General features: G+C 44.7%; 1 protein-coding gene and 1 long non-coding RNA gene across 2 annotated transcripts; both read right to left on the bottom strand.

Moving 5' to 3' along the window:
• Positions 53,301 to 55,027, bottom strand: LOC110432945. Its single transcript, XR_002450244.1, has 3 exons — positions 54,733 to 55,027; positions 54,418 to 54,593; positions 53,301 to 53,589 (listed from the first exon to the last, which is right to left on the bottom strand). It is a non-coding gene; the product is annotated as an uncharacterized LOC110432945 (long non-coding RNA).
• On the bottom strand, positions 60,591 to 63,341 carry LOC8083820 (protein O-linked-mannose beta-1,4-N-acetylglucosaminyltransferase 2). Its single transcript, XM_002464669.2, has 3 exons — positions 63,098 to 63,341; positions 62,181 to 62,258; positions 60,591 to 61,924 (listed from the first exon to the last, which is right to left on the bottom strand). Exons 1-3 carry the CDS (start codon positions 63,216 to 63,218, stop codon positions 60,723 to 60,725), a joined length of 1,401 nt encoding a protein of 466 aa, XP_002464714.1. The 5' UTR covers positions 63,219 to 63,341; the 3' UTR covers positions 60,591 to 60,722.

Below are 72,089 nucleotides of genomic sequence, written 5' to 3'. Positions count from 1 at the left end.
GGTATGCAGTACCACAATAATATATCTTTCAAAAAGTTGGCTCATAATTCTTCTATGAATTATATGGGTATAAACAAGAGCAATTTGCTTCACGTATAAATGACCACTTATTAGTTGTGCAAAACAAATAAAAATTATCTTCAGGATAACAAATCCTTTTAGAGGATTATGGGTAAATAACTTACATATATTCAATATCTTCTAGATAGTGCATCAAACTTATAATTCTTGTTTAGTAGATTTTAAATTATATATTCTATAAATCTTCGGGATTTTGATTATACTACTAAACAATAAATCCAGTCTTACATTTGGCACTTAGGGGATAATTCAGTTACCAAAATCACTTTTATTCTTATACCTTCTATCACTACAACAAAAAAAATATTTACCGCGACTTTTTTAAAACTCCCTTCGAGGCGGGCATGGATGTGAACCATCTCGGTTAATGTCTCGCGTTAATCAAAGCGGTCTTTTTTATTAACTGAGGTGGTTATAAGAAACCGCTTCGTAAAATCTATTAACGGAGGCGAATAGTATAAAAGAGCCCACCTTAGTTAATATTCCTGAGGACCAGCAGGTCCAGACAAGGCCCATTAGACAGAGTGAGTATAAATGTAGGAGGTTAGGGTTTTTGGTCACTCCACTCTCTCTATCCCACGCGCACAGTCGCGCCTCTCCTTTCTCTAGTGCAGTCCGACCCTCTCCCTCGCACTGCCTCCAAGGTGCAGCCTCCTAGGATGGGCGCGACCTCCAAGGGCATGGCGGCGGGCGCAACCTCCAACGGTGGACGGCGGCGGCGCAAGCAGCAAAGCAAGGGCGGCAGGCGCGACCTCCAAGGGCACGGCAGCGGGGGTGACCTCCAAGGGCATGGCGGTGGGCGTGGCCTCCAAGGGCGCGGTGGCGGGCGCGGCCTCCAAGGGTGCGGTGGTGGGCAGCACGTGTAGCATACGAGGGCGAGCGGGTGCGGCCTCGCAGCCCGGCAGACGCAGCTTCCTCTCCATCCCTCATGCGACTAGCTCTCCAGGCGCAGTGGCGGCGCTACTCCCCCATGGTTTGGATCCAGCACAGCGTGGCCTGGATCTGGTGTGGGGTGGCGAGATCCGGCACGGGGCAGCATGGATCCAGATATGTGCCAATCCAGCAATGGTGATAGCGATGACGAACTCAGGATGGGTTGGGTGGGTCCGTGGATGGGCTTGCCGGTCCTGCCATGGATTTTTCTTTTTTATCTTTTATTAGATTAACCGAGGCGGGCAGGAAAACGCCTTGGAAAATACCTATATTTATTGACCTTTCATCCGAGGCGTTTTCTTTGCTCGTCTCGGTTAATCCAAACTGGTCACCTCGGAAAAGATTTTTTGTAGTAGTGTATGGTATTTAGAGAATATCAAAACTTTATTGCTAGTTTTACAAAATATACTTTCTATGATACCTTTATGGTATTTAGAATTTCTCATTTTATTTTTCTCTCGGGTCTATATTCACTTCAGGGATTAATGGTGTTTTTTAAGAATCAACTAGTAAATCCTTCATGGATTAAATCCTTTAAGGATGTTCTCATTTCTATTGAATAATATTACACTTTTATGAAAAATATTTTGTACTTCTTGAGAATTTATTATGTGATATACACAATGAGATAGTGTTATTCACTACAAAGTCATTCAATGACTATTTCTTCTAGGACATGCTCTTCTTAAGACTTCAATATTCTTTTAGAAATATATTATTCTACCTTAAATTTCTTAATACTTAGTATGAGATTAATTTCCATATGTTGTGATTTCTGTTCTTCAGAAACTATATGGATTTTCAGAATCCACTTTACTAACTTCATATTTCATATTTATTCATTTCATTTGCCAGAGATATTGCAGAACACTTCTTTCTTCTTTGTAGGAGATTCAACCTCAATTGCTTTCTTTATTGACCCGATAAAATCGCTTCAAGCGACTTTGGCATCGACTTTGTTTTCTAGATCTGAGTTCCCATAAGAGAAATATTTGCAATCATAGAGGTAGTGTTGTCAACAACTATTATTTTCTCCCAATACTCACATAATGTGAGATTGTCCTATCTCCTTGTCATTTTGTAAACAAGAGATAATTTATTGTTCTGCATACCCAACACTATGATGCGCGTGCTTAGGATACCATTTTCATAATGATCCTCTTCATGAGGTGCCTAATCTTCTTCATGATGTGTTCTCTTTTTGAGAATGCAGGAGTTTATTCTTATTTTATTTAACAAGTATACACTAAACTAGAACCCACATGTGTCCCCTTAGATTTTAGTTTCATAGTATACAAATTTAGTTTAATACTAGTAAACACAACTTTTAGTTTATAGCTTCATGTTACTCCTCTCATTTTCAAAAGTATCTGTCATATGATCTACTTCATGCTTCACAAGAGAATTAATCAAACTATTATTTGATTTAGCGTTTGATATTACTCACGCTTCAAGCTTCAAGTAATATTTTCTCTTAAGATCATCTTTTTTCCGTGTAAATAATATTTGGCATTCGACATAGACTTTCTCTCACCCTAATGCCAATACTATATCTTTAATAGCATACTTCAAAAGAAATCCCCTATGATGGGCTTAAAATGATTCAAATTCCTATATCTCTAACTACAAGTGGAGGCCCATTCATGTATGCTATGATAAAGTTTTATGGGAAATATTCACACACATATTTAAATATAGGAGGTTATATTATATATAGTGAGCTAGAATTCATAAAGTGCACTTGAGAATATTGAGCATTGCTACAATCTCAAGGACATTCTCCTCCTGATTTGCACATATCATAGTTGATAAAACTATTCCATTATCTAGCTTCTTTATTCTTTAGCCTGAAAAATTGATTCAAGTACTCATACATTAAAAAAAACAGACCATACACTTTAAATATATAAAATATGCAACATTCAAAATCAAATGGAATTTCCTCTAGAAATTTCTAATTGCCATTAATACAAAATTCCCCAAATGCCTTTTCTTCATAAATCTCAAATCATCTTAGTGTGTTATCTACTATCTTAATTCCACAAAAAATTCAACCCATCAATTAGGCCATTTCTCCATTTAGCCAATTTCAGATTGGCTCTTTCATATTAAGCAACACCTAATCTTAGGCTACTTGGCCCTAGACCGCAAAATATTTCTTAATTCAAGGAGAACTATGTAGACTTAGCAAGCTAGCTACCCAATTTAATGAGAAAAGTGCAAAGGCAGCTAATGGCTACAAATATATTTGTTCTGCTAATATTCATGCAGAAGTCAAGATAATTGCAGCTCAACAAGAGCACAATATAGTGATACACATCCATGTGTAATGTGGAATGTTGGTATTCAATCCAACATAATAGATAACAACAAAATGCAAAGCTACAAGCTTACTTGCAATTAGTGCAATGTAGAGAAAGTTAACTCTACTGGAAGGGACGCGACTAGAACTTTAGGTCCTTATACATGCACTTAAAGATAGATTTAGAAAGGCTATGCCTATTAAATATATATTACCCCTATTATGCCTTTACCCAAAATTCCTTTCCCTTTTCATGCTATAATTACTTCAAGCAGTAATATGCTTCATGCATCATCTATGATTAATCATTTCAAATATTCTATAGAATTCAATCATAATTCTAGTATTCAATGGTTGTGGCATGAAATTCACATGTCCCGTGTACTATTCAGTGTAGAACTACATATTTGAGTTAGGACATAAACTTCTAGTTTTTTTTTTGTATAGTCCAGTTATTCTTGTGCTTAGGAAATCCAGTTTCCCTTAAACCCACATGGTAGTAGTGCACAAAGACTATAATCTTCATGATTAATTGAGGCTTCTTCATGGATAAGATTAATACAAACTTATTTAGATAGGCAATAATGAACAATTTTTTTATGTAAAACATATAATCTAATTCATTCCAAGTTAGATCACACATATTACTGCAAGTAAGAATTACAACTAGGAATATTAAATGATTCATATTAGTCTTCAAGCTCATAGATTAACCATTAACTCTTCTATGAGTATACAAAATCCACTTAATTCAACTGGTGTCGGTGTTTTCCCCCCGGGGGTCACACCAATGAGTAAACTTGTGTGCATGCTCCCCTTTCCAGATGGTGATGCAAGAAAAGACACAAAGATTTATCCTGGTTCGGGCAAGAGAAGGCCCTATGTCCAGCGGGGGAGGAGAGTTTGTATTATCTTGCACCTAAGTGCTTGTACAGGGGTGAATACAAGCGTGGTATGAACTGAGATGGAGTAAGGTTGCTCTACTACGTATGTCTTGTGTTGTATCACGTGTCTTGTATCCGCTCCCAGACCTCCCCTTTTATAGTTCCAAGGAGAGGTCTAGGGTACATGAATAGGCGATAGAGTAGGGGTCGATAGAGATATGGCGCGCTGACCTACTCGAGGCCTGCGTACCGGCGTGGCCTCGAGCCGTCTTGTCTTGGTACTTTGATGATGATTACGCGTGCCCCTGAATCCCGCTCCTGTGCGCCGTCCTGGACTGGTTTATCTGTTGCATGCTTGTACATCGCGGCAGCAGCTATGTCGGAGTGGTTGAAGTGCTGTCATTCGTCGCCCGATCCTTCCCCAGGAAGGTGCCGTGTCAAGCCTTGCTGGCCAGAGCGCTGACTTTGGGCGTCTCGAGGGAGGTCTTGACTGGACGTTCCGACCCACTCCCTGCGCCCTACCACGTTCTGGCTTGTTTGGTGGGGAAGGCTGCGAAAAAAACGACACGACGGGTGCTTGTTCCCTATCACGCTTCCCGTGACTGACGGGTTAGGTGGGAACGCGGCAGGCGCATTTAATGTGCTGGTTCCCATGCCCGCGTCAGGCGGCGGGCAGCGTCCTTGCGCTCGAGGCCTTTCGATTTGTACGAGCCTGTTTCCGTATTCGACGATAGCCGGTGCTCGAGCCTTGGTCGATTCGCAGGACGCTCTTTCCGTGTTCGTGGCTATGGCCGTCGAGGACCGTGCGTACAACTGGGGGGCGTCGAGTCGGAGGCCTCGACTTTCGTACGGATGCTCTCGCTATGTACATCAGTTAGGGTACCCCTTACTAATATCCTCGACAGTAGCCCCCGAGTCTCTATTCGAGCGCTTGCGCTCGAGTGGAGGCTCTTTTTTGTGGTCGAGTTTCCGTGGGGGCGCGCGAGCGACCCCGCGGGGGTAGCCCCTGAGCCCTTGGAGGAGTTTGTGACTCCTTCGAGGGTTATATTGCCTAATTTGCAGAAACGCTCTCGATGTCCATCGTGGAAGGCTTCGATTGGTTTGTTTCACGGAGGGGTCATGACGTACTCCCGGTGGAGCGAGCGTCATCTACCCCAGATTGAGCTCCTAGCGGGTAATCCAAGTGAGAACCTGTGCCCCATTCGAGGAGGTCGGCTGTAGCCCGGAGGCGTTCTCATAAAGCGGGTTCGACATGGTCGGGGTTACTAGTCTCGTTCGATAGAGTCCAGCGGCTCGATGCCTCCCTTCGGGGGGATTCCTCTCGACCATTTCGTCCTCGCCTTGGACATCCCCAGCGAGTCCTCGAGGCGGACCTCATTTTTCGACCGCTCACTGGGCATCCCTGACTCGGGTACTCGAGATCGGCTGTCGAACCCGTTCGGTGGGTCAGCCTGCGACCTCTCGAGGTTCTCATGAATACGTACCTTGTCTTACACTGGAAGGAAAAGATCACGGCGGTTCGCCTTTTTCCCCGTTGGGCGCGCCTTTTTAGGCGGGAGCCGTTGCGACACTGTACCGGCGCAAAATTCGTAGTGTCCCGTCTGTGAGAGAGATAAGGACCGTTAGGCGGCACATTTATTGGAGGAGTTACCGTATTCGTCGGATCCATCCATTGGTGGGTTGTCGTCTATAAATGTCCTGTCGTCTTCCTGCCGTCATTCCTTCCGCCTTCTGCCCCTATTCTTGCCCCTGCTTCCTTGCCATCTCACGCGTGCGTACCCTCGAGTAGTAGTGAAGTTGCCCTTCTCCCACCTAAAAATGCCAGTGAGACTCATCGCCGCTGATGACTGGCACCCGTCGTCGATGACGGAGCGCCAGCTGTTGGAGGTCGAGAGGGAGGGACTCCTGCGCCCCCAGACTTCATCGCCGCGGCCAGAGTGGATCGCGTCGGCGGCGGACCACCGGGAGCCAAGGCCGCCCAAGGGCTATGTGATTTCTTTCACCAACTTCCATCGCCACAGCTTGGGATCCCCTCCGAGCGGCTTTATGCGGGCGCTTTGCCACCACTACGGCGTGGAGCTCCAACACTTCTCTCCGAACGCCATCACCACCGCGGCGGTCTTCGCTGCGGTGTGTGAAGGCTACCTGGGGATGATGTCGCATTGGGACCTATGGCTCCACCTGTACCGGGGCGAGCTCTTCAATGCCCCCAGCGGAACCGCAGGGGTGAGGAAGCCGGTACGGGCCCGATGCCTCAACCTGGTGCTGAAGACCGGCAAGTCGGAGAAGCCACGGGAGTACATCCCCGTGGGGTTGACCTCCAACCACGCCGGGTGGGACTCCCAGTGGTTCTACCTACGGAACAACGACGACCTCCTCCCTGCCTAAACCGGGCGCTTGATCTCGGAGCGCCCGCACCATTGGAGGTACGGCGTTGTCCAGGCCCACCAATCGCGGCTCGACACCATCCTCGCCGCCTTGAACAAGCTGCGTGAGGAGGGCCTGACAGCAGCGCTCATCCTTTCCACCGTACATCATCGACGAGTGCTTCCGTTGATGTCCCGGCCGTTGAGGATGGACGAGATGGGCTCTGGTGCCTCGTCTCGCGTTCTCGAGGCTTGCCGGATGTCCAATGAAGCGCCTGCGGATGACTAGGTGGCCGCCAGAGTCAGAGCGGCCGTTGCGGGTGACTTTAAGCCCGAGCACATCAATGGTTTCCCTATGAGGCCTGACCAAGGATCGATTGACATGGTAAGTCCATTTCCCGCTTATGGTTTCCATTCTTGGTTTTCTTCGACCTCCTTTAAGACTTATCTTTGCTCGTGCAGGGGTCGATCGATGCTCGATCCTCGAAGCCACCGGTGAAGGAGGATGACGTGGATCGCGACAAGAGGCGAGAGTCCGTGGAGAAGCCGAAGTCCGCAAAGGACTTGGAAAAGAAAATGGAAAAGAAGAAAAATCTCGCGTGACAAGCGTTGGAGACGCGTCGGGCGAAGTCCAGGCAGAGGGAGGAGCCTGAGGAAGAATCCCCCGATGAGGATGATGGCAGCGACGGTGACGACGACAGCGACGACTCCGAGGGGATGGCGTCCCGTCTCGACCGGATTCTCGAGGGCCTGCCTCAGACCGGCGCCGACATCCCGCGGACGGGAGTCCCAGAGGGGTGGCCAAGCGGATCTAATGAGAGTCAACAGAGCGGGTCATCTCCACGCTGCTCCCATGCCGAGATCCCCCCAGCGCCGGTGCAAGGTCAGACCGTCCCCCGCCCCCAACCTCCTCCCGCATCTAAGGCGGGCCACTGGGTTAAGTCTATGGCGACGGGGCCGCTGACTCGTGGCCGCACCGCGGCCTCGAGTAAGGAGGAAACGGGTCGGGGGAGTATCAGTCCAGGCGCTGGCCAGGCGGGAGACGCCGAGCCGAGACTTGTGCCCGTTCGTGAGGGGCCTGAAGCCTCGACGCGGGGAGGCTCGAGGCCCGCTGGTCGAGGCGCCGTTAGGCGAGTCACCCTTCCCGTGGGGTAAGATTTTTGATGTTAATATTCTCACCTTCCGATGTCTTTGCATTTTCTCGGGTAACGGCTTCTCTTACGCTTGTTCCTCTCTCCTCAGGTTGAAGCGGATGCTCGAACAGGCCCAGCCTTCGATGGCCAAGAGGCTTAAGGTGGGAGCGGCCTCCAAAGTCTCAGGTTAGAGGTTCATTCCCGTCATCATGGGAGTCGTGTTGCCCTTATGCCGATCATCATGGCGATTGACTTTTTGCTTTTGAGTGCTTACAGGCTCCGCCGATCCTCGGCCGTCGACTAGCGTCAAGAGCGCCCTGCCTCGTCCATTGGTGGGGGAGTCTGCCCCGCCGTCGCCGAAGCGGGTCGAGGCGCCTCGACCCCAAGGGCAGGAGGGAGCCCCCGAGCCTCCCCGATCTAGGGTCGCGGGGGATCCTATCACAATAAGTGACGGGTCTGGCGGAGACAGGCCTTCGAAGGACGCCCGCCCCATGGACGAGGAGGTCGAGGCTTCTTCCGTCGCGAAGCGGACGCCTTGGCCCATTGGGCTTCACTCCGTCGAGGAGCAGAGGAAGAGAGGAGAGGAAGAATGCGAGCGGGAGATGCAGCAACAGCTGCAGGAGGGGCCACAGTAGTCGCAGCAAGGAGGAGATGAAGGAGAGGAGGGACGGTGACCAGAAGGAGCCCAGCTCGAGGAGCTGCTGGAGGAGGACTGGCAGTAGGAGCTGCGGGAGCTCCAGGAGCAGCAGCAGCAGAGGAGCCAGCAGTTAGAGGAACTGCTCGAGCCACCACCACGCAGCCCGCCCCAGCCAGTGCCGCCAACGCCACAAGACCCTGAGACCGGGGAGGAGGGTCTGCCGGTCTATGGTCCGCCGACTTCGGCATGGCTCCGTCCAGGAGCGTCCGCTTCTATCCCGGCGGAGTCAGGGCGAGCGGATGGCGTGGTGGCGCTCGCTTGCATGATGCGCACCCTGGTGGACCCACAGTCCGAGATCAAGGGCACGATCTACGGCAACGAGGGGATCACTCCTGGATTCCTTTGAGAGCGTTGATCTTGGGAGGACCGCATTCCCGCCGATGAAGACGAAGCCGGGACGTCGGGCGGTGGTGGTGCCAGCGAGACCGGGACCTGGAAGACGGTGGACGATGACGGGCAGTTCCCCTCCCTTATCGACCTATTTCTATGCCACGGGGGGTCGCTCGACACCGTCCATGAGCTCATCCTGGGGGTCAAGGTGCACGCGGAGGAGGAGATGGAAAACTGGTGCCCAGACCGGATCCGCATTCGGGCCTCCACCGACCCGTCCGAGCCTAACATCTTTTTGGATGATCGGAAGGAGGCCGAAAAGTGGGAGCATCTCGAGGAGCTTCGCCTCTAGATGAAGCATGTGGTGGGGCTTCTGTCCGACGTCGTCAACAACGGGCTCGGTCCGGCCTACTTCGTAAGTGTCTTTGGGCCTTAACTACCATAGGACGTTTGGTTTTGTGTTCTTACTGTCCAACCGTTGGCTCGCATGATCTGAAAGAGACCTCCCGAATAAAGTCAAGTTTCATCCACACGACGAGGAGCGGCTGGGAGCAACTCCCTCTCCTCAAAGATCAACTCCTAGAGTCGCAGGAGAAGCTCCTCAAGGCCTACAAGGAGCTTTTGGCACTCGAGGAGGAGAAGAAGGAGAGGGAGGCCGCTCTAGCCAAAGCTCGGGAGGCTTCGAGGAAGGCGGTGGAGGAGGCCGCGCTGCTGAGGGAGCGGACCATGACGGTCGAGGAGGCTACGTCCAAGGCCCGGGAAGAGGCCGTGTTTTACAAGGACGCGGCCGCTAACCTAGACACGGAGAAGGGCCTCCTCGGGGCTGACCTCGCCTCTGCCCGAGAAACCTTCCAAAAGATGAAGGCGGAGTGTGTGAGGGGCGAGATTGCCCGGAGCGCCGCAGAGGAGGCCAAGAAGAAGGCCCTCGAGGATCTCGAGGCGGAGCGGGCTCGATCTCGCAGCCTCTCTGCTGACGTCGATCGTCTGAAGAGAACGCTGCTGGAGAAAGACGGAGCCATTGCACAGGCAAGCAAGGCTATCGAGGACTTGCGGGTCGCCAATACTGACTTGGTCCGTTCTCATAGGGAGGTCGAGAGGGCCAACACTAATTTGGTTGTCGTGAACACGGCTCTGGAGGATAAAATTTGTTGTATGTTTCTACCGTCGTGTTTCTTTCCCAGGATGTGCTTTGTGTAGTCTAACTTCTCTGTGTCGGCCTTTGTAGGGCTTAAAGACGAGCTGCTGGCTGCTCAGGTCGAGGCCCGCTCCACCAAGGCTCAGCACGAGGGGGAGGTCGCTTTGAATGGTCGGCTACGGACTACGATAAGCGATCTTTCGGCCTCCTGGGAGCTCGAGCCTGTGGACGAGTCGAGGGAGGCGGCCCGAGGCGACGCACTGGTCGATCAGCTGTGTTACCTAGGTGCTACGCTGAGGGACCGGGTGCGGGACGCCCTTCATACCAGGGTGAAGCGAGCGATGGCGGTTGTCTGCTCGGGCTTTTCCTACGATATGGAGGAGAGGCTCCACGCCTTGATCGACGATGCGGAGGCTCTTCGGGAAAGGCTGGCGGAACTGTTCAAGCCAGAAGTGCTTCCTCCTGAGACTAGTTCGGGTGTGGATGGTGGTGGAGAGGGTCAAGACACAGACTGAGGCCTGCGAGCCTATTCTGGGTGCTAAGGCCCCTTGTACAGTACTTATTACCTATCTTAAGGAAATACTGCGTTTTTAAGTGATTTATGAGATTTGTGAATATTTGCTTATTCCTATGTTCGCACCCTCTTTTGTTTCCTTTCTGCCTGTGTCTGTATTCCTTGCTCGGTCTTTTGTTAAGGCGACCTCGATTGCCTCGAGGGTGAGGGAGCGAGTAGAATTACCATAGCCCGGGGGCGTAGGAGTTCTCATGCTCGTCATCTCTTGGCCCTTAAGGGGCTCGAGGTGCCTCTGCTACTCGACCGTGTGAGATTTACTAATAGGAAAGAAAAATCACTTGGTTTTTTTCGACACTTGGGGGGGCGCCCCCCTGCTAGCCCCCGAGGGGGTATCGACTATGATGGGTCATAGTTGGTACCCCCTTCCAATGTCGAAATTTTGACCAATGAAAAAGTAAGTTACTCGAGGGAAAGATCTTATCCATTCATGCATTCAAGGTCTGTGTACAGAATGTACATGGGAACATAAAGCTTTGAAATTCTAGGGGTAGAATCGACGTTGTTGATATTTGGGAATGCAATAAGGAATTGATCCGCAAGCACACGGATATCGGTGAGCACTTCACCCGGGAGGTTATCTAGAGTATCGTATTTATTTTTTTACCACTAGGAGAATGAGTGCATCTGACTAACCGGTCTATTACTACTAACCCTTTAGGCAACAAAGAAGACTGCAACCGTAGTCTCCTTCTAACCTTGGTAAGGATGATCTACTGTTCTATTGGGGAGGCTAACGGAATCTAGACACCACAAAGGATGTTCAACCCGTACCTATAAACCCTATCCTTCCTGCTAACGAGATATGGTCTGCAAAGGTAACTCGGAATTGTCACGTTCCTCACTACTACCACAGTCCAGCTAGTCAGGGAATATCTATGAGTACCCCAGCCTAAACACCACATTTACGCCAGCAATGATTACTCTAAACTCTACGCGAAGAGATTAAAGTAAACTCATAAACCAGAAGAACAATAAAACAAGAACTTGATCCCGCATGTACAAGCTTGGAGTAGACACTGACAGGCCGGGCTTCCTCCAATCTACACCTCCACTCTATCTCTCTCAATCTAGTAGAAACTAGAAGATCTATTTCTACTTTACATTGGTTGCTAAGCCTAAAAAGAAATATTAATTAGAGAAGAGGTTTTCCTTCGAGAGCACCCCTCAATCTCTATGATAACTTCTTTTTTCCTCCAGGGGCCAGGGGGGTCTCCTTATATAGTCCTCCTCCTCTATGCGTTTTTGGGTCGGTAGGCGAGGTGGTACTACATTATTCTTGATCCAATAGGTCGGTGGAACATCGTGTGCGAAGAGAGTCCCGAAAGACTTCCTGCAGGGGTCAGGCACCCAGGTCACTAGGGCGGGCGCCCTGGGCCTGGCCCCTTTCGGCCTCTGCTTTCTTCCCGTGGCTTCTGGAGTCTTCTAGATGGTAGAAAATCGCGCGGTGCGTTGATATCTCTATGTAATCCCGACATGTGGGCCTTTCTTCCTTATTTCCTGATAACCCCCTGCAGAAACAGATAAACAACAAAACTCGTGGAATTCTGTCAGATCAAACCCTAATTCTATGTGTTGGTTGCATATTGGTCCTTTCTCTTGTTTATCTGATAATTAAAATTGATACTTAAGAACCGTCAACAAATACCCCCATACTTAGGCTTTTACTCGTCCTCGAGAAAAGGATGGTTAAGAACAATACTTGGGGTAAAACATTCTAAAACATTCTTTATATTTGCAGGGTATTAGAATCCACTGTGTACTGTAGTCAGGGAAGTATATGATTAAGAGTAAAGATCCTTTCTTCTCAATCCTGTTACTTGGAGTTTTTGTATAATTTTGAAAGAAAGCTAGCATACCTTTTATCCTCATAGGTTCTCTCAGATTACTCATTATCTTTTATATATCTCACTGAGGCTGTTTCAATTTGCAAAAATTCTTAAGCATATTTACTTTGCATTTATTGCCAGATCAAAACGGGATCCGAGGAGGGGAATGTCATACTCTTAGATCAAAGACTTTGGAAATTAAAATCTTTGTCAACTCTTGCTGGCATATTGCTTATTAGAGGGACCATGGGCTATCATTTTTTCTCTCCCTTTTTTTTAAGTGGATACCGAGGTATCCCTAATTGTACTGCCGGACACTTGTCCATTTTTCCTACGAGGTTGTCGAGCACTTGCTCCTTTTTATTTCCTCGAAATATCTTTATTTTTGCATAGCCCATGCCTCTAATGCAATAATACTTTGGAAGAGTGAATCTTTCTGAATAAATGTCTTGATCATAGGAGCATGATAAATCTCTCAACAAGGGTCTGACTCATTTTGAACAAACTCAATACAGAGTAGATAGCTTTTATAATCATAATTAATATTTTCAGTTTTTATCAGGCATATAAAACACTGAGGATGGTAGCTAGAATTTTAAAGATTTTGAAATAAATTCTCCAAGCAACAATGATATCAAGAATAAGAAACTCTACCATCTCACATTTCACACTGTCTTAAGTAACACAGGGTTTTAAAATGATTTTATAATAATTGCAAGTTTCAGGAAATATAACAGAGTGAGATTAATCATGATTAGAAATATTTTAATCTTTTTAATTTGTCATGTCAGAAACAGTATTCTGCATAATCCAAGATATGTGTATGTGTAAAGTAAAGTGTGCAGAGTGTGTACCTGAATCGTGGAGTGGTATAGTCGGAGTGTGTTTGGCATGTTGAGGGATCTCCCCCATACTTGTTTTCTGCTTTCTTGCACAAAAAATAAAGTAGAGACACACGAGACATAATAATAATAATAATAATAATAATAATAATAATAATAATAATAATAATAATAATAATAATAATAATAATAATAATAATAATAATAATAATAATAATAATAATAATAATAATAATAATAATAATAATAATAATAATAATAATAATAATAATATTCTTTATTTATCTTGAGGCATTTATTACAAATAACTAGTAGCAAACTGATGATAGTAGTAAACTGATGATAATAGTAAACCTAAACCGAATTTAAAGATAGATGACTAAGATGCATTGCCTCAAGATCTAATCTAGATAACTTAGCGGCGCTCTAATTCCTTGATCTTCTTGTTGGCACTAGCAAGATCCTGCCTAAGGCCTAGTATGATGGTGTTGTGGTTAGAGAGCTGCCTAGTGCGGGAATTAATCGAGGATTGGAGTTCTATGATAACTCTGTCTACTCTGCGAACGTCCTCATCAATATCCATTATAGTCTTGCGACGCTTGGGAGGTGTCTCAAAAGCATTGAGAGCGTGCTTCGGGGCTGCCTTTGGAGGGATGAAACGGACTTTGGCTGCTCTAATCCCTTCGAAGTAAGGCCTTTCCTCCTCCGTAGTGTAGCGTACGCTGCTGATCTCGCCGCTCCGGTTGGTCTTGACTCCAACGACTCTCTCATTAGGTCTAGGTGGAAGGATCCTTGTGCCGGTTGGCACCTTGATGGTGGTCTTCATCTTGGATGATGATCCCTTGAGGAGTAGGGGTTGTGGCGGTGCGGTGAGAACTGGTTGAGCATGGTAGGATTGGGCGGAGCTGCGTTGGCGTAATGGCATGGCTTCTAGCTGTCGCTCTGTGTTGGCCGGGACGAGAGCACGGGCATCGGGGTCTTCCACAGGCTCCATGTTGAGGTTGAAGGGGACGACTTCCCAATCGTCGTGGAACTTCTCGGCCATTGGAGCAGCAAGGAACTAATCAAGCTCTAATTGAAGAAGAGAAGGCTTGGTGGTTTGGTGTTTGAAAACTGATGTCAGGGGTATGTTTATATAGGGGTCAAAAAGTGCCTCTAGGGGCTGTTCAGGTTGCTCCCGTCGATGTGCGTGCGAAACTTTCCATCTGAGGGATTATTCGGATTTCCTTAAGTGCATTTTCCATAACAGAGAAAGTCAGGACCGAGAGGGAACAGGAGCTGGGCGCCCGCCCACCTGATCCGGGCGCCCGCCCTCTCTCTGGCCCCTGTGTGGGCCTACTTTCTCGAGCGCGTTACTGGATGCAAAGCTATTTAGAAAAATATATATATGACCCAAAAACATGAGACTAAAAAGGTTGGGCTCTAATTCTCCATGGGAAGGTAAAAATGGACTACGTCTATTTCTTCTAATTCTTTATTGGGTTCTAAAAATAATTTAAGACGTTGACCATTTACCTTGAATAACGTACCTTCGTCATTTTGAAGTGTGATAGCTCCGTGGGATGATGAATTAATTACCTTTAATGGTCCTTCCCATTTTCTCCGGAGTTTCCCATGCCCGAAAAGCTTCACCCTGGAATTAAAAAGTAATACCTTATCTCCGGGTGTGAATTCCTTCTTCTTAATTCTCTTGTCATGCCACCTTTTGACTCTTTCTTTGTAGATCTTCGAATTGTGATATGCTTTCTCTCGCCATTCCTCCATTTCTGATAGTTGCATTCTTCTATAATCTCCAGCAACATCTTGGTCCATATTCCATCTCTTTATGGCCCAGTGTGCTTTGAACTCTAGTTCAACAGGTAGATGGCAAGTCTTCCCGTACACCAATTGGTATGGAGACATTCCAATTGGGGTCTTGTATGCTGTTCGGTATGCCCAGAGTGCATCGGGTAACTTGTCTTTCCACGCCGTTCCCATTTCATTTACTGTCTTCTGAAGAATATTCTTGATTTGTATGTTGGAAGTCTCTGCTTGGCCACTTGTCTAAGGATGATAGGGGGTAGCGATGTTGTGATGGATTCCATATTTTGATAGATATTGCTTGAAGCGTTTGTCGATGAAGTGTGCTCCTCCATCACTTATCACTACTCTGGGGACTCCAAATCTTGGAAATATAATTTCTTCAAACATCCTATTTGAACTGATGTTGTCGGCATGCTTGCAAGGTAATGCCTCTACCCACTTGGAGACATAGTCAACTGCCACCAAGATGTACTCACACTTCTTTGATGGAGGAAATGGTCCCATGTAGTCTATTCTCCAGACATCAAAGAGCTCAATCTGAAGGTTGTTGGTGAGTGGCATTGCATCCCTTGTATTTATGTTTCCGTGCCTTTGACATGGCCAAAATCTTCTGATATATTGCTTCGTGTCTTCATACATTGTAGGCCAGTAGAATCCACACTGCCAGATCTTTGAATGTGTGCGGAATGCTCCATAGTGACCTCCATATGGTGATGAATGACATCTGTCGATGATCTTCCTTCCTTCCTCAGTGGTCACACATCTCATAAGTAAGCCATCAGAGCATACTCGGAAGAGGTATGGCTCATCCCATATATGTGAACGACTTTCTTGAATAAGCTTCTTCTTGTTTGCTCCTGGTGGTACATACCCTGAAACCATAAAATTAACAATATCTGCATACCAGGGGGTCAGACCTGTTAATCTCGTAGAGCATGTCGTCCCGGAGTGAATCATTGATGGGGGTTTCCTGTGGACTCTTAAAATACATTCTAGACAAGTGATCAGCAACAGAATTTTCTACTCCCTTTTTATCTTTTATTTCTAAGTCAAATTCTTGGAGTAATAAGATCCATCTAACCAGGCGAGGTTTAGCATCTTTTTTAGTGAGCAAATATTTTAGTGCAGCATGATCAGTGTAAACAATTATTTTAGCTCCAACTAAATAAGATCTAAATTTATCAATGGCAAAGACAACAGCCAGAAGCTCTTTTTTAGTGGTTGCATAATTAAGTTGAGCTCCTGTCAAAGTTTTACTGGCATAAGAAATTGCATGATGCTTCTTATTTTTAGTTTGTGCCAAAACTGCCCCCACAGCATAATCACTGGCATCACACATAATTTAAAAAGGCAACGACCAATCTGGGGGTTGAATGATTGGTGCAGAGATGAGTGCTTTCTTTAATAAATTAAAAGATGTTAGACATGCATCATCAAATTCGAAAGGAGCATCCTTGGCTAGCAAAAGAGTAAGTGGTCTAGCAATAAATGAAAAATCTTTTATGAATCTACGATAAAAACCAGCATGGCCAAGAAAGCTTCGAATTCCTTTTATATTCACAGGTGGAGGTAGTTGTTTAATTACTTCAATTTTAGCTTTATCTACCTCAATACCTCTTCCAGACACTAAGTGTCCCAGCACTATTCCTTCCCTAACCATAAAATGGCATTTTTCCCAATTAAGGACTAAGTGCTTTTCTTCACATCTTTGCAAAACCTTGTCTAAGTTTTCAAGACAACTATCAAAAGTTTTTCCATAAACAGAAAAATCATCCATGAAAACTTCCATAATCTCTTCAATCATATCAGAAAATATAGACATCATGCATCTTTGAAAAGAAGCTGGTGCATTACATAACCCGAAAGACATTCTACAGTAAGCATAAGTTCCATATGGGCATGTAAAAGTGGTTTTGCTTTGATCATCAGGATGGATCGGGATTTGGTGATACCCTGAATATCCATCTAAGAAACAGAAGAATGAATGGTTTACTAACTGCTCTAACATCTCATCTATGAAAGGTAAAGGAAAGTGATCCTTTCTCGTGGCTTTGTTTAGTTGTCTATAGTCTATGCACATCGCCATCCTGTGACGGTGCGTTGCGGAATTAGCTCATTCTTTTCATTCATAATAACAGTCATGCCTCTCTATTTAGGCACAACTTGTACTGGGCTTACCCACTCACTGGGCGGCACAGGATATATAATCCCTGCATGTAGCAACTTTATAACTTCCTTTTCAACTACCTCTCTCATAGTGTTATTAAGTCTACGTTGGGGTTCTCGAGAAGGTGAAACAGAAGGATATGTTGGAATACGATGGGTACAAATCATAGGACTAATTCCTGTAAGATCTTGGAGTGAGCTGCCAAAAACTGAGTGATGTTTCTCAAGAGTAGTCATTAATCGCAGAGTTTGGTCCTGAGTGAGTTTATCGCTAATGATCACAGGAAACTCTGGATTATTGTTTAAAAAAGCATAGGTAAGACCGGGTGGTAAAGTTTTAAGCTCTATGGGGGGTCTAGATGTTCCTGCAAACTCATCTAAGGGTTCAAGTTCAGAAGGTTCAAGCTCTAGAGATGCAGCCTTTACCTCCTCATAGGATCAGGCAAAAGATATGATTCGGCCTTATTGTTTAAGGAGTGTGAAATTGTTATTGGGAATTTAAAGGCTTTTCCAAAAGAAATGTGTAGCTTTCCAGTATGACCTTCGTAAAGGAATCTTCTAAAAGGTTGTCCTATCAACAGGTCAAAGTCCCATGTATCAAAGATATAGAAGTTCAAATGAACCATGGAGCCTTCTACCGTAAGAGGTAGGACATTAATAATTCCAAGACTGGGGACTAATCGTCCCGAAGATTCCTTTATGACCTTTGTTGTGGGAGTTAAGACAATATTTTTAAATAGTTTAAGTGCAAAAGATTCAGACATGATGTTGATCCCCACAACAGGATTATAGAGAGCATTAAATCGATCAGAATTATAAGCACAGCATATAGTTATAGAGGGTGTGTCCAAACGGATCACATCAGAGGAAAGCTCTGATTCCTCCAACCATTCGCTACTCATGACTAAGATAAGCTCTCTTAATTGATATTCACTTAGCAAATAAATGCTAAACTGGCCGTCTTGGGGTTTGTCAATAGAATGGTAGTTTGAAATGTTTCCAAAATCGGCAAAAAGATCGGATTCTATATCCAGCATGAAGTCCGGTGGTGGAATTTCTTCCTCTTGTGGCTCAGAACTTGGGATAGCTAAAGTAGATGAAGAATTTGACAGAGTGTCTACTTCGGCTTCGTAGGTTTCATCATGAAGGGTATTATCCATCTCAACTTCTAGGATTCTATCTAGGATCACTCTAGCTTCATCAGTAGGGATGCGAAAGAAAGAACCTCTAGACATTGTGTGTAGCATTTGTTTGTATTTTTTCTGAAGACCTCGAAAAAAGTGAAATAAAAGAACAGGGTCTTCAAGATTAAGGTTTGGACCAGATTCTAAAAGATCAGAAAAACGTTTCCAGGATTTTCCCAAAGTTTCATTATCTTTTTGTTTAAAAGATAGGACTTCGAGTGTAAGGTTGGCTATACGGTCGAGGGAATAGAAATCTAGACAAAAGTTGGCTCGTAAAACTCCCCATTCACCTTGTTGTTGACTTACCTTCTGACTGTACCATTGTCTAGCTTCTCCCCTTAAAGAAAAAGGAAAATGCTTCCAACGTAAAGTTTTATCAGAAATGCCTTCAATGCGAAGACAATCACATGTTTGCTCAAAATCTCTAATATGAAGGTAAGGGTTTTCGTCTTCCTTTCCCGAAAAAGATAGGTTTTGAATCATGGCAATCAACCTAGAACTTAACTTATACTGGGATGTTTGGATAGGCTATGATGATTCCCATGGTAAAAGGTCAGTTACTGAAGGGATTGCAGATTCATGGATCGATTTAAAATTTTGGTTTTCCATAAGGTAAGAAGAAAATAAATAAAGAATATAAAAGATAATAAAAGATAAAAGTATAGATACAAGCTAGTAGTAAGACTCAAGGTTATCTCAGCAAACCGTCTTTCTCCCCGGCAACGGTGCCAGAAATGCTTGTTGATATTTGGGAACACAATAAGGAATTGATCCGCAAGCGCACGGATATCGGTGAGCACTTCACCCGGGAGGTTATCCAGAGTATCGTATTTATTTTTTTACCACTAGGAGAAAGAGTGCATCTGACTAACCGGTCTATTACTACTAACCCTTTAGGCAACAAAGAATGTCTCTCGATGTGAGTGATAAATAGAGAAGACTGCAACCGTAGTCTCCTTCTAACCTTGGTAAGGATGATCTACTGTTCTATTGGGGAGGCTAACGGAATCTAGACACCACAAATGATGTTCAACCCGCACCTATAAACCCTATCCTTCCTGCTAACGAGATATGGTCTGCAAAGGTAACTCGGAATTGTCACGTTCCTCACTACTACCACAGTCCAGCTAGTTTGGGAATATCTATGAGTACCCCAGCCTAAACACCACATTTACGTCAGCAATGATTACTCTAAACTCTACGCGAAGAGATTAAAGTAAACTCATAAACCAGAAGAACAATAAAACAAGAACTTACTAGAATTTAGAAGTCGAAATACTGAAGAATCCTAGGAGCAAGCTTTGGGTTGGGAGAACTTGATCCCGCAGGTACAAGCTTGGAGTAGACAACGACAGGCCGGGCTTCCTCCAATCTACACCTCCACTCTATCTCTCTCAATCTAGTAGAAACTAGAAGATCTATTTCTACTTTAAATTGGTTGCTAAGCCTAAAAAGAAATATTAATTAGAGAGGAGGTTTTCCTTCGAGGGCACCCCTCAATCTCTATGATAACTTCTATTTTCCTCCAGGGGCCAGGGGGGTCTCCTTATATAGTCCTCCTCCTCTATGCGTTTTTGGGTCGGTAGGCGGGGTGGTACTACGTTATTTTTGATCCAATAGGTCGGTGGAACATCGTGTGCGAAGAGAGTCCCGAAAGACTTCCAGCAGGGGGCGGGCGCCCAGGTCACCAGGGCGGGCGCCCTGGGCCGGGCCCCTTTCGGCCTCTGCTTTCTTCCCGTGGCTTCTGGAGTCTTCTAGATGGTAGAAAATCGTGCGGTGCGTTGATATCTCTATGTAATCCCGACATGTGGGCCTTTCTTCCTAATTTCCTGATAACCCCCTGCAGAAACAGATAAACAACAAAACTCGTGGAATTCTGTCAGATCAAACCCTAATTCTAGGTGTTGGTTGCATATTGGTCCTTTCTCTTATTTATCTGATAATTAAAATTGATACTTAAGAACCGTCAACAGACGTAGCTGTTCGATGTTCCACGCGTTGGTTAAGACTGCCCCTTTTTCGTCCGCGAGCTTGTATGTCCCTGGCTTCAGGACTTCGGCCACCATGTATGGGCCCTCCCAGGGTGGAGTTAGTTTGTGGCGCCCTTGGTTGCTTTGCCACCGTCGTAGGACAAGGTCGTCCACGTTCAGATGTCTCTTGCGCACGTGCTTGTCATGGTAGCGTTGAAGCTTCTGCTGGTATCTGGCGGAGTTGAGGAGGGCCATGTCTTGGGCTTCTTCGAGCTGGTCGACCGCGTTCTCTCGAGTCTCCTTGTTTGTCTACTCGTTGTAGGCTTTGAGTCAAGGAGACCCATACTCGAGGTCTGTTGGAAGCACGGCCTCGGAGCCATAGACCATGAAGAATGGGGTATATTTCGTGGCCCTGCTAGGCGTCGTCCTTAATCTCCATAGGACCGAAGAGAGCTCTTCGATCTATTTCTTGCCGAATTTCTTCAACCGGTTATAGATTCTTGGTTTGAGCCCCTACAAGATCATGTATTTGGCACGCTCGACCTGGCCGTTAGTTCGAGGGTGGGCCACTGCGGACCAGTTCACACGGATGTGATGCCGGTCGCAGAAGTCCAAGAACTTTTTGCCGGTGAACTGAGTGCCGTTGTCGATGATGATGACGTTGGGAATCCCAAACCGGTGGATGATGTCGGTGAAGAAAAGGACGGCCTGCTCGGAGTGGATGTTCGTGATGGGTCGAGCCTCGATCCATTTGGAGAATTTGTCGATGGCCATCAGCAAATGGGTGTATCCTCCTGCTGCCTTCTGTAGAGGTCCTACTAGGTCGAGCCCCCACACCGTGAACGGCCACGTGATGGGGATCATCTGGAGAGCGTGGGTGGGAAGATGCGTCTGCTTGGCGTAAAATTGGCACCCATGGCATGAGCGTACGAGCTCGATGGCGTCAGCTACGGCCGTTGGCCAGTAGAAGCCATGTCAGAAAGCGTTCCCTACGAGGGTCCGCGGAGCAGCGTGGTGGCCACAAGCCCCCGAGAGTAGATCCTCGAGGAGCTTTCGGCCTTCTTCTATGGTGATGCAGCGCTGCAAAATTCCCGTCGGGCTTCATCGGTATAGTTCATTATTGTCGCCGTAGATTACATATGATTTGGCTCGTCGAGCGATACGACGGGCCTCGGATCGATCCTCTGGTAACTCACATCGAATCAGGCAATCAAGGAACGGCGTGCGCCAGTCAAACGGTCGACCGGGCCGCTGTTCCACCTCCATTACCTCGGCAGCCGCTATTAGCGCTTCGATGGTGTCGGTTTGTTGGAGGGCGGCGGTTTCGACGGATGGCTCGTGCAGATCTCTTGAGAACGCGTCGGGCGGGACCGTACCTCGAGTCGAGGCGAGCTTGGCGAGTTCGTCGGCTGCCTCGTTGTAGCGTCGGGCGACGTGGACGAGCTCGAGACCGTGGAACTTGTCCTCAAGTCGACGTACCTCCTTGCAGTACGCCTCCATTTTTGGGTTGTGGCAGTTGGTGGCCTTCATCACTTGGTCGATGACGAGTTGGGAGTCGCCTCGAACGTCGAGGCGTCGAACTCCTAGCTCGATGGCGATCTTCAGACCGTTGACAAGGGCCTCGTACTCCGCGACGTTGTTGGATGCAGCAAAGTGTATTCTGATGACGTACCTCATATGAACGCCGAGGGGTGAGATGAATAGGAGGCCCACCCCGGCTCCTGCCTTCATGAGAGACCCGTCGAAATACATCGTCCATAGTTCCGCTTGAACTTGAGCCGTGGGGAGCTGGGAGTCCGTCCACTCCGCGATGAAATCCACCAGAGCTTGAGACTTGATGGCTTTGCGGGGCGCATAAGTGAGGGTCTCACTCATGAGCTCGATCGACCATTTGGCGATTCTTCCCATGGCCTCCCGACTTTGGATGATCTCACCCAAGGGGAAGGATGAGACCACCGTGATAGGGTGGCCGAGGAAGAAATGTTGCAGCTTGCATCGGCCGAGGATCACCGCGTAGATTAGCTTCTGGATCTGCGGGTATCATGCCTTGGTCTCTAAGAGTACCTCGCTGACGAAATAGACCGGCCGCTGGACTGGCAGCCCATGCCCCTCTTCCTGCCTCTCGACCACCACTGTCGCACTGACGACCTGGGTCGTCGAGGCAACGTACAGAAGCAGAGGTTCTGTGGGTTGAGGCGGGACCAGGACCGGAGCAGAGGTCAGCGTTTTCTTCAAGTTATAGAGGGCTTCCTCAGCTTCGGGGGTCCAAGAGAAGCGCTCGGCTTTTTTCAGGAGCCGATACAGCGGCAACGCCTTCTCCCCCAACCTTGAGATAAAATGGCTTAGCACCGCTAAACATCCCGTGACCTTTTGCACTCCCTTGACATCTCAGATCGGCCCCATTCTCGTAATGGCAGAGACTTTCTTGGGATTGTCCTCGATGATACGTTGGGAAACTATGTAACCTAGGAGCATGCCTCGAGGTACGCCAAAGACGCACTTCTCGGGGTTGAGCTTGATCTTGTTGGCACGTAAGCAACTGAAAGCGATCTCGAGGTCCTAAATCAGGTTGCCTTGTTTCTTTGACTTGACGATGATGTCGTCGACGTATGCCTCGACCGTCGACCCTATATGTTTGCCAAACATGTGGAGCATGCATCGCTGGTATGTTGCTCCCGTGTTTCGGAGCCCGAACGGCATGGTTACATAACAGTACATCCCAAAAGGCGTGATGAAAGATGTCACGAGCTGGTCGGACTCTTTCATTATTTGATGGTAACCAGAATATGCATCAAGGAAAGAAAGGGTTTCGCATCCCGCAGTAGAATCAACAATTTGATCGATACGTGGTAATGGAAAGGGAATTTTCGGACATGCTTTATTTAAACTAGTATAATCGACATACACCATCATTTTCATATTCTTTTTCTTAACTAGTACAGGGTTTGCTAACCAGTCGGGATGGTGAACCTCCTTGATGAATCCGGCCGTCAAAAGCTTGTGGATCTCCTCGCCAACGATCTTGCGTTTCTCCTCATCGAAGCGACGCAATCGTTGTTTCACTGGCTTGGAACCGGCTCGAATTTCCATGGAGTGCTCGGCGACTTCCCTCGGTATGCCTGGCATGTCCGAGGGACTCCATGCAAACATGTCGGCGTTTGCACGGAGAAAGTCGACGAGCACGGCTTCCTATTTGGGGTCGAGGTCGGCGCTGATCGTCAGCACCTTGCCGTTGGAGTTGTTGGGGTCGAGTGGGATCTTCTTCGTTACTTCTGCCGGCTCGAAGCTGCCCGCGTGACGCTTGGGCTCTGGAGCCTCTGCGGCTAGGGCTTCGAGCTTTGAGGCGAGCTCGGTGGAGCTCTCGACAGCTTCCCCATACTCGACGCACTCGATGTCACACTCGTACGCATGCTCGTAGGAGGAGCTGACGGTGATAACCCCCTTTGGCCCGGGCATCTTCAGCTTTAGGTAGGTGTAGTTGGGGATAGCCATAAACTTGGCATAGCCCGGGCGCCTGATGATGGCGTGGTACGTGCCTCGGAATCCCACCACCTCAAATGTGAGGGTCTCCTTTCTGAAATTGGCCGCCGTACCGAAGCAGACCGGCAAGTCGATTCGACCTACCGGCAACGCCTTCTTTCCTGGTACGACACCATGGAATCCGCCGGCGCTTGGTTGGAGCTGCGCCCTGTTGATGCTGAGAAGGTCGAGGGTCTCGAGGTAGATGATGTTCAGGCTGCTGCCGCCGTCCATCAGCACCTTCGAGAGTCTAGTGTTGACGATGATGGGGTCGACGACGAGCGGGTATACTCCAGGGGCGACTACCTTGTCGGGGTGGTCGTCTCGATCGAAGGTGATGGGGGTGCTTGACCAGCTGAGGTACTGGGGCACTGCCATCCTTGCCACAAAGACCTCGCGGCACTCCCTCTTGCGTTGCCTTGCGGTTAGTTGCGTCGAGGGTCCACCGTAGATCGTGTAGCAGTCGTGGACGGCTGGGAAACCTTTGTTGTCTTTGTCGTCCCCCTTGTCGCTGTTCTTCTCTTTCTTCTAGTCGTCCTTCTTAAACCCCAGGCCGTCGAAGTGCTTCTTCAGCATACGGCAGTCCTCGAGCTTGTGGTTTGCCCCTCCCTTATGATAAGGGCAGGGCTCCTTTAGCATTTTGTCGAAGATAGCCCCCTCTGGGGGTCCTCGAGGCCTTTTGCGCTCCATGGTGGCGATGAGATCGTCGTCGAGGGCTTCTCGCTGGAACAGTCGTGCTTTCTTCTTCTTTTTGTTCTTCATGGGTCCTTGACTGGGGCCCTCATCATCATCGGCGGGCGACTTGCCTTTACCTCATTCGCAACTGAAGAAGGCGCCGACCGCTTCTTCCCCTGCAGCGTAGTTTGCCACTACATCCATCAGCTCGTCGATGGTCTGAGGATGATTCCAGCCTAACTCCCGCACCAAATCTCGACTGGTGGTGCCTGAGACAAAGGCCAGGATGACGTCGTGGTCCGGGATGTGCGGCAGCTCGGTGCGCTGCTTCGAGAAGCATCAAGCATACTGTCAGAGAGTTTCTCCTGACTTCTGCTTGCACTTGCTGAGGTCCCACGAGTTGTCGGGCCGTATGTAGGTCCCTTTGAAGTTGCCCTCGAATACTCTGACCAAATCGACCCAATCGTGGATTTGATTGGCCGGGAGTTCCTCGAGCCATCTGCGGGCGGTGTCGGAGAGAAAAAGCGGCAACTGCCGGATGATGGCTCGATCATCCCCTCGAGCGCCTCCCAACTGACAGGCTAACTGGAAGTCTGCCAACCATAGCTCTGGCTTGGTCTCACCGTTGTATTTAGCGATGCTGGTCGGGGGTCGAAACGGGCTGGGCAGCGGCGTGCTACGGATTGCTCTGCAGAACACCCGAGGGCCCGGCGGTTTCGGGGCTATCCGGTCCTCGTCGCTGTCGTATCTCCCACCGCGGTGGGTGCTGTATCCGCGCTCTTCTACGTCCCCATATCGACGGCGACGATTCTTGTCGATGTCACGTCGTGCGTCGTGTCGTCGTTGGTTGTCGACGGGGTGGTGGAGGACGAGTGCTGTCTTTTTCCCTCGAGGGGGCAGCTGCTGATGGACCGACACCTCCTTTTCGTTCTGGGCCGGCTCCTCACGCTTCCCCGTGGCTGCTCCTTGACGTCGAGAGGCTGAGCTCTCGGCCTGCTAAACTGCCGCCACTTGGAGCAGAGTCTGCACCTCGTCTCGAATGCGTCGAGCTTGGGAGTTCGACGGTTTGGGCATATTGTGTAGCAGCATTGTTGCCGCCACAATGTTCTGACCTGCTCGAGGAAAACGGTTGACGGGCTACTCAGGCTCCCCGTCTCCAACGATCTGTCGATGTACTTCTCGAGCCCGTCTGCGAACACTTCCGCCAGGCGGGTATGGCTGGTCCTGCTCGAGGATCTGCTCAAGCAGGACAAGGCGCTCGCGATCTTCGTCGAGCTTCGCTTTGAGCTCTCGTAACTGCGCAAATTGCGCGGCTCTGTCTTCTTGCGGAGGGTGGTCGACTTGACCATCGTTTCCAGGCATCCTAGGGACCTCCCTTGCTGCAGGGGCTCGACAGCCAGCAACGGCGTCTTGCGTTTCGTCGGTGGTTTCTACACCCCCGTCGATGTTGAAGCATTCCGGAGTAGGGTCGTAGCTGTCGGATTCAGAGTTGGAGTCCGGCTCGGCGGTGTAGAAGCATCCGCGCCCCTCCTCCAGCAGCCGTTGCCTTAAGGAGGTGATCGTGTATCACCTAGGTGTTGACGGTCCTTAAGTATCAAATTTAATTATCAAATAAATAAAGAAAAGGATCCAAATGAAATCAACATCCAGACTTAGGGTTTTATCTGACAGAATTCCACGAGTTTTGGTGTTTGTCTATTTCTGTAGGGGGTTATCAGGAAATATGGAAGAAAGGCCCACATGTCAGGATTACGTAAAGATATTAACGTGCTGCGCAATTATCTTACATCTAGAAGACTCCAGAAGCCACGAGACCGAAGCGGAGGCGAAACGGGGCCAGAGGCAGGGCGCCCGCCCTGTCCTACTGGGCGCCCGCCCACCTCCTGTGTCCAATCAGGACTCTGCTTTGCGGGAGATCTCCACCGACCTAAAGGATAAATCTAAACCATACAATCTATGTCGGTTTGATCCAATGGCCCATATTCACTTGAAGGGACTATAAAACCAGACCCCCTGGCCCCTGGAGGAGAGAGCCTCTCAACCCTAATTCATTGTTCCATCAAGGGAGAAGAAGCCTCTGATCAAGATTAGAGCCACCACATCAATTAGACATCTAGATTAGCATAGCTACATAGAATTAGTGTAACACCCCAGTGTTATGGTTGCATCAAACATGTGCATAGCATGGGCATCATCATTTATTCAAAGCATCCATGATCATCATCTATCTTGGGACATGGCATCCTTTGCAAAAATGTGTTTTAAATGGCTTAGATAGGCCTCCTATGCTTATGTTTGAGTGAACAATGCTTGTGTTTGTGCTTAATGCCTTGGTAAATAGCTTATCTATGCTTAACTTATTCTTGGGAGCAATGTTCATGTTGATCACTTCTCCAAAATAATCACTTAAGTCTTACTTATGCAAATAGGCCCTAGAAACCTCTTTTGCTTAGGCTTTTAAAAAGTGTTTCATAAAATGTTTGCATGTCAAAACTTCCTACAGCAAAGTTGTAGCAAATTTTATAAGGAACAAAAGTTGTTTTATGGCCATCTCATGAAAATGATCACAAATAGCTCAAAAGTGGCCCACAAGGCAGTTTTGGGGCTGTTTTCCACACTTGGAAAATTTTCTAAGTCCCCGGGTGGTTTGCAGTTTGCGTGATCGATTTTGGGAACTCTATATCTTTCAATCCAGGCCGATCTAGTCTTTGCTCTAGTTGACAAAGTTGTAGATCTCGTCTAGTACTCCAAGTTTGTCAACTACGCCATCTCCTAATTCGCTCTGGTTTGGGAGATAATCACCGGTGAAGTCGCTCTGTCAGTCGGTCGATGCACTGTCTGAATCGACTTGGACCTCGTCGACGTGGCCGACCGCCGGCAGCGCTCCGTCGCCATTTGGCGCCCGTACGCCGTTCCTGGCCCCGCCTGTCAGCCCTCGTCGCGTGCATGACCACCACGGCGACGCCCCGAGCGCGTGGACGCGTCCATTTCGCTCTGCCTCGCCCTCTCTCGCCTGAACCTCGCCCGCAGCGAGCTCTCCGCCGCGAGCTCACTCCGGCGAGCTCGTGTGCGCTCCTCTCTGCGTTTCCGTCCACCAAACTCCACCCAAAGCTCCGCCGTGAGCCGCTCTCCAAGCTCCACCCTCTAACTCGCCGAGAAACCCACCGGTGAGCCGACATTTCTTTCTTCCCCCAAATCGGTCCGCCGTGACCCTCTTCTCCGGCGAACTCAATGCCGAGCGTGGTGAGGCTTCTCACCGTCTTTGGTTAGGTCCTAGAGGTAGCTTAGGTCCTTAGCGAGCTTTTGCGCCACCTGGTGGACGCTCTACCGGGTTCTCCGTCGCCGGACACGGTGCGCAGCGCCGCCGTGCTTCCGCCGGAGTTGGGTGCTCCCGTGGCCAGCGCTTTCCACGGGGATCCAGGCCAAGCCGTGTACCTAGGAAGCTTCGCCCTAGTCTGCTGGTGCTGTAGAGGGCTTTAGGTCACGCTCTACCGACCTGAGGGCTCCGGCGTAACGCCGAGCACCTCCGCCGAGCCGCCATTGCCGACGGTGAGTCCCTTCCGGTGGCTCCGCCGTGGCAAAAGTGGGGTCAATCGAGTCGTTAGGGTGTGGGGATCACGTTGATGCCCTGGGTTTGGCCGGAGACCTCGCCGTCGCGGAGAAATCGCCGGCGAAGATCACCTCGGCCGCGAGGAAGAAGAGCCTGACGGGTGGGACCCCCTGTCAGCGACTCTCTCTTTCCCTCCTTTTCTTTTATTCAAAATCCTGATTTTTGGCTTTCTTGCAAAAATCATATCTCCTGTTTCTGAGATCCAAAAATTGTGAAACAAATTTTGTGTTGTTTCTTGAGATGGCTAGTATTTAACAAAAATATAAAATGAATCATGTTTTCTGAGAAATTATTTATTAAGGATTTAATCTTGTTATTCATGGATAAATGCATATCTCTGGTTTTACTGATTAGTTTGCTCTGAAATTTTTATAGTGGTCTTTGCATGGCATTAGAGTGCTCTGATAATTATTTCATGATTTTTGGAGCACTGCAGTTGTGACATGTAATTTGTGTTTGAAATATGGCTTGTTTCTTTAATTAAATCATATAAAATAATTGGTGCTTATGCTGGTGTTCTACTTTGGTAGTAAACTTGTTTATGGTATTCCTAAGATGCAAATAATCTGAAATCTGTTGTTTGACACCATATGAGTCATGTCTATGAATTTGTGAAATAAATGCCTTGATACATGTTAAATGCATATCTTTAAATTGGCATGTGCAATGGTCCTGAAATTTTTATGGTGTTGATCTGATGTTATACTTGTGCCTCTGTAATTTTTGTAGATTTTTCTGAGCACTTTAACTAATATCTTGTAAATATGCCTTACCTAAAATTAATTAATAAATGCCTTGTTAAGTAATTGTTTTGGGGTTTTCAACTGATGATCTGGTGACCTTGTAATATGTTTGTGCCCATGAGTCTTATGGTTGGCTTAGTTTGTGTTTTGATCATGTCATTAAATAATTAACTATAGGGTTAAATGCTGTCTGGACAGCAAGTGAATAATTTAACTTTGCTTAATGATAATTTGACTTTCTGTGAAACTTGTATAAAACAAAGTTGTTCTAAACTTGTTGAACTAACTGTGGTTCAAATTTGAGGTCATTTGGCCAAGTAGTTTAAAAGTTACAGCTGTTCCAAGTTAGGTTCCAGAAATAGGGGTTCTCTGTTTTTCTGGGACAGAACCTGGAACTTTGTTAAAATGACTAGTTTAATGTTTGAATCTTGCTGTCATGTTTAAAGATGAGTTGTAGATAATTTCCTAAGCTTTTCAGAATGTCCTTACTCATGTTTGTTGGACCTGTCTATCTATACTTATGATTTATTTACTGAGCATACTTGTTTTATGTTGCTTGCTGCTTTAGTGCCATGATAGGTTTTGGGTTATGTTAACTTGTTTATTCTTGTGAGTTAGTATAACTCTTGTTCCGTAAATGAGTGTCCAGTGAGTTGCTTGTGCTATTAAGCATTTATCTGTAGCATGTGCACTTTCTCATTCATCGAGCATGCAATAGGTGCACCGGACGTGGCAGTTTCCTTCGAGCTCCAAGCGAACCCCGAAGGCCAGGAAGGCAGCCAGGAGGTGGAGGTCCAGCAAGTCGGACTCGAGGAGCCCGAAGAAGAAGTTGAGTGCCCAAGTCACGAGCCGGCATCGTTCGTGAAAGGCAAGCCCCGGAGCATTTTAAGCCTCCTCTATTTTCGAAAGTTTACTAAATACGTTATATCTATTGATGCATTACGTATAGGAGTTGTGATGAAACTGTTGCTGCATTCTACTCTATCCTTGTCCAGATAACTTACCCTCCCTGGTTGTAGAGTTAGGTTCGAGTAGCAGCTTAGCTATGTTTTAATCGGTAGAAGTCGGGTGATATCCTGTCATCCGCGCGATATAGGGTTGTGTCGGGTCGCGATGGTCTATATGTGCTATCGTGGATGGAACCTGGTTAATTTGACTTAAGCCGGGCGGAGTTTTGCAAGTGTGTAGTAACTCCGTCTGTGGCAGCTAAGGACCGATCGTTGTACGTCCTCTTGTCATGTTGAACGCATGCCTGACACTTAGTTGGCCGGATAACTCGTTCCGACCGCGAAGCCGAGTAGTATGACTCAGGCCGGAAGACCGGCAAGTATAAAGTGCGCACTACCGGAGGAAGTGCGGTGTGCGGGGGACCATTGGCGTAAGTCCAAAGGCAGGTGAGTTAAAATTCCTGACCTCCCTGGCAGAGTGGTAGCCCTGGGAGTGCGGCGCTGATCGGAGCCGCGATTTCTGAGTCGTACCAAAGGTGACCCTTTGGCTCTCCGGCAGGGGATGCTTGGGTGAGTGCTAGGAATAAACCTCCAGCTGGATAGGAATTCGATTCGAATCGCCGTCTCTCCCGGTTAGTGAGAACTTGACAGAGCAGCGGCAAACGTAGCATTCACTAATGAACTTGGTTCATGATAATGCTGATAGCAAGAAGAATATATGATGAAAATTGATATGGTTACTATTGTTTGTAATAATCAAATGATGTGTTGTAGTACAGGTGCTAATCTAGTGGTAGGCTGATGATAAATAAATTTGATGCTCTTAAAATGATTTAGTTGTAAGTTAAGCTTTTGACAAAAGGTGAGTCAACCAGCTCCACTTAAAAATTCAGCCTTGCATGATCCTTGGTGTCTTTTATGTTTTCCTAGACGGGTAAGTCTAGCTGAGTACATCCTCGTACTCAGGGTTTACTCCCATCTGTTGCAGATGATATCTTCTATGACGGTTTCTGCAAGACCTGTCTCCATCCTGCTGGGGATGAGGACTAACCGTTGGGCACGGTTCTCTAATCTTCTCGTCTATGATGCTTTTGGAAGGATGACCTAGACTCTGGCAGTAACAAACTTGTGAACTGAACTTTGAACAAGTGTGTGTACTTATTTTGCTTCCGCTACTTCGAACATGTGTTGTAATAACTTAATACTCCGATGTGGTGCCGCTTCGACGGCAACGAATGACTATGTAACAATTGTTGTGTTTATGTTGAACTATTACGATCTTGGTTTGTTGCGAGTTGGTTTGAAGTCCTTCGTGATTTCGATTGACTACCGGGATTATATGGGCTCAAGTCTAGAAACGTGATTGCTTGACGATCGTTTCTGCACTTGAACTCTTATAATTTGGTCGGTTCTGTGACAGCTGGCATCGGAGCAAGTTCAGCATTATAAATGCAGCGTTTGCGTATTTAAAACAAAAGAATTTTTAAATAAAATGGTGTAAAACAAATAACTAAGTTCTGCCAGTGGTCGAATCCTCCTTGCCCATATAAGGACTCTAGGTGGCTATATAAGGTACTAACTTGGGGGGGTTTTATTTATGCATCTTCGGCAGTACTCAGGTATGGATGTGTGATGACCGCACTATGCTACCCTGTGGTCTAATGGTGGAGGTAGCCTTCATATGTGAATTAGCCACATATGTCGCTAGATTTAAATTATGCAACGTCGCACCTACGCTCAGGTAAGTGTGAGCTGTGAGAGCATGATCGTCCAAACGGCGGTCTAGGGGAGTGTTCGCGGTGGTTTTCTGGAGTGGTTACATGTCGAAACCATGGAACCACGAAAGAAACTTAATTGGGGAGTATATTAATTTCTCGGGTAGTTGTGGTGTCATTGTTGGGGCATGTTGGGCATGTCGAAGCAATGAGCACTTAGTTTACTGCTTTCTTGAGTGATATATTGGGAACTGTTGGGCTGAAATGAAGTTTCTGCAGGTACTCTAACAGCGCACGTGTAAACCGATAGTTACCGTATCGAGAGACGAATGTATGCCACCGTATATCCGTTAGAATATTAATTTTCTCAGTTTGTGAGGACGTACGGTTCGTGCATGCATCATGTCGCATTCATACATACATTCTGTCCGCTTCTTCCCTTACAATGTCGTCCCTTTTTAAAATAATTAAAATGTTGCTTCAACTGATCCTCTTTTACCCATGGCATTCCTATTCCTTTCCACAGATGGACGCACCCGCTTTGCCTCGTCCCAGTGACACTTTCTTGCACGAGTTTGGCACTCCTACCCTGCTCTGGAGAGTGTTACGGACTGTTGGGTATACTGAGCCACCTCAGTATTCTTGGTGGGAGAGGGAGAGCACAGGAGGGATCCAGTGGTTTGCTGTGCAGGGAGTTGTCCCTCCACATGGGGACAAGCCTGCATGGACAGGCTGGACGTGCAGCTCAGATGGGCAGACTCCTTGGGAGGCAGCTCAGGTTGCAGCCCAGACTATCCTGCTCGACATCTGTCAGAGGTGTGGTGACGAGCTGACAGGAGGACCAGCGGCCTCCATTCCTAGTGCTGACCCAGCAGCTGCGGAGTGGAAACAGGCTGATGGTTGTGCTTTGGTTCGATGCAGAGGAGAGAGAGCTGAGAGCTCTAGTCCTGCTATGAGTGCTATGATGGCTGTACTCAAGCTGATCAGTCAGCGAGAGGGCACCTATGCACAGGTGATGGTGGCTGTTCACAGGGCCCAGGAGATGCAGCGGAAGGCTAAAAAGCGTGCTCGCAAGTTTCGCAAGCAAGCTAGACTCCTGGAGCAAACCCAGAAGGACCGCAATGACTGGGAGGACATAGCGGAGTACCGTAGACAGCAGTGGGTGAAGGCCATCAGGGAGAGAGATCATAAGCAGGATCAGATGAGCCAGTTAGCTCGAGAGAGGGAGACCTTGCAGGAGCGCTTGGTGCAGCTCACCCGTGAGAGGGATACTGCACTCCGCGTGTCGGAGAACAGGCGCCGAGCGTGGGAGATGCACCGAGTTCAGTCGCTTGAGCGGGAGAACTATCTACAGGGTCAGATTGAGGCTGGTCTTGTGGAGATTCACCGTCTCAACAACTTGCTACACCCTATTCCTCGCCCTATACCCGTGTATCCAGAGGTGGGACCTCAGGTGATTGTGGCCGATGATGATGGTATGGAGGTTGATGGACCAGCAGCGGCTGCACCACCTTTACACGAGGACGTGGAGGACGAGGAGCTTGAGCCGGTTAGCGACGAGGATGGAGAGGCGATCTTTGACGCTGACTCGGACGACGAGCCTGGAGTGTAGGGAGTAGTGAGTAGTTGTTGCCAGGATCTTTTGTTGTATGCCAGTCGGTTGTGGTGCTTTTGTAACCATGTTGTAATCCGAAACTTTGACCTTGACTCATGGCATGTACTGAAAGGGTGTAATAACTTCATGGACCCCATGTGCAGTCTTTATGATCGTTATGTTATGCCGATGTTTTCCGTTGTGGTGCGTATTGCGGATATCTATGTCATGTGTTGGATTGGTGATGTTGTTTTGTGGAATGGAATTGTTGTGCCTTTCTGTAAAGCTATTCTCTCGAATACTTTCAGGCATAAATATAAGTTCTTCTACGGCAAATCTTGTCATCATCAATGCTCACTGACTGTGTCTTTTCAGATGTCTCGTGGCACCCGAGGTGCGGAACAGCGTGCAAACATGAACCCACCACCTCCTCCTCCACTACCAAATCCAGCTGAGCTGATGCAAATGATGGTGGAAAATCAGAGGATGCTCACTGAAACCATCAATCGGATGGCAAATCAGGGTGGCCGTAATGCACAGGAAGGGCCAGCTCCTAACCAGTACAGTAGCTTCAAGGACATCATGGATACGAAGCCCCCACCTTTCAGGGAAGCTGAAGAACCCCTTCAAGCTGAAGAGTGGCTGAATACGGTGGAACAAAAGTTTCGCCTACTTCGGTTGACTGAAAGTTTGAAGGCAGAGTATGCAGCTCATCAACTGCAAGGACCGGCAGGCATCTGGTGGAATCAGTATCGGGAGGCTCTTCCAGCCGACACCGTGCTTGATTGGAATCTTTTCCGTGAGGCGTTTAAAGGGCATTTCATTCCTCCGGGTGTTATGGAGATGAAGCACACCGAGTTCATGCAGCTGACTCAGGGCAACAAGACTCTGAAGGAGTATTTGCATGCTTTCAATCACTTGTCTAGGTATGCTCCTGAGTTTGTGAACACGGAGACGAAAAAGATCGCTAGTTTCAAGCGGGGTTTGGGTCCCAAATTGCTGAAGACTATGGGCCGCACTAGGTGTACAACTTTCAATGAGTTTGTCAGTGATGCTCTTACTCAAGAGAATTATAACACTGTGTACACTGCGACCAAGACTCGCAAGAGGGCTTTTGAGGCCGGGGCAGGATCATCTCAGTCCAAGGCTCCAGTGGCAGCAAGGCCACCATTCCGTGCTCCAACCCCCAACCAGCGATACCGCCCTCCAATGAAGAAGAATCAGGCAAAGACGGGTTTTCGCAAGGGGTACTCTATTGCTCTTCCTAGGGGCAACACGGGTCCCAACTATGCCAAGACTCCACCTGCCAACCGTCCGTGCTGGAACTGCAATCAGACCGGGCATTGGCAGAGCAACTGTCCTTACCCGCCAAAGAAGGGCAACCAGGGGAACGTCCGTCAGGGGCGTGTTCATTACACAACTGTAGAGGCAATTCCTGCTGGTGAGGTAGTCACGGCTGGTAAGTTTCTGGTCAATCAACATGATGCACTCATGCTTTTTGATTCTGGAGCATCGCATTCTTTTGTGAGTTCTGAATTTATATCTAAGCATAACATCAAGACCATTACACTTGATAAGGGCAGTTATTGTATTAGTGCTGCGGGAAATGACATTTCCACCAATCAAGTGGTTTTGGGGGCAACTCTGGAGATAGGAGGCCGTCAGTTTCTTGCTGATCTGGTTGTTTTACCCGGTGTGGGCATAGATGTAATTCTGGGGATGAAGTGGATGAGTGGTAATGGAGTTCTTATTGACACCACCACTCGTGTAGTGATGTTGAAAGACCCAGATACCAAGGAGGCATTTCTAGTGCAACTCCCTCGTGATATTCAAATCCGTAGCACTGTGAATGCAGTCATCTCTAAGGCTATTCAGGATATTCCGGTGGTGTGTGAGTTTCCGGATGTTTTTCCTGATGATCTACCCGGGCTTCCTCCGGATCGGGATGTGGAGTTCAAAATTGAATTGATTCCAGGCACCGCTCCGATCTCTAGAAGACCTTATAGGATGCCGCCCAATGAATTAGCTGAGCTTAAGACCCAACTAAATGAGTTGTTGCAGAAGGGTCTTATTCGTCCTAGTTCTTCTCCTTGGGGTTGTCCGGCTATCTTTGTGAAGAAGAAGGATCAATCCTTGCGCATGTGTGTGGACTATCGTCCCCTAAATGCGGTGACTATCAAGAACAAATACCCTCTTCCTCGCATTGACATCTTGTTTGATCAGTTGTCTAAGGCTAAGGTATTCTCCAAGATTGATTTGCGATCTGGGTACCATCAGATCAAGATCCGTCCTGAAGATATCCCTAAGACGGCTTTCTCGACGAGGTATGGGTTGTATGAGTACCTTGTCATGTCCTTCGGGCTTACGAATGCACCTGCTCATTTCATGTATCTTATGAATTCGGTGTTCATGCCCGAATTGGACAAGTTTGTAGTGGTCTTCATTGATGATATCTTGGTATATTCTTGCAATGAAGATGAGCATGCAGAGCATCTGCGTGTCGTGTTGTCGCGTTTGCGCGAACATCAGCTTTATGCTAAGTTTAGCAAATGTGAGTTTTGGCTAAAGAAAGTACCTTTCTTGGGCCATGTCTTATCTGAAGAAGGCATATCGGTGGATCCGGCTAAGGTGCAAGAGGTGCTGGATTGGAAAGTTCCAACTTCGGTACACGAGGTTCGGAGTTTTATCGGTCTGGCTGGGTATTACCGTCGATTTATTCCGGAGTTCTCCAAGATATCCAAGCCTATGACTCGTCTACTTCAGAAAGATGAAAAGTTTGTGTGGACACCTGAGTGTGAAGGGGCATTCCACAAGTTGAGGACACTGTTGACATCAGCTCCTGTCCTAGCTCAACCTGATATCGAGAAGCCTTTCGATGTCTTTTGTGACGCATCAGGTATTGGTTTAGGCTGTGTGTTGATGCAGGAAGGTCGCGTTATCGCGTATGCCTCGCGCCAACTTCGAAAGCATGAGGTCAATTACCCCACTCATGACTTAGAATTGGCAGCAGTTGTTCATGCTTTGAAAATCTGGAGGCATTATCTGCTGGGTAATCTGTGTAATATCTACACCGATCATAAGAGCCTCAAGTATATCTTCACTCAACCTGAACTGAACATGCGGCAGCGAAGGTGGCTTGAGTTGATTAAAGACTATAATCTCCAAGTGCACTATCATCCGGGCAAGGCAAACGTAGTGGCGGATGCCTTGAGTCGGAAAGCGCACTGTCACTCAATCCAAGTGGAAGATCCGTTGTTGTCACATCTTATGCATCCGTTTGTGCTCAACCAGATTTCTCTGGAAAGTACCATTCGCAATCGAGTCATCGAGTTGCAGCAGACAGATGTAGGCATCTACCATATCAAGAGAAAGATGAAAGAAGAGGAAACCAAGCATTTCCGGGTTGATGAAAACGGAATTCTTTGGTTCAAGGATCGACTTGTGGTCCCAAAAGACCGCGAGCTGCGAAATCAGATCTTATCTGAAGCTCATTCATCCAAAATGTCTATCCATCCTGGTAGTAGCAAGATGTATCAGGATCTGAAACCTTTGTTTTGGTGGACAAAGATGAAGAAGGAGATAGCGGCTTTTGTCGCTCGTTGTGACATTTGTTGTCGTGTGAAGGCTGTTCACATGAAAGCTGGTTTGCTTCAACCCTTGTCAATTCCTGGTTGGAAATGGGAAGAAGTCAGCATGGATTTCATCAGTGGACTCCCAACTTCTGTTAAGGGTTATGACTCCATCTGGGTGGTGGTAGATCGTTTGACCAAGGTTGCTCGATTTATTCCAGTCCGAACTGATTATCGTCCTCATCAGTATGCGGAGTTGTATTTCGAGCACATTGTTCGTCAGTATGGTGTGCCTCGAACAATCATATCTGATCGTGGACCACAGTTCACTGCTCGTTTTTGGGAATGTCTTCATGAGCAGATTGGTACTCACTTGGTCCGCAGCTCTGCTTATCATCCCCAAACAGCAGGTCAAACTGAACGAGTTAACCAGATCCTTGAAGATATGTTGAGGGCATGTGCTCTCTCGTCAAAAGGTTCTTGGGTCAAGTGGCTGCCATTAGCTGAGTTCTCCTACAACAACAGTTATCAGGAGAGTATCAAAATGGCTCCATTTGAAGCCTTGTACGGTCGAAAGTGTCGAACCCCGTTGAATTGGGTAGAAGCTGGAGAGCGAAGATACTACGACATCGATTTCATGAACGAAGCAGAGCAGAAAGTCCGTGTTATCCAGCAACACTTGGAAGCTGCTCAAGCCCGTCAGAAAAGTTATGCTGACAAGAGAAGGAAGCCGATTGAGTTTTCAGTCGGTGACCATGTGTACATCAAGGTGTCTCCGATGAAGGGTGTACAAAGGTTCGGAGTCAAGCGAAAGCTTGCACCTCGCTATGTGGGACCTTATCGGATTCTCGAAAAGAAAGGGAATGTGGCATACAAAGTTCAACTCCCAGTTGCGCTTCGAGCTATCTTCCCCGTTTTCCACGTATCACAATTGAAGAAGTGCCTTCGTGTACCGGAGGAACGAGTGGAAATTCGAGATATCAAGTTGAAGTCAGACTTGGTGTATGAGGAGAAACCCGTAGCGATTCTTGATCGCAAGGAACGGGAGACGCGTAATCGGGTGGTTAAGCTCTACAAAGTGTTGTGGAGTAACCACGGGGAAGAAGATGCCACTTGGGAGACGGAGGATTATTTAAAAGAAGTTTACAAAACCTTCTTCGAAAATCAGTAAGCTTTCAAATCTCGGGACGAGATTTTTGTAAGGGGGGAGGGCTGTAACACCCCAGTGTTATGGTTGCATCAAACATGTGCATAGCATGGGCATCATCATTTATTCAAAGCATCCATGATCATCATCTATCTTGGGACATGGCATCCTTTGCAAAAATGTGTTTTAAATGGCTTAGATAGGCCTCCTATGCTTATGTTTGAGTGAACAATGCTTGTGTTTGTGCTTAATGCCTTGGTAAATAGCTTATCTATGCTTAACTTATTCTTGGGAGCAATGTTCATGTTGATCACTTCTCCAAAATAATCACTTAAGTCTTACTTATGCAAATAGGCCCTAGAAACCTCTTTTGCTTAGGCTTTTAAAAAGTGTTTCATAAAATGTTTGCATGTCAAAACTTCCTACAGCAAAGTTGTAGCAAATTTTATAAGGAACAAAAGTTGTTTTATGGCCATCTCATGAAAATGATCACAAATAGCTCAAAAGTGGCCCACAAGGCAGTTTTGGGGCTGTTTTCCACACTTGGAAAATTTTCTAAGTCCCCGGGTGGTTTGCAGTTTGCGTGATCGATTTTGGGAACTCTATATCTTTCAATCCAGGCCGATCTAGTCTTTGCTCTAGTTGACAAAGTTGTAGATCTCGTCTAGTACTCCAAGTTTGTCAACTACGCCATCTCCTAATTCGCTCTGGTTTGGGAGATAATCACCGGTGAAGTCGCTCTGTCAGTCGGTCGATGCACTGTCTGAATCGACTTGGACCTCGTCGACGTGGCCGACCACCGGCAGCGCTCCGTCGCCATTTGGCGCCCGTACGGCGTTCCTGGCCCCGCCTGTCAGCCCTCGTCGCGTGCATGACCACCACGGCGACGCCCCGAGCGCGTGGACGCGTCCATTTCGCTCTGCCTCGCCCTCTCTCGCCTGAACCTCGCCCGCAGCGAGCTCTCCGCCGCGAGCTCACTCCGGCGAGCTCGTGTGCGCTCCTCTCTGCGTTTCCGTCCACCAAACTCCACCCAAAGCTCCGCCGTGAGCCGCTCTCCAAGCTCCACCCTCTAACTCGCCGAGAAACCCACCGGTGAGCCGACATTTCTTTCTTCCCCCAAATCGGTCCGCCGTGACCCTCTTCTCCGGCGAACTCAATGCCGAGCGTTGTGAGGCTTCTCACCGTCTTTGGTTAGGTCCTAGAGGTAGCTTAGGTCCTTAGCGAGCTTTTGCGCCACCTGGTGGACGCTCTACCGGGTTCTCCGTCGCCGGACACGGTGCGCAGCGCCGCCGTGCTTCCGCCGGAGTTGGGTGCTCCCGTGGCCAGCGCTTTCCACGGGGATCCAGGCCAAGCCGTGTACCTAGGAAGCTTCGCCCTAGTCTGCTGGTGCTGTAGAGGGCTTTAGGTCACGCTCTACCGACCTGAGGGCTCTGGCGTAACGCCGAGCACCTCCGCCGAGCCGCCATTGCCGACGGTGAGTCCCTTCCGGTGGCTCCGCCGTGGCAAAAGTGGGGTCAATCGAGTCGTTAGGGTGTGGGGATCACGTTGATGCCCTGGGTTTGGCCGGAGACCTCGCCGTCGCGGAGAAATCGCCGGCGAAGATCACCTCGGCCGCGAGGAAGAAGAGCCTGACGGGTGGGACCCCCTGTCAGCGACTCTCTCTTTCCCTCCTTTTCTTTTATTCAAAATCCTGATTTTTGGCTTTCTTGCAAAAATCATATCTCCTGTTTCTGAGATCCAAAAATTGTGAAACAAATTTTGTGTTGTTTCTTGAGATGGCTAGTATTTAACAAAAATATAAAATGAATCATGTTTTCTGAGAAATTATTTATTAAGGATTTAATCTTGTTATTCATGGATAAATGCATATCTCTGGTTTTACTGATTAGTTTGCTCTGAAATTTTTATAGTGGTCTTTGCATGGCATTAGAGTGCTCTGATAATTATTTCATGATTTTTGGAGCACTGCAGTTGTGACATGTAATTTGTGTTTGAAATATGGCTTGTTTCTTTAATTAAATCATATAAAATAATTGGTGCTTATGCTGGTGTTCTACTTTGGTAGTAAACTTGTTTATGGTATTCCTAAGATGCAAATAATCTGAAATCTGTTGTTTGACACCATATGAGTCATGTTTATGAATTTATGAAATAAATGCCTTGATACATGTTAAATGCATATCTTTAAATTGGCATGTGCAATGGTCCTGAAATTTTTATGGTGTTGATCTGATGTTATACTTGTGCCTCTGTAATTTTTGTAGATTTTTCTGAGCACTTTAACTAATATCTTGTAAATATGCCTTACCTAAAATTAATTAATAAATGCCTTGTTAAGTAATTGTTTTGGGGTTTTCAACTGATGATCTGGTGACCTTGTAATATGTTTGTGCCCATGAGTCTTATGGTTGGCTTAGTTTGTGTTTTGATCATGTCATTAAATAATTAACTATAGGGTTAAATGCTGTCTGGACAGCAAGTGAATAATTTAACTTTGCTTAATGATAATTTGACTTTCTGTGAAACTTGTATAAAACAAAGTTGTTCTAAACTTGTTGAACTAACTGTGGTTCAAATTTGAGGTCATTTGGCCAAGTAGTTTAAAAGTTACAGCTGTTCCAAGTTAGGTTCCAGAAATAGGGGTTCTCTGTTTTTCTGGGACAGAACCTGGAACTTTGTTAAAATGACTAGTTTAATGTTTGAATCTTGCTGTCATGTTTAAAGATGAGTTGTAGATAATTTCCTAAGCTTTCCAGAATGTCCTTACTCATGTTTGTTGGACCTGTCTATCTATACTTATGATTTATTTACTGAGCATACTTGTTTTATGTTGCTTGCTGCTTTAGTGCCATGATAGGTTTTGGGTTATGTTAACTTGTTTATTCTTGTGAGTTAGTATAACTCTTGTTCCGTAAATGAGTGTCCAGTGAGTTGCTTGTGCTATTAAGCATTTATCTGTAGCATGTGCACCTTCTCATTCATCGAGCATGCAATAGGTGCACCGGACGTGGCAGTTTCCTTCGAGCTCCAAGCGAACCCCGAAGGCCAGGAAGGCAGCCAGGAGGTGGAGGTCCAGCAAGTCGGACTCGAGGAGCCCGAAGAAGAAGTTGAGTGCCCAAGTCACGAGCCGGCATCGTTCGTGAAAGGCAAGCCCCGGAGCATTTTAAGCCTCCTCTATTTTCGAAAGTTTACTAAATACGTTATATCTATTGATGCATTACGTATAGGAGTTGTGATGAAACTGTTGCTGCATTCTACTCTATCCTTGTCCAGATAACTTACCCTCCCTGGTTGTAGAGTTAGGTTCGAGTAGCAGCTTAGCTATGTTTTAATCGGTAGAAGTCGGGTGATATCCTGTCATCCGCGCGATATAGGGTTGTGTCGGGTCGCGATGGTCTATATGTGCTATCGTGGATGGAACCTGGTTAATTTGACTTAAGCCGGGCGGAGTTTTGCAAGTGTGTAGTAACTCCGTCTGTGGCAGCTAAGGACCGATCGTTGTACGTCCTCTTGTCATGTTGAACGCATGCCTGACACTTAGTTGGCCGGATAACTCGTTCCGACCGCGAAGCCGAGTAGTATGACTCAGGCCGGAAGACCGGCAAGTATAAAGTGCGCACTACCGGAGGAAGTGCGGTGTGCGGGGGACCATTGGCGTAAGTCCAAAGGCAGGTGAGTTAAAATTCCTGACCTCCCTGGCAGAGTGGTAGCCCTGGGAGTGCGGCGCTGATCGGAGCCGCGATTTCTGAGTCGTACCAAAGGTGACCCTTTGGCTCTCCGGCAGGGGATGCTTGGGTGAGTGCTAGGAATAAACCTCCAGCTGGATAGGAATTCGATTCGAATCGCCGTCTCTCCCGGTTAGTGAGAACTTGACAGAGCAGCGGCAAACGTAGCATTCACTAATGAACTTGGTTCATGATAATGCTGATAGCAAGAAGAATATATGATGAAAATTGATATGGTTACTATTGTTTGTAATAATCAAATGATGTGTTGTAGTACAGGTGCTAATCTAGTGGTAGGCTGATGATAAATAAATTTGATGCTCTTAAAATGATTTAGTTGTAAGTTAAGCTTTTGGCAAAAGGTGAGTCAACCAGCTCCACTTAAAAATTCAGCCTTGCATGATCCTTGGTGTCTTTTATGTTTTCCTAGACGGGTAAGTCTAGCTGAGTACATCCTCGTACTCAGGGTTTACTCCCATCTGTTGCAGATGATATCTTCTATGACGGTTTCTGCAAGACCTGTCTCCATCCCGCTGGGGATGAGGACTAACCGTTGGGCATGGTTCTCTAATCTTCTCGTCTATGATGCTTTTGGAAGGATGACCTAGACTCTGGCAGTAACAAACTTGTGAACTGAACTTTGAACAAGTGTGTGTACTTATTTTGCTTCCGCTACTTCGAACATGTGTTGTAATAACTTAATACTCCGATGTGGTGCCGCTTCGACGGCAACGAATGACTATGTAACAATCGTTGTGTTTATGTTGAACTATTACGATCTTGGTTTGTTGCGAGTTGGTTTGAAGTCCTTCGTGATTTCGATTGACTACCGGGATTATATGGGCTCAAGTCTAGAAACGTGATTGCTTGACGATCGTTTCTGCACTTGAACTCTTATAATTTGGTCGGTTCTGTGACAATTAGAACTAGAAGGTGTCAATCTTCGATTGGTTTCCGGATCTGTCAGGAGGATTCTTGGTAATTCTCTAATTGTGCTTCTAATTGCTTTCTAATTATCTTTGTTCTTCAATATTATGAATATGACTTTGTTCTACTTCAATATATTGCTTATGACTTTGCTCTACTTGCTTATATTCAAGATTATATTGTTCTTAGTTTATCATAGTTATGTACTTGGCTTAGTTAGATTCGATCTATATACATGCTTAGGATCGTATAGCGTTTATCCATCGGATCCATGGGTAAATGATAGGTATTGTGTAGGCGTGGTGTTTATACCGTATTTATCTACGATTGTACCCAATATGCCAGATCGTGGGGTGGTTCGTGATAGTGACAGCTTCATTGATTCTTATATAGTCCCCCTCTCGTGTATTGGGCTGGCAGAGCAACATTATTACAGGGGTGTGATTGCTATGTTTCTCATATTCCTTGCTAATATCACTATGCATGGGCGTAGTCTTGTCTCACAATGATTGCTAAGTATGCTTGCACTAACTATAATATGCTAGACTATATAGTTAAGAATAACTTAGGGAATATTCTTGTAGTTCGTTCTAATACCATGCTAATGACTTTCTAGAGTATCTAATTGAGGTGCTTATCATATTTATTATGTGGCTAGATCAGATTAGTTATCCTTGTCACTATTATTATTTCATATATCTTTTATGTGACACTTATCCCTGTATGAAGAGTTAGATATAATGTTCTCAATTATACATGCAATGATAGATGCTCAATCTCATATTCTATTCTGTAATCAATAGTGATGATCGCTAATCCCTTCCCAGTGGTAAAAATATAAATAACGATACCTGGAATACTTCCCGGTTAAAATGCTGCATCGGTATTAATCTGTGCGCTTGCAGATCCCATTCATTATTTATTTAGAAGAGCAATTGCATATTTCAATACCGCGTCTCTTATATCATGCTGGGGATGACAACTTGGCTTAAGTGGTGTAAGGGATAGGTTTGGCATTTCTGGCACCGTTACTAGATTTAGAGAACTTAGTCTACTTTTGGTAATGATGTTAAGAATACCCAACAAGCATTTTTGGCGCCGTTGCCGGGGAAGGTTGATTACCAATCAGGAATGGAATAAAAGATTTTGAGTTATCATTCGCATCACTAATATGATTGAGCTTATCTATTCTCTCATACAGTTTTACCCCGATATTTTTCTATTTTATCTTATGCAGGGGAATGTATGAATAGAAGACATCTTCCAGGAAATTTTGTTGACAATCCCGAAGCATTATTCAAGAAGACGAGGGCCAAGCTCAAGAAGAAATCATCAACACTTCACGAAGAAGTTTCATCCAATCAAGAAGATCACCGGAACTTGTCTTCAGAGTTCGAAGCCATGGCGAACAAATCGATCCGCGAGTTCTCAGCTCCCACTACGGACAACATCCGCACTGGACCTGCTGCAGTGATCGATGGCAACTTTGAGCTCAAGCCTGGACTTATCAACATGGTGCAATCCAACCAGTTCTGTGGGAAGGCACACGAAGATGCTAATGCTCATTTACAACACTTCCTGAAGATTTGCAACACATTCACCATAGCAGGAGTTTCCAAAGACGCTATACTACTTCGCCTCTTCCCATTCTCACTGTTAGGAAGAGCGAAGCAGTGGTTCTACGCTACAAAGGAGAAGAATACTACGTGGGCACTTTGCTCAACAAACTTCCTGGCTAAGTTCTTTCCCATGGGCAAGACCATTGCTCTCCGTGGGAAGATTACAAGTTTTCAGCAACAAAATGATGAATCTGTTCCAGAAGCATGGGAGCGCTTTCAAGACTACATCCTAGAATGTCCCCATCATGGAATGGAGAGTTGGCTATTGATGCAGACATTCTATCATGGGCTCAGCAACAGTGCCCGAGAGACTATGGATGCTGCAGCTGGAGGAGCGTTCTTATCACTTACTATACCACAAGCCACAGCTCTTGTGGAGAAGATGGCGTCCAACCAAAGCTGGAATGAAGAGAGGACCCAGACACGCAAGAGAGGTGGAGGTATGCATCAGCTGAAGGAGGTAGACATGCTGTCTGCAAAGCTAGACCTGCTCATGAAGAAGCTCGATGATAGAGCTGGAGACATGAAAGAAGTTATGCACATCTACGACTCTCACATGACTTGTGAGGAGTGTGGAGACACTGGACACTCAGGCAACCACTGCCCTGAGATGCTTGAGGATGTGAACTACATCAACAACAACAACAACTACTACAACCGTCCTCAACAAAATCAAGGTTGGAATCAACAGAGACCTAACTACTCAGGTAATTATCAAGGTAACAATTCTTACAACAATAATAATAATTTTCCACCTTTGAGAGAGTTAGTGTCTAATCAAGGCAAGCTAATGGATAATCTATCTAAGAAATCGGCATCTAATGATAAAATGCTATAAAATATAAATAATAGAATGGATAATTTTTCTACTGCCATCAAGAATCAAATTAGCTTGAATAAAATGATTGAATCTCAGTTAAATCAAATAGCTACTACTGTTCCTACTACTAACCCCGGTATACCATCACAACCGGAAGGATTAGAATCTGCAAATCTTGTAGACGTGTTTGATGCAGGTAATTGGAGTAACCCCGTCACTGAATTTTCTACTGACCGTCTGCCGGTCAAGAGAGGCGATCCAGGACGCCCCGTCATCCCGATCTCCATCGACATGGTGGACTTCCCAGAAGCACTCTGTGACTTTGGCTCTAGCGTCAACATTATACCCAGGGTACTCTATGAAAAATTCTTTACATATCCTTTATTAGAGAGAACCATGTGTTTGCAGTTTGCAGATCAGACGATAACTTTTCCAAAAGGAATAGTGAGGAACCTTTGTGTCCGAGTTGTTACCTTATATGCCCCAGCAGACTTCGTAGTGGTAGAGACCGGAAATGATGAGGGAGCACCTATCATCCTAGGGAGGCCATTCTTGAACACCACGGGAGCTATCATCTACGCCAGTGCTGCCAAGATCAGTTTCTACGTCAAAGGGAAGAAGGAGACATTTTTCTTCAAGAACAAGACTACACAAATTCAAGATCAATCCAGACGTAAATCAAGGAATAGGACCAACAGGAGAAATAGGAACAAGCAAGTGTGGACCGAGTTAGCTAAGATGGTCACTGTAGTTTATGGAGGCCAAGATCATCAACTTAAGCCACCGTTTTTGACCAAGAAGGACGACCCAGGAATGCCAAGCATCTACTGCTCCATAAATGGATACAACTTCTACAAGACGATTTGCGACACTGGATCGGGCGTCAACATAATGGCCACAGTCACCTATCGGCTCTTGTTCGGGACCATGCCACTAAGACCAACATACATTCAGCTCCAGATGGCAGATCAGACATTTCGAGAAGTCAAAGGAACAGTAACTGATGTCCCAGTCAAAATAGACGATCACTTTGTCTACACAGACTTTCAAGTTGTTGACATGGGAGAAGACGAGTATGATCCACCCATCATCCTTAGAAGACTTTTCCTCAGCACCGTTAAAGCAATTATCTACATTGGAACCGGAGAAGTCCATATGCACTTCCCCTCAGAGAAGGTACGCCGTTATTTTACTGACCCTAACTATATCATTGAAGAATCTAAGCAGGTAAGAAAATGACGCAACCGCAACCAGAGGAGGCAGATCATCAAGGACGGATGGGCAGACTATGAAGGAGAAGTTGTAAGATCAGAAGACGTTGAGTTTAAACAGAATTATCCAGAGGAGATTGAAGCACCAAGTCAGGTGTGGAAAATGAAGATAACTATACAAGAAGAGGAGGCGCTGCCGGAAGTACCGACTACGCCACCCAACGAACCTCTGGACGATTAAGAAATTGGAGAGTCCCGTTCGGAGGACTTAAAAACACCGAACGCCTTGCCAAGAGGTAAACTTGGTAGTTACCTTTCCCTTTCAATTATTTAAAATAGTTTACTTAGTTAATTATGTTCATGCTATCCTAAAAAGAAAATAAAAATGTGAAAAACAGTAAGCCCCATGTGAGTATACGAGTGGCATAAAACCCATAAGTACATTCACTGTGGTGGCATAAAAATAAAATAAATATTTTTCTGCTTTATAAAAATAAAAATATAAAAATAGGGAGTAATGATTATTAAGGAGTCTCAACCTGATAAAGGCTAGATATTTATGCTAACACTTAATCAGTTCCACAAGCTTTGTTGTCTATTTGAGCTCCACAGAATTTAAGAAGACTAGTAGACGGAGGACATTCTAATCGCTGTCAGAATGCTGCTGACTTTCAAATACACCTCTACCACCTGCTAGCTACATCAAGAGAAATTACGTCAAAATTCAGCTTGGGGGAGAGCACCCCCATTTATCTCGATAAGTATTTCTATCTATCTTTATAATTATATTATTTTAGAATATAAATACACATAAACTATGGAAAACCAAATAAAGATTTTATGCTTATATATATGTCTTTTGCTTAGTGTGTCTAATAAATAAATAAAGTAGCTATGCTAATCTGTATCTAAATAAAACTTAAGCATGGATATGATAAATAGTTGCTCTGCCTAATTTGCAAATTTTAAGTTCTCTCTCAAGTTTAGATATAACTGTTATAAGTTAAAGCTTGCTCTAGACCTAAACTTGTGGGATGAAAACTTAATCTGAAGTCTAAGTTTTTAACGGATACGATATGGGAAGGTTGAGCTGTTGTTTATCTATTCCTAGAGATGCTAGAATTTTGAAGAATTTTATCTTTGAAAATCTTTAAAATGTTGCATGATGAGTTCCTGTATGATGAGAGTTTAAATTCCTACCATAACCATATATACATGCTTGCTAGACTTTGAGCCACACATTTATTATTTACTGCTTATGAGCATTGAGTGTGGTCAAGCTGGGTAGACCCTTAGGACCTTGTCATGTGGTTAAATCAAGATTCACTTGCACGTTCACTCATATATGCTACTTCTACTCCGGAAGTACCATCCACATATATCCATCCATTTCCATCTCCAGAATTGCTCAAAAATATTCTACTCCTAATCCGGGAGAGAATAGCCAAAAATATTTCTGTTTTTCCTTGTGAAATAAATGCTCAAGTTATCTTGTTACTACCACTTGCTATCTTATCTCAAGAGATGAGTGCTCTAAAAAAGAGAAAAAAAATACGAGGAAATAAAAAGGAGCAAGTGCTCGGAACCTCGAAAGAAAAGAAAAAGTGAGACGAGAGGTAAAAATGGACAAGTGTCCGACAGTAGAATTAGGGGTACAAGATACCCATCTGAGAGACAAGAAAAAGATAGAGCATCTCATTCTCCTCATAAAGTTTCAAAAGCAAGGAAAGTATGTATCCCCTCAAAGAGCAAAGTAGAATTAGACTTCCACCACCATTGTTTTCACCATTGTTATCACTATCATCACCATACACCATTCATTCACCACACATGCACATCTTGATTTGGCTTATTGATTTGTTTCTTTGGATCCATGGTTTGACTATGCAATAAATGTCTTATAAGTATGTATACTTTATCTCCCACCTATGAGCTCCAGATATTAAAGCCTTATTAGAGTAGGGTGAGAGAGAAGGCAATGTCACTATGCCTCATACCACAAATACTACATATCTTGAGAGAAGGCATATACCATCACTGCCTTGGTAAGGATCCAAAAATACCACAAAAGAGAGACCTGAGAGATTCATACAAGGAATTTCTGAGTTTTATTTGAAAATCTGCAAAAAACCCCAGAGCTATAGCTGATCAAGAATAAGAGACATGGCACTTGGCTAGACTGTTCTATCTTTTAACCACTCAAGACAGAAGTGACAGTTACAAGTCCCATGGTGAAGGTAAAGTAAGTAAGTTTTAAGTCTTGACAGTTTACTCTTACTCAGAGATGAGATCTTATTTAAAAACATGTGTACCGTCAAATTTTTAAAAGATATTACAACAACTTATGATCCATAGCTGAGTCTATCCTTGCTCAGGGACGAGCAAGAGGTAAGCTTGGGGGAGTTTGTTGACGGTCCTTAAGTATCAAATTTAATTATCAAATAAATAAAGAAAAGGATCCAAATGAAATCAACATCCAGACTTAGGGTTTTATCTGACAGAATTCCACGAGTTTTGGTGTTTGTCTATTTCTGCAGGGGGTTATCAGGAAATATGGAAGAAAGGCCCACATGTCAGGATTACGTAAAGATATTAACGTGCTGCGCAATTATCTTACATCTAGAAGACTCCAGAAGCCACAAGACCGAAGCGGAGGCGAAACGGGGCCAGAGGCAGGGCGCCCGCCCTGTCCTACTGGGCGCCCGCCGACCTCCTGTGTCCAATCAGGACTCTGCTTTGCGGGAGATCTCCACCGACCTAAAGGATAAATCTAAACCATACAATCTATGTCGGTTTGATCCAATGGCCCATATTCACTTGAAGGGACTATAAAACCAGACCCCCTGGCCCCTGGAGGAGAGAGCCTCTCAACCCTAATTCATTGTTCCATCAAGGGAGAAGAAGTCTCTGATCAAGATTAGAGCCACCACATCAATTAGACATCTAGATTAGCATAGCTACATAGAATTAGAACTAGAAGGAGTCAATCTTCGATTGGTTTCCGGATCTGTCAGGAGGATTCTTGGTAATTCTCTAATTGTGCTTCTAATTGCTTTCTAATTATCTTTGTTCTTCAATATTATGAATATGACTTTGTTCTACTTCAATATATTGCTTATGACTTTGCTCTACTTGCTTATATTCAAGATTATATTGTTCTTAGTTTATCATAGTTATGTACTTGGCTTAGTTAGATTCGATCTATATACATGCTTAGGATCGTATAGCGTTTATCCATCGGATCCATGGGTAAATGATAGGTATTGTGTAGGCGTGGTGCTTATACCGTATTTATCTGCGATTGTACCCAATATGCCAGATCGTGGGGTGGTTCGTGATAGTGACAGCTTCATTGATTCTTATATAGTCCCCCTCTCGTGTATTGGGCTGGAGAGCAACATTATTACAGGGGTGTGATTGCTATGTTTCTCATATTCCTTGCTAATATCACTATGCATGGGCGTAGTCTTGTCTCACAATGATTGCTAAGTATGCTTGCACTAACTATAATATGCTAGACTATATAGTTAAGAATAACTTAGGGAATATTCTTGTAGTTCGTTCTAATACCATGCTAATGACTTTCTAGAGTATCTAATTGAGGTGCTTATCATATTTATTATGTGGCTAGATCAGATTAGTTATCCTTGTCACTATTATTATTTCATATATCTTTTATGTGACACTTATCCCTGTATGAAGAGTTAGATATAATGTTCTCAATTATACATGCAATGATAGATGCTCAATCTCATATTCTATTCTGTAATCAATAGAGATGATCGCTAATCCCTTCCCAGTGGTAAAAATATAAATAACGATACCTGGAATACTTCCCGGTTAAAATGCTGCATCGGTATTAATCTATGCGCTTGCAGATCCCATTCATTATTTATTTAGAAGAGCAATTGCATATTTCAATACCGCGTCTCTTATATCATGCTGGGGATGACAACTTGGCTTAAGTGGTGTAAGGGATAGGTTTGGCATTTCTGGCACCGTTACTAGATTTAGAGAACTTAGTCTACTTTTGGTAATGATGTTAAGAATACCCAACACTAGGTCCAAAGTGGCGGAGGCCTCGTACCTGAGAGAAATCTGGCAGCTTGGACATCTGTTGTCGTGCTCCAGCGTCGCGTGGGAGGACCATTGGTCTCTCCACGTACGTCTGGGCGTTTGGACATATCGTCCTGGCGAGTGACGTTGCGGCGTTGTCCAGACCGAATGGTAGCGCTCTTCTTGGGGCGAACAGCCCGTGTGGAAGTAGCGTCGCGGCAGGCGAGAGTGCGCAAGGCGCGCCGTCTCCCATCGTCGTCGTGCGATCCTCGTGGCGTCGGGCCGTCACACCCGCGGTTTCGGCGCGCGGGGCTGTCGGCTCCTGCGTCACCTCCCGCTTGGCACGAACTAGCGATCGTGACGAGGCAGAGGGGTGATGGTGGCGCTGTCCACGCCGCTTCTTGGGCGGGGAGGCGTGGTGCCGAGGCCGTCTAGGGGCCCTCAATCGGGCGGGCGCAACGCGAAATTCTCCCGGTCCTTTGACCGAGAGCAGGATCATGTCATAGCCAAAACCGGTGGACATGAACTCGAGGCTCCCGAACCAAATCACCGTGGAGTGCGGAATCGGCGAAACAAGAGTGGCCATCTGGAAAGAGATGGGAAATCGGTGAAAAACACGCAGGACCCCTACCTGGCGTGCCAACCGTCGGTGTTTTCCCCCCGGGGGGTCACACCAATGAGTAAAACTTGTGTGCGTGCTCCCCTTTCCAGATGGTGATGCAAGAAAAGACACAAAGATTTATCCTCGTTTGGGCAAGAGAAGGCCCTACGTCTAGCGGGGGAGGAGAGTTTGTATTATCTTGCACCTAAGTGCTTGTACAGGGGTGAATACAAGCGTGGTATGAACTCAGATGGAGTAAGGTTGCTCTACTATGTATGTCTTGTGTTGTATCGCGTGTCCTGTATCCGCTCCCGGACCTCTCCTTTTATAGTTCCAAGGAGAGGTCTAGGGTACATGAATAGGCGATAGAGTAAGGGTCGATAGAGGTATGGCGCGCTGACCTACTCGAGGCCTCCGTATCGGCGTGGCTTCGAGCCGTCTTGTCTTGGTACTTTGATGATGATTACGCGTGCCCCTGAATCCCGCTCTTGTGCGCTGTCCTAGACTGGTTTATCTGTTGCATGCTTGTACATCGCGGCAGCAGCTACGTCGTAGTGGTTGAAGTGCTGTCATTCGTCGCCCGATCCTTCCCCAGGAAGAAAATGTTCTTACTCGAAGGTCAGGTGCCGTGTAAAGCCTTGCTGGCCAGAGCGCTGACTTTGGGCGTCTCGAGGGGGGTCTTGACTGGACGTTCTGACCTACTCCGTGCGCCCTGCCACGTTCTGGCTTGTTTGGTGGGGAAGGCTACGAAAAGAATGACAGGACGGGTGCTTGTTCCCTATCACGCTTCCCGTGACTGACGGGTTAGGTGAGAACACGGCAGGCGCATTTAATGTGCTGGTTCCCGTGCCCGCGTCAGGCGGCGAGCAGCGTCCTTGCGCTCGAGGCCTTTCGATTCGTACGAGCCTGTTTCCGTATTCGACGGTAGCCGGCGCTCGAGCCCTGGTCGATTCGCAGGACGCTCTTCCCGTGTTCGTGGCTACGGCCGTGGAGGACCGTGCATACATCTGGGGGGGCCTCGAGTCGGAGGCCTCGACTTTCGTACAGATGCTCTCGCTATGTACATCAGTTAGGGTACCCCTTACTGATATCCTCGACAACTGGAATTAAAACTTAATGCACCAATGCTACTACTAATACTTCAGGATAGTAATTCCAAAGACAAAACAAACATGTAAGCACATGATTTAAGTTCTTCTAAAAAACCTTAAAAATTCTTATCCTTTCTTACATGTCTTAGCTTCTATGATTGACATTTAGGAGCTTCATGCATGCTTTATTTCAGTGTGGTGATATGTAATCATGATTCTTCTAGGAGTATAACATATGCAAGTCATATATCCTGGTTTGTAGAGCTGTCTAAAAATTCGAACTCAACTTCTATTTGAGTGATATCTGATGATAAATTCAAATACTTCATGTATTACATTACTGTTTGATATACACAAGAGATATTGCTTGAGGAATATATACTGATAAAATCTTATCTACCATCTTATCTTCTAGACATTTAATATAAAGCTTCAAACTATAGTTTATAGATCAGCATTATTCCTTAAACTAGGCATATAAGCTTGAAAATTCAATTTTCAATGCAATATGATATTCTTATAATCATAATTTAGGATTTTCCTCATGCAGAGTCCCATGATGCATTTGTTATTTCCCTTGGACATATAGTCATTCCAGGGAAGAATCAGGAAATATATATCGTGAATTCACTACACTTCAATGGTAGCAAAATATCCTACATGGATTTAGCAATGACCATAACAAATAATTCTACTATTTAGAGTAATTCTAGGATATTCTCCTTCCTTGAAGGTATGAATAAAAATACATAAATTGAACTACGTGCATATAAGTTTACTACGTGTAAACAATTAGTAAGGTGCAAAAAGATAGTGGATGGTTATGCAAAAGCTATTCTTAGAAGCTTCCTAACAATTTTCAGGATTATGGTATATTTTCCAAATTAATACCAAGTATTCATTCATCCCAAAAGTTCATTATGCTAGAAAAACAAATATGAGCCTCTCAAAGGTGATAAGTCTAAGGTCTGCAGGATTTAAAGAACTCATATACCTCATACCATGTTTCTAATATAATCATTCAAGAATCCATTCTTATAATACATGGTACATAATTCATAATGTGTGGTAGATATATGCATTCAAAAGAGCATAAAAATCAGCACACATAGAAAATAAAAATTGCACTACTACACTGAGGTACAGTAAGGGCGGCTAAATATGCTCTGTAAGGACGGTTAGCCTAGCCGCCCTTATGCAAACGCTCTTACAGTGGATTCCACTGTAAGGGCGGTTCAACACCAGCCGCCCTTATAGTGGTCCACTGTAAGGGCGGCTGATAACACCAGCTGCCCTTACTATTGACCACTGTAAGGGCGGCTGGTGTTTCTAGCCGCCCTTACAGTGAGTATTAGTAAGAGCGGTCAGTGTTCCAGCCACTCCTATTGTCTGCATTTGTAAGGGCGGCTCAATCTAGAGCCGCCCTTACAGTTAATTTTCAGCAAAAAAAATAAAAATTACAATAATCAAATAGAGTAGCATATATATATATTATCAAATCTGACTACATCACAGCACAAACATCAAATTCAAGTTCCATCATCAAATTTACAAATTCAAAAGTTCTATCATAACAAGTTTCACAAATTTGTCAAATCCACAAATTACACTCTTTCTACAGATCTAAAAATCCATAAAAAATCTAATATACTAGCTAGCTAGAACTGCAATCAAAATCCATCATCGAAGAGCAAGAAATAAGATCCTTGCCTTACAAGCTTAGGCTTGTAGAAGATCAATAGTGTCCTCGTCCTACATCTGGCTCAGCTCTAGCAACAACAGATCTTTGGCTTCCTGTGTTCAGAGGCGCAAAGAAATAAGAACTCAACAGCAGATCTCCAGCGACCAAATCAAAACTTATCTCTTAAAAATCAAAACTAGATTGCATGAAGGATATATATTGTTCAGAACAAAAACCAAGTACAAGCGCATTCTAATTAATTTTAGGATAAGGCAATTAGCAAAATATAAATAGTGAGAGGAAAGCAATTAATAGAAAACTAATTTACTACTTGTGAATCCAGTAAGTATACCTCAAAGAAATATATGTGAAAAAATAGAAAGCACACAGGAAGTGGTGAAATACAAGACGATAGGCGTTGGATTGTTGTTAGACCTCTACGACATGGATATATATCCAGTAGCATAAGGATTGTGCCATTTATTTTATTATCTAATGTTAGGAACACCATCAAGCTACAAATCATATTGTGACATCTTCCTACATTTGCAGTAGTCATACTAATTCTACGCCCTAAAAAACAATGCTACCCAGTACGGATATACAATTTTAGTAGAAAACTGACAAATAGATGATGACAAAGGTGCAGCTTAAACCTTTTTCCTTTTACTGGAGAAATTAAATGACTAATCATGCATTGCCAACACAACTTTGAAACTAGGACTGATAAAGTCCAACCTATCCAGCCTAATAAGTCATTGCTCCGATCTGCCTCCACTACCACAATGTAAGGTCGTGCTAGACACTTCCACCTACTGTGAAGTAACAGGTTCATGATGAAGAGTTTCTAAAATGCAATCCAATATTATTTCTTCAACCATATCGAAACCACTCAGAGTCATCAATAGATGCAAGAAGCACAGCCATAAGTTGCAACTCACTTGTGGAAACCATCTGTGACTTTGGTGTTAATCTGCAGCATAATGAACTTGCTGCTAAATCCTGACTCCCTCTGTAGGTACTCATGGTGATAGCCATAGCGATCACAAAGACACCACCACATAAGCTCAGCTCAGAATTGGCATACACTTGTGCAACAGGTCCTTATTTCCTTTAACTGCATAGTGAAAGAAATAAAATGAGACTAAAGAAATCAAACATATTTTTTGATAACATCCCAAATCCAATACTAAATGCAAACTGTGTGTGAGCTTGTTAAGTCACAGCCATGAGGCTAAATAGGTAGCAAAGAAGACCTTTGACAGGGCATAGAAAACCAATAGCTCTCAAGCACCACAATTCTGTAAATTTGAGAAAATACTGCTACTCCATATACTGAACCAATAACCCACAATTCATCCAAATTTGGTTTTTCCTTGCAGTGTTCCAATCCCTTTGGTTTTTCCACCCAAATAAATTTCTTTATCCCTTTTGGTTTTTTGGCCAAGTTGTTTTCACTCTTGTGGCCTGCAGTAGCAAAGGCAACAATAAGCACCATGTTTGGACATATAATGATGTCATATACATACATAAATAGCTACATGAGGTAATTTGAATAACTAAAAGAATATTTCATTCCAACATTATTATTATCTATAACCAGGTAAAAAACTCTGATATAATGATAATTTGCATCGCAGGAGCATAGAAAAATACAGAGTTAATAGTACTTGTCAGAGGGAAAAATAACTTCCTGAGTAACAATGGATTCAGTGCTATGATAGCATCTGTAAGAAAATATATTAAAAACAATGTATTTCCATTGATTAACTCTCCGTCTCTATGGCATCCACAAATTAAACTGAAAAATAAAGGGATCCAGGAAAAGATGTCATGTGTATGAAGAAATCCAATCTACATGCTATTGGTCAAGGATCCTTCCATGTCATCTTTATACGTATTGGAGCAATTAGTAGTACTAGGTAACTGGTGGCACCTAGACTCTTATGTGATAGCAAAGAGAATCCCACAATCAGTTGTTGCTTTATGCGGGGGGAACGAAAATGATCTAAGACAGAATTAAAAAACAAAACAAGGCGGAGGGGAAACCTGACCTGAACAATGCTCTGCATCTGCATCTGGGCAGGCAGCGTGGATCTGCTCTGCCTCTGCGTGGATCTGCTCTGCCTCTGCATCGGATCGCGTGGGCTAAGACTTTGCATGGGTTTTATTCAGCATTTCGCGAATCTCAGCCGTTCAAAGTCGATCCAACGGTGAAAAGCCGATATGCTTCGATGTGAGTTGAAACAGGTCGCCCATGGGCCAAATACAGTGCTTTTTTCCAAATATAAAATTATTTTTTAAAAAAATAAAGATTTTCTATATACTTAAAGTTCAAAATATAATTATATAAAAATTTTAAGATATTCCATGTACTTTTACGTTTAATTTATATATATATAATAATTTTTAACTATTCCATGTTTTTATGAAGATTCAAAACTAAATGTTTTTAGAATAAAAAATAGATTTATGTAAATTTAAAAATTCAAATTCAAATTCAAATATGTAATAATTTTGAATTATTTCAAAAAAATTTATGATTAATATATATATATATATATGCAAAGTTTATTCTTTAGTTCCTCGTTTGATCAAGTTTGACCAAGTCAAATCTTCGATTTTTTTAGAAAAGACACTTTGACCGGAACCTAGATGGTCTCAGCTATAAAAGTCACAAATACAAAGTTTTTCTGGCTCATCAAGATACACATTTGGTGTAATGGTCAACTTTTCATCTGTGAGAGTTTGGACCACTCAAATTTAGAAATTTTGAATTTTCACACCTACATGCATGTTTTTAAAACCTTAGACGGCCCCAACTCAAAAAGTCATGTATAGCAAGTTTGTTTCACTCATCAAGATCTACATTTGATATATAGGACATTTTTGCATTAGACAAAGCGTTACGAAAGTGTAGTTGTAAATCCACAAGTCCCACATATAGTTTCATAAAGTCTGTGTGAGATTCAAGACTTTGTCACTAGAGTTTACCAACACTTTCTCAAATGCAAAAATATCCAATATATCAAATGTAGATCCTGGCGAGCTCTAACACCCTTGTATTCAAATGTTTTTCATTTGAGGTTATTTAGTGTCTTGTTTGACCAGGTTTGACCAAGTCATAGATTGGATTTTTAAAACATGTGACTAGAGTTTACTGAAACATTTCCAAATGCAAAAATGAAATATGTATCAAAGGTAGATCTTAGTGAGCTCTAACTCCTTTGTAGTCAAATTTTTTTAATTTGAGGTAATTTACCACCTCGTTTGACCTAGTTTGACCAAGTCAAATCTTGAATTTTTTAGAAAAGACACTTTGACCGGACCCTAGATTGTCTCATCTACAAAACTCATGAATACAAAGTTTGTCTGGCTCATCAAGATACACATTTGGTGTAATGATCAACTTTTCATCTGATAGAGTTTGGACCACTCAAATTTTAAAATTTCAAATTTTCACAGCTACACGCACGTTTTCGAAACCCTAGACGACCCTAACTCGAAAATTCATGTATAGAAAGTTTGTTCCACTCATCAATATCTACATTTAATACATAAGACACTTTTGCATTTGACAAAGCATTACGAAGCGTAGTTGTAAATGCACAGGTCACGTAGTATGTGTGAGATTTTAAGACTTTGTGACTAGAGTTTACCAACACTTTCTCCAATGCAAAAATGTCCTATTTATGGAAATGTAGATCTTGATGAGCTCTAACACCCTTGTATTAAAAAGTTTTTCATTTGAAGTGATTTACTGCCTCGTTTGACCATGTTTGACCAAGTCACGTCTTGGATTTTTAAACATGTGACTAGAGTTTACTGAAACATTTCCAAATGCAAAAATGAACTATGTATCAAAGGTAGATCTTGGTGAGCTCTAACTCCTTTGTAGTCAAAAGGTTTTAATTTGAGGTAATTTACCACCTCATTTGACCAAGTTTGACCAAGTTAAATCTTGAATTTTTTAGAAAAGACACTTTGACTATACCCTAGATTGTGTGAGCTACAAAAGTCATGAATACAAAGTTTGTCTTGCTCATCAAGATACACATTTGGTGTAATGATAAACTTTTCATCTGAGAGAGTTTGGACCACTCAAATTTTGAAATTTCAAATTTTCACACCTACACACATGTTTTCAAAACCCTAGAAGGCCCAACTCGAAAATTCATGTATAGAAAGTTTGTTCCACTCATCAAAATCTACATTTGATACATATGCCATTTTTACATTTGATAAAATGTTAGAAAAGTGTAGTTGTAAATGCACAAGTCTCACATATAGTTTCATAAAGTCTTTGCGAGATTCAAGACTTTAGGACTAGTGTTTACTAATACTTTCTCAAATGCAAAAATGAGCTATGTATAAAATGTAGATCTTGATATATTCTAACACCCTTGTATTCAAAAGGTTTTCATTCAAGGTCATTTAATGCTCATTTGACCAAGTCACATCTTAGATTTTTAAAACATGTGACTAGAGTTTAGTAAAAATTTTCCAAATGGTAAAATGACCTATTTAACAAATGTAGATATTGATTAGTTCTAACACTTTTGTATTCAAAATATTTTTATTTGAGTTCATTTAGTGCGTCATTTGACCAAGTTTGACCAAATCAAATATTAGATTTTTTTAAAAAAGACACTTTGACTGAACCCTAAATTGTCTCGAATACAAAAGTCATGAATACATGTAAAACTCATCAAGATATACATTTGTTATATAATGGTCAAGTTTTCATTTGACAAAGTTTGAACCACTCAAATTTTGAATTTTGAAATTTTCACAGCTACAGACTAGTTTTCGAAACCCTATAGGATCTCAACTTGAAAAGTCATTCATACCAAGATTGGTCCACTTATCAAGATCTACATTTGATACATATGACATTTTTGCATTTGACAAATTCTTAGGAAAGTGTAGTTCTAATTCCACAAGTCTCACATATAGTTCCATAAAATGTATGTAAGATTCAAAACTTTGTAACTTGTGTTTACTAACACTTTCTCAAATACAAAATATCCTATGTATCGAATTTATATTTTGATGAGTTCTAACATCTTTATATTCAAAATTTTTTTATTTGAGATCATTTAGTGCCTTATTTGATCAACATGTGACTAGAGTTTACTAAAAATTTTCCAAATGGTAAAATGAATTATGTATCAAATTAAATGTAGATTTTGATGAGTTCTAACACCCTTGTATTTATTTTTTTCATTTGAGGTTATTTAGTGCCTCATTTGACCAAGTTTGTCCAAAACCAGTGTAGGTACGGTTGGTGATTGAGCCACCCTATGACTATTACTAACACTTTCTCAAATAGAAAAATAAACTATATAATAAATATAGATCTTGATGAGTTATACAATCGTAATGTTCAAAAGTTTTTCATTTGAAGTCATTTAGTATCTCATTTGACCAATTTTGTCTAAAACCACTGTAGGGGCGGCTGGTGATTGAGCCGCCCCTATAGTAGTCCACTATAAAGGCGGCCAGTGATCCAGGCGCCCTTACTGTGACCTACCACTGTAAGGGCGGCTGATAACACTAGCCGCCCTTACAGTGGCCACTGTAAGGGCGGGTAACCAGTTGGGACCCACCCGAGCCACTGTAAGGGCGGCTCCAAAACCAGCCGCCCCTACAGTAGAGGAGGGTAACGTACTCTTAGTGCTTTTTTCACGTAGTGTTGTAAACGTATAGAATTACTGTGAAGACAAAATGCAAGGTCACCGGCCGGGTCCAGATGGTATTGACTGCATGTCAAGCTCACGACCGATCCAATGTAATTGTATAGGTGCTCAGTGATGAACTCAGTTCATTGACATGTTTCGATTATATACGCACATGCAGAATTCATACACGTACGTATACATGCTATTTAGCTTCCTTTACTTCCAAATTAATGAACCTTAGACTTCTAGTCTGTAGTTTAAGTGCTAGTTGCATGTCATGTAATGCCACTCGTATATGTAGTTTCATAGTTCATGATCTCCCATCTAATTCATGTATTCTAGCTCGATTTGGAAAAACAGAGTTTCTAGCTACCCATCCAAACATCCAGTAGAGATTAATCCAGCTTGATGGCTGGCGCAAACAAACTATAAGATGTGTTTCATACCTCACAGAGGATACCGAGTTGATCTACTCCACTTGTCGCGTAGGACAGTATCACTAGATATATACCGCATAGGGTGTTCTGGTATTTGTCATAGATTTGCCTGTTTGACAGTGACGATACATGTTGACGCAGTGTAAATTTAGTTATATGCAGAGGTAGCAAATCTGTTCCACTAACAACGTTAGGATGTCGACGTCGTTGAAGCCATTGCGGCAAGGATGTTGGCATAAGCGGCGGCGTCAAAGGTCGGCGGCTTCAATGACGATATTGACGTAGAGCTTGCGTGCTGATAACATGTGATAAAACATGTTGCCAGTGGTTAGGACATTTCCCTCTCCGTCTCTCATGATCAACATAGTGTGTAAAAGTAGAGAACAAATAGATCCAAGATAAGAAGACTATCATTTATTCTACTAAATATTGGTCATTTCAACATAGAGCTCCCACATATGTATAGTCCTGAATAAGAGTTTTGGTAAGAGTTCACCTACAAGACTAGAATTAGGATTCCACCTTCTCCTTTCTTTCTAGGATAAAGTCCGTATGTTTTACAACATTCTCTTATTTTCTTTCGATCTTCTACCTTTGGACTTGTCGATCCTACCTCTGTTCCGTTTGTTACAGTTTTCTACCATGCTGAGAGTAAAAGGGCACCTGCCATTGATTCTCAAAAACTAAATTTGAAGTCTTGTTTATTTCCTTTCCACAACTACACTTCTCCTTTTTTTTCTTAGTTAAGAAAAAACAAGTGTTCGCAGTCTTGGTACATCTTAATAATTCTGAACATTTCTACAACTACTGCTCTTATAGTTCATTTTAGTTTTACCCCGAGTCAAATTTGTCAGGTTTAATCACGTTTGTCAGCTATTTCAAATAAATGCTATATCAAAATATATTTCATAAAAGATTAATCAAGCTAATTAGGTGTTGATGTTTGTTTATTTTTCTTTAAATAAACTTGGTTAGAATTAATTTTTTGACATAGGATAAAACCAAAATAAGCTACAATTTAGAATTGATAGACTAGTACATATTTAATTAGGTCACCTGCTGAGAATTTCACATTTATCATCTCACATTGATCAGATCGACCACCAGGTCAATTTATGTCTACGTACTCTACTCCGTCGTGATGGACTGGTACAGTTGCTTCATGAACCCTGTGAATCGGTCGATGTCTACGATGACGTGCTGTCCGTTGATGAAGATGTTCCACATCTTGTCAAATCCCTGGCGATGTATTGAGAGCGGGTCGGTAAACACGGCGTGGTCGCGGGGGTAGCTGTCCTTCAACGAGGTCTCCTCCGCTGTGGCCTCGTACTCGAGATAACGGAGTCCCATGTCTGGCACGGGGTCTCCGTACGAATGCCGGCACGCCCACTTGAGCTCGCCCCACGGGATGATCTGCACCACCGTGGCGTTGTGAGGCAGGAACAGCATGTTGGCCAGCCCAGCACCGTGCACGCCCATGAGCACGTCGCAGGAGTTGACCACCCCGGGGAACCGCTCCAGGTCACTGACGTCGTCTGGTCCCGCAGCTACCACCTCGAAGCCGACATTGGCCGCGGCGGCGATGGCGTCGTCTTCATTCTTGAGCTGCCTCGAGTTGCGGCGCAGGATCATGACGAGCCGAGGCTTCTTCCGCCCGGCGCTCACCCGTGGCCGCTGCAGCGAGTAGGCGGAGCGGATGAAGTCCCGGAAGCTCACCATTGTGTAGCCCTTGTGGGAGAGACCCGGGACGATGCCCAGCTCCTTGTGACTCTCCAGCCCGACATGAGCCGACGGGAAGCAGCGCACGGTGTCCTCAGGCTCAGAGTCCAAGTCTATGACTGGGTAGCTTGACAGTGCGGCGAGGATGGCCTTGTACTTGGCGATCCACTTGGGCTCGTAGTCGGTGGCAAGCAGCTGGACGTGGCCATTGTACTCTCGGGCCGTCAGGTAGAGTGGGATGATCACGTCGGTCATCACGTGGAAGAAGTTCCTGTTGTAGCCGCCGGTAGAGAAAACCACTGCCGGCACGTCGTGCCGAACCGAGCACTGCGGTGGTGGTGGTGGGTCGTCGGCGGCGGCACTGCCTGCAGGCGGACTAGACCGCATGGTGACCTCACGAACCAGCAGCATCACCTGGTCCTCCCACTTTCGTGCATACGGGCGGAGCTTGATGGTCGCATTTTCCGGACGGTAGGTGGACGCCGAGACGACGTACACAGTGGCGGATTTGCCATGGATGCGCAAGTCGCCTTCCATGCTGCAGGTGTTGGACTGATGATTGCTGAAGTTGCAGGTCAACTTGCTGCTTATTATTGGCGGTGCTGCCAGAGCTGCAAATTAAATTAATTACATTTTTAGATAATGAATGAGCTGCGAATTAAATTACATTTTTAGATAATGAATGAGCTGATTCTTCGATCTGTGGTTCCTAGCTAGCTAGTATTCCGTAGCAATATAATATAATGCAAGTTGCGCGTGCAGGCGGCACTGCGTTGTACGAACTAATTAATTAACGTAGTATTATTAGTCGTCCTGGCACATGTGGCCTTAATTTGGTTCTGCAGAAAATGTAGAGTAACTAATTACCTTTCGTCGCATCGACGTTGCTGGTCACCCCGTGTGTGGATGTTGATGCCGCAGAAGGTGGTGACCCGACCATGGAATCTGAATTCGAATGGAAGGCCACATGGCACGTATTTTTGTTAATACATGCACATCGAGGAAGACAAGTGAAACGCCACTAACATAACATAACTGACGTAGTACAATTGTTTTTTCTTTCCAGATCTTTGACATTATTCTACGGCTGCTTTGCTTCTAACTGCGCTATGCATATACTGACCAGCTGCATCTGCTGCCATCTTTTTGCTGTCCATACCATGAATACAGAGGTGAACTATTCCACTCTGTGAAAATTTAGATTACGTATGCAAAAGTGTTCCGTGTACAAACTTAGCTCAACGAACTAAAGAATGGATTCTTGTGAACCATTTCAGTCATGACTTTGGGAAATCTGGTCTCCTTATTTGCAGAGGTAACATATTTATTAGCGTTACATGGTCCTCTGATATCCTACATATATACATCCAGATCACTTGTATGAGAAAATTGAGTGGACAATTGATCACTCCTTCTGTGTATATATCATCCCTAATATATATATGCTATGTATACAGCTGCGCTATGTGTCACCGTAATCAAATATTTTTAAAAACTGAAATATTTCCGTAAAATGAAAATACTTGAATGCGCTCAGCAGCAATGGACATTTCCATGTGTGTGGAACCATGCAAATCCATGTTTACTAAGCCTTATAGCTAGGATAGGATCTCCATCATTAGCACAACGTACCGTGCGTTTCCTAAGAACTCATCATATGCATTATTCAAAAGAAATGGTAACGACGGGCTGACTAGCTAGGAAACAAGTATCAAATTAAGCAAAAACTGATCAAGGACAGATATATCTTTCCTCTCTATCCTTGGTCAGAAGCGGTGACTTACAGCGTGCAAACTGTGGCAGGAGATTTGTCTTGAGCACTATCAAAACTAGAAGAGGCAGCAGCAGCCACAGCGCCGCCGCTCCGCTCCCATGCTTCTTACTCCCGCGCCTTCCTTGCTTCATCCCCCACAAGCTAGTGCTACTCTCTAGTGCTCTGAAGAAAGCTCCAACTGGTGGGTATGCTCAGCTCGAAGCCGGCTGCCACCCGGTTAGCTTGAAGGTATAGTACTGTATGTGTCAGTGAAGCTTGCGAGTAATGCAGTATTTGTTAGAATAAAGGAACCACATGACATCTAATCTTCTAACACGTTTGCGCTTCGATTCGCGAACAAGTCCATGGGTTGACTTGCACGTAGCATTAAATCAATGCACATGCAGACTAGCTAATTTAATCAGCTGGCGTTCACAAATCAGAAGTGTGGATGGCCCACTGGTAAACAAAAACTCAAAAACGGCGGTTGTGGCTAATTTTTATTGGGACACAAAAACCGTATACCGTATGTGTAAACCACTTTCTACACAAAGTTTTCTTAACATAACCGCGAGTGTAAGTTTCTAATTTTCACTGGCGGTTCAGTTAAGTGAACCGCTTATAGAAATTGATTTACACTGGCGGTCGACTTAACTGAACCGCCAGTGGAAATCAGACATTTACACTCACTAGTACACAGAACCACTATATAGACGGTTTTCAACCCCTTTCGACAGGCGGACTGAAGAACCGCCTACGCTAGGTGCATGTGGAAATCAAGGGTTTCCACAGGCGGGTAATCTAGAACTGCCTGTACAACTCCATTTCTACAGGCGGTTCAATTATGCCACCCGCCTGTAGAAATATCGGTTCTCATTACAAAACCGCCTGTGTTAAAATTTTTAAATCTCCCACCAATTTCTAAATTTTCCCACCAGACCCTATTTTTTATTTTATATTTTAATATATACATACAACAAACATATATATATATATACACATAATATTGAAACTACTAAAGCCTAGAGATCATGTCAACCATTGCAACATGCAATTCATTTATATATATACTATTACTTTATACATAACGTTACATTAATTACAAATATGATGACACATCAAGTTTTTTCTCTTTACATGCATCAGAGGTTTCACCTCTGAAACCTCTGCTCTAATAACCGGATCGAGTTAGCTTTAGCCTACTAATCTCCCTTAGCGCTCCGTATTCAGGCTTTGCTAGGGTGCTGATCCGATTGTGATATTTCCCTTCGCTGGGAATGACTTCTCTCATGATGAATTTGTAGAGGTCCTCAACTATGTTGTATAAAGTGGCTTCACTCATGCTCTTCGCCTTTTCAAAGTCTTTTTGCTGCATAGGAAGTTAGAAAAATATCATATGTTTAAAGTTCATAAATCAAGTAATCTAGAATCGCAGGATCCCAAATTGTATAAGGCGCCGAGCTACCTTCTCCATGTTTCGTCCAAATCAAGTAATCTTTCATAAATCCTTGGCAGACCAGATGAGAAATGATTGCTTCAGTATCTTCATAAATGTTAATATTTCTGCAGTCGATGCAAGGACAATATATGTGCTTCGTCTTTATTCTCAAAGCATGGTTCCTAGCAGCATCAACAAACCTATGAACCTCGGGTATGTATTATGAATCTAGTCTTAATAAGTTATACATTCAGAAGGACCGCTCCATCATGAGCTATGGAAAAATTAGTAAATTAATTGATCTCAATGCAAAACAAGTATGAAATATTGTCTTGGAATATTGTTATCTAACCTTTCAAACAACAACCTGTGAAGATGAAAACCTCCCACTTGTATATCTATCCAATTTGTAGACCTCGGAGATAACATTAAAAATAAAGACAAAACCCTAAGTAATAATTCAAGAAAGAACACTTAACAACTAAATCAAATTGACAAGGTAGAAAAACACCATTGATGGAATCAACTAAATATATATCTTGATTTCACTAAAATAAATTTGAGAAGGAAATATAGAAATGGTGAGAGGAGATGCATCGTCTGACCATCATGAAAAATGCATATTGCATAATAAATCAAATTTACATAAAAAATAACATTCTAAACAATATAATTTAAAAAGCTAAAAAAGAAAACCTATCTTTCTCTCTCTTCCCAAGCATGAAAATACCATTCATAGAAACCACTACATATATATTTCTTGGATTCACTAATTAGAGAAAGAAACATGGAAATGGGGAGAGGAGAGACATCATGTAACCATCTTAAGCAACCTCATTTGAGCAAATTGTTGACACCGTTTTTGGACACGTACCCGGAGATCAGTAAAGTATAGTTCGGCAGATGGAGCAACGATAACTAGTCTGCAGGGAAGTTGCCGATGAGGGTGGTTGCAGATGAAGAGACAACTATGGAATCAACTAAATATATATCTTGATTTCGCTAAAATAAATTTGAGAAGGAAATATGGAAATGGTGAGAGGAGATGCATCGTCTTCCATCATAAAAAATGCATATTGCATAATAAATCAAATTTACATAAAAAATAACATTCTAAACAATATAATTTAAAAAGCTAAAAAAGAAAACCTATCTTTCTCTCTCTTCCCAAGCATGAAAATACCATTCATAGAAACCACTACATATATATTTCTTGGATTCACTAATTAGAGAAAGAAACATGGAAATGGGGAGAGGAGAGACATCATGTAACCATCTTAAGCAACCTCATTTGAGCAAATTGTTGACACCGTTTTTCGACACGTACCCGGGGATCAGTAAAGTATAGTTCGGCAGATGGAGCAACGATAACTAGTCTGCAGGGAAGTTGCCGATGAGGGTGGTTGCCGATGAAGAGACAACTAAATGTGACTAAGTCCAGAGGTGGTGACGAGTTCGTGCCGATGATCAGTATTAGTGTTTGCCAATGGCCATAACAGGTCTGCCGATGACCCTGAAGGAAAGCGTGGAGATTGCCGATTGATCTGTGGCGGTGTCCCGGTCGGTTACAAGGGGATAGTTTTATGTTTTCCTTAGTTATTTAAATTCGTTTTGTATACGGATTCCGTTTAATTTGGAATTCGAGTCCTAGTCGTGTGTGATTGTAGCTCTTTGAGTAGGGTATAAATATAGACCCTAGGGCCTTGTAATGAACAATCTATCAATCAATCAAACATAAGTTTTTACTCATATTCTAGCATCTACTTTTTCGACGACTTCGTCATATTTTCTTTTTTATTACGAGTTCTTAGGAATTCGTCGACTTAAGCTCGGCGTGTTCTCAAGTTCCGCGTGATCACCTCTTGGCCGTGACATTCGGGTGTATCGCTGTTGTCGGGACCAAAGTGGTCGAGTTACCACCTTTGTCGATTGTAAGGTCAAATCGGCTACCACGCCTCAACGTTTGAATCGGGTATTAGCCCTTTGTGTTTGCAGATCAGTTTTGCACCAACACATCTTTTGGCACGCCCAGTGGGACCAGATTCAAGATCAAGATCAACATGTCGAACACCGATTTCGACTTGGAGAACGTCATCCCCGTGATGGAAGCCAATCTCGGGGATGAGCAGAAGCTAGCCATTGTAAAAGCCATGGAGGACTACAAGCAGCAGTGCTTGAAATCCTTCAGTATCAACAGGAGTGGCGAGGTGATCCAAAAAGAAGCACTGTCGGCACCCCGGCAGATTACTTTGGAAGCCAATCCTGGTAAACTTCAAGACATGGTCGATAATGCTATTAACCGTGGCTTGATCAATCAAGCTGGTGTACTGTCCAATACGGTTTCCAATGCCGTGGCTAGAACTTTCAAAGAAGGCAGTTGCCACCCAATTATGTGGGTCCTGCTCATCATCAGCCAGGATCACCAGTGGTCACAGCTCCATCGGCTACTACGGCCGCTGCGGGCACAGAAACTACTGCCTCTCCAAGCACATTAGGACTCATTAATGTGCAATCTACGCCGATGACGACCAATCCATCAACTTCAGATGAGCAAATCAAGCTCGCCACAGATCTATTGGCATCGGCAATGTCGGGATCTGTTCCTCCCAGCTGGTGGGGTTATGGTATGCCCCCAGAGATGATGTTGAAGACTCCTGGAACGTCTCAAGTGGCTGATATGACAGGCAAGGATCCTATGACATCAGCACCTCCAAATCTGCCGATGAATCAGAGTCCCCAGTATACTACAACTACTACTACAAGACCTTACACTGGGAATTCTCAAGCTCCAACGTTCCAGATGCCTAACGCATCGGCAGATTCAATGCCGACGCAGCAGAGGTTTATGACACAGCCAGGGTACGTCAATTCAATGATGATGCCCAATTTTAAGCCATCGGCAGGGTTTATGCCGATGAATGCTAACAGTGGATGGACCGGGCAGTTAGTCTTTCCACAGATGCCTCAATAGAATCATCAGGCTCCAGGGTTTCAACAAGGCCAGATCCAGCCTGGGTTCCAGAATCAAGGGTTGGCCAACCAGCCGATGAATCTTGGTCAGCAAATTGGTGGTCAGACGATCAACCCCATGTTCCATGCAGATCGTGCACCTCAGAGACACATGGAAGCATATCAACAGGTGCCAGATCCGCAACCACCTCATCGTTAAGATGCCGATGCTTATTGGGCCCATAAGATAGCTGAAGTGATGAGGGACTAATTTGGGATAAAACCCAAAGTCAACACTTACTCTTATCGGACACCGTATCCTCCTACATATGATTTAATCCCACTTCCAAATCGGTTCAAGATACCAGATTTCACTATTTTTTCTGGACAGGATGATACATCGACCATGGAGCATGTCAACAGGTTCATCATTCAATGTGGGGAAGCTGCGAACAGAGACGAGTTAAGGGTTCAGTTGTTCTCGTCATCGTTGTCTGGATCGGCGTTCACTTGGTTCATATTGTTACCTCCTAATTCAGTGATTACTTGGGCCGATCTATAGAAGCAGTTCCACAAGTACTTCTTCTCTGGAGTTCATGAGAAGAAATTACCGATTTAGTCAGGTTGAAGCAGCACAATGATGAATCGGTTGAAAGCTTTGTGCAGAGGTTTTGGGAAGTCAAGAATAAATGTTATAGCCTGGTTCTAGATGATCGGCAGCTTGCCGATTTGGCTTTTCAGGAGTTGTTGCCACATATCAGAGACAAGTATGCTTCTCAAGAGTTTGAAAGTCTGAGTCACTTGGTGCAAAGGATTTTTGACCAAGATATTAAGCCTTTTGAACCCAAAAGAGCATGGAACAAAAAGGTATCGTTTGTCGATGAAGCAGTGAGCTCGGATTCTGATGAGGAGCCAGTCATCGGCTTAGCAGAGTGGGTGAAGAACAAAAAGCTGATGTCTTGCCCTTTTGCGCATAAGGAGCCAGAAAAGTTTGCATTTGACATTACTAGAGCCGATAGGATATTTGACTTTCTACTTCAGGAAGGGCAAATAAAATTATCGCCTAATCATGTTATTCCATCGGCTGAAGAGTTAAAGAAGATGAAATACTGCAAGTGGCACAATGCAACCTCTCACAGCACCAATGAGTGCAAGGTATTTAGGCAACAGCTGCAATCGGCTATAGAATCTGGGAGAATCAAGTTTGATAATTCCAAAGCTCAGAAGCCGATGAAAATCGATCAACATCCTTTCCCAACAAATATGTTGGATGCTAAGGGAAAGACCAAGGTCTTGATGTTGGAAGCAGCTGAAAGAAGTGCATCGATAGATCCTTAGCATCAAATTACTGATGCCGATGCCAAAGGAAAGGGTTTGATCTAGGAAGGAAATAGCTCAGGAAGGCCTCCCCGATCTGGCATTGCGATAACTCATAGAAGGCATCGAGAGACTTGGCAGCAACGTGAGGATCGGTATCGGCGCCAGCAGGAGGATTATCGTCGGGAAGAAGAAAGACGCCGACAGGAGTGGAATCGGCACAAGGATCATTGGAACTGCCCGTTCTTTATCCATTGCTGAGAGCAGAACATTAACTTACCCACTGTTAGAGATTGCCCTGAATGCAATGGTTATGATCGATATGACAGATCCGATCGGCGCTATCAAGATGATGATCGGCGATTTAATGGGCCGATTAGGGGGAGAGCGTCAGTTCATGATCGGCTGGGGGGCAGACTCAGTGTACACGATAGGCTTGTGATCGTGTTGAATACTTTCCTAGGAACCAGGAAGAGCTTGAAGAGATGGCCAATGCACGAGTTCCCGATGAGTTCATATTTTGTAGGGATGCTAATACTTATCGGATGGAATCAAGGGAAAGTCGTCGCCCATCGGCAAGGTAGCCACAACTTCCTCCATGGTGTCCAGAGGGATTGACTAGGACTCAGAAAAGGAGGCTGCAGCGCGAAAGACGAGAAGAGCTGAACAAAGGCGAGAATTCTGGCAAATTTGGAGATCAGCAGCAACCGGATCCTAAGGGAAAAGGGCCATCGGCAGATGTTAACATGGTATTTATGCTGCCGATGGAGTTCCTTGCGCCATCCAGTGATGATGAGGAGCTGGATTTTTCCGACCAGATAGCTCAGTTGGCTCTGGATCCGATGACGGCTATCTTTGAAAAGCCTGCCGACAATGAAAGGCAGCATCTTAAAGCTCTGTTCGTCAAAGGAAGAGTTGATGGGCAGCCAATGACCAAGATATTAATTGATGGTGGGGCTGCTATTAACATCATGCCGTATGCAGTCTATCGGAAGCTTGGGAAAGGAGATCAAGATTTGACCAAGACCGATATGAAGCTATTCCTTTGAAGAAAGTCACATCAGCCAATATGATTGGTTTTGTGAAGGAGCATATTATTTACCGGTTTGGTATTCCTCAAACGATTACTACCGATCAGGGTACTATGTTTACATCAGGAGAGTTTGATGAATTTGCAATCGGTATGGGGATTAAAGTGTTGAATTCTTCTCCTTATTATGCTCAAGCCAATGGGCAGGCCGAAGCATCTAACAAAGGAATTATTAAGCTCATCAAACGGACGATTGAAGAAAATCCTAGGAGGTAGCATACGTTGTTGAATGAAGCTTTGTGGTCATATCGGATGGCTTGTCATGGATCGACCAAAGTTTCGCCTTATTAGTTGGTGTATGGGCACGATGCTGTATTGCCATGGGAGGTTAAAACTGGATCTAAGCGACTATCTTTTCAAGATCAGCTGAATGCCGATGACTATGCTACTTTGATGAGAGACGAGTTGGATGATTTAGCAGAGCATCGGCTGAGGGCTTTGATAAGTATAGAAGAAAATAAGAAGAGAGTTGCCAGATGGTATGATAAGAAGGTAAAGGCTAAGGAGTTTGCCGATGGAGACTTAGTATGGAAACTAATCTTACCGATCGGGACTAAAAGTTCAAAATTTGGGAAGTAGTCTCCCAATTGGGAGGGTCCCTATCGGATAAATCGATCTGCTCCTGGCAATGCTTATATTTCAGAAACTCTCGAAGGAGTTGAATTTCCCAGGGCATTGAATGGCAAGTATTTAAAGAAATATTATCCTAGCATATGGATTGATGCATGAGAGTTTAAGTGCCGATAACATTCCTATCGGCTGGTTCAAAGTGTATCTGGGGCCGGACTCAATGTTTTAAAAGGATGCTGATAACAGTCCTATCGGCTAGACCAAAATAATCAGGAGTTTTTAAAAGAAAAGAACAAGACATGCTGCCGATGAAGAGTTCACATGTTTAACAGAGCCTGGATCGTTGATATGGCGCGCAGACGAATCTGATCGGCTTCTTCTATCTCCTTCATGTCATCATCGGCAGAGCCCTCCACTGGCTTCAGTTTCTTCTTCATCTGCAGTGCCTTGCGGGCTTAGACGTTTCGCTCTTGTTCAAGAGTCTTGATCGCTTCAGGCAGCTGGCTTTCTTCCTATTGAGCTTGGGACAGAGCTTCTTCCACTTGTTTGAGTTCTGCCAACAGGGCTTCCCTTTTTGCCGATGATCAGAAATCTTTTGCTTCAGCACGTCTCCTGAGGAGTTTAGGATGCCGATGCTCTTATGCTTCTCATTGGCAAGATGCTTTACCTTCATCACCTCCTCTGAAAGCTGGGCATAAGTAGCCCTATCGGCAAGGCGCAGAGTGGGCTTTTGATACTGAAGCTGTCGACTCTCTAAGTGTGCAGCCTTGAAGAGCATATCCTCGGCATCGGCAAGGATCTGGCCTCTGAGAGTTTTGAATAGAGCCTTGGCTGAATCAGAATCATCAACCAGTTGGGCTGTGTCCTGATGGAGGATGGCTGACAGATCTTCCAGCTTTGCTCTAAGCTCTGCCGATGAAATTCCAACTGCTTGAGAAGAGCTTGCTTCCTCTCCTTCATCCTCAGAAATTCGATAGCAAAGGAGAACAGGCTATCAGGAGAATCTTGTTCCTGAAAGAAAAAGGAGATGAGTTATTTGATAATGAAATATTAATAAAATAAAGAATGATAGTCAAATAACTTACTTGTTTCAGAGCTATCTCTCGCCTCTGGCTGGTTGAAGCTAGTGGTACCACCGGTTGATCGGCTAGAGCTGCCGATGGGACTATGTCAGCTGAAAGATTGACAGAGAGAATTATAAAGTGGGAAAATAGGTCCATCAGCAATAATTTCATTAACAGTACTTTACCTTGAGGGGGTGCAGTACTTGTCTGAATCGAGGAGACCACCGATGCTATGATTAAGCTTGCTGGATCGGCGGTCTGCTCGTGTACATCAGCCGATGTTTCTTCTGGCTGAGGTTCTTCTAGATGAAGTTCTTCTGTTTGGGGTTCTTCTTGTGGTTGAGGAGGAGACGGTGCTTGTTGTATCTGAGCTTCTGGAGAAGAGGGAGACGATTCCACCGGGATCGGTGAGCTTGGAGGAAGGGGAGGCGTTGCTGTTCTCTGACGCTTGGCTTGTGTTCTGGTACTTTTGGAACCTTTTCTCTTTGGTTGGCTGGACTGGGGGGCATCGGCAGTCGTACTTCTGGTCTTTGCCAATTTGCCAGTGTGTTGGTACAACAATGAAAGTTTTGTGAGTACACGTGTAACGGGGTAT

This window comes from Sorghum bicolor, chromosome 1 (assembly GCF_000003195.3).
Source record: "Sorghum bicolor cultivar BTx623 chromosome 1, Sorghum_bicolor_NCBIv3, whole genome shotgun sequence".
NCBI lineage: Eukaryota > Viridiplantae > Streptophyta > Magnoliopsida > Poales > Poaceae > Sorghum > Sorghum bicolor.
The sequence above is the reverse complement of the archived record's forward strand: the minus strand, read 5'-3'. Positions and strand labels throughout refer to the sequence as shown.

Excerpts from the sequence above, each read along its gene's own strand:
- LOC8083820 (XM_002464669.2), bottom strand. The coding sequence starts at position 63,218 with ATGAAGCAAGGAAGGCGCGGGAGTAAGAAGCATGGGAGCGGAGCGGCG. Across the intron at positions 62,259-63,097 it reads CCTGCCACAGTTTGCACGCT|ATTCCATGGTCGGGTCACCA; the intron begins GTAAGTCACCGC and ends ATTCGAATTCAG. Across the intron at positions 61,925-62,180 it reads CAACGTCGATGCGACGAAAG|CTCTGGCAGCACCGCCAATA; the intron begins GTAATTAGTTAC and ends TTTAATTTGCAG.